The sequence below is a fragment of the Bufo bufo genome, chromosome 2 (genome assembly GCF_905171765.1).
Source record: "Bufo bufo chromosome 2, aBufBuf1.1, whole genome shotgun sequence".
Taxonomy (NCBI): domain Eukaryota; kingdom Metazoa; phylum Chordata; class Amphibia; order Anura; family Bufonidae; genus Bufo; species Bufo bufo.
In genome coordinates, this window is record NC_053390.1 from 200548397 (window position 1) to 200620485 (window position 72089).

The 72089-nt window shown below is 44.1% G+C and overlaps 1 protein-coding gene across 2 annotated transcripts; it reads right to left on the reverse strand.

The window, feature by feature from the left end:
- Positions 1-22752: 22752 nt before the first annotated feature.
- Positions 22753-37824, reverse strand: LOC120988519 (phosphatidylethanolamine-binding protein 1-like). Of its 2 annotated transcripts, none has more exons than XM_040416026.1 (4): positions 37710-37824; positions 34845-34954; positions 30726-30826; positions 22753-23141 (listed from the first exon to the last, which is right to left on the reverse strand). In XM_040416026.1, the coding sequence occupies exons 1-4, from the start codon at positions 37755-37757 to the stop codon at positions 22927-22929; spliced, it is 474 nt and encodes a 157-aa protein (XP_040271960.1). In that variant the 5' UTR covers positions 37758-37824; the 3' UTR covers positions 22753-22926. The 2 variants fall into 2 exon arrangements, with proteins under 2 accessions (XP_040271960.1, XP_040271959.1); XM_040416025.1 differs by having other exon boundaries at positions 37623-37824.
- Positions 37825-72089: the final 34265 nt, after the last annotated feature.

A 72089-nucleotide genomic window follows, 5' to 3' on the forward strand; every position in this document is an offset into this window, starting at 1 on the left:
GGGGTGTATTTGTCCTGTAACTGGGGCTACTATGTCAGCCCCAGTTACAGGAGAAATCAACAGCGAAAAAAAGAAAAAGTGAAGTAAATGTCCCCCAGAGGTCTTGTATGACCTTATGGGGGACGAAAAGTGTAAAAAAATAAAGGGTTGAAAAAATAAAATAAAAAAAAGTTTCACATGTAAAAAAAAAAAAAGTCCCCAAGTAAGGAATAAAAAAATAAATTTTAAAAATAAAATGGACATATTTGGTATTGCCGCGTCCGTAAAAACCAACTCTATAAAAATATCACATGACCTAACCCCTCGGGTGAACACCGTAAAAAAAAAAAATGTCAAAACAAGCAATTTTTGTCACCTTACATCACAAAAGGTGCAACACCAAGTGATCAAAAACGCGTATGTCCCACAAAATGGTACCAATAAAACCGTCACCTCATCCCGCAAAAAATGAGCCCCTCTTAAAAAATAAAAACACTATAGCTCTCAGAACATGGACACATTAAAACATAATTTTTTTTGTTTCAAAAATGCTATTATTGTGTAAAACGTTAATAAATGAGAAAAAGTATACATATTAGGTATCGCCACCTCCGTAACAATCTGCTTTATAAAAATGTCACTTGACTGAACCCCTCAGGTGAACGCTGTAAAAATTAATAAATAGAAACTGTGCTAAAACAACCAATTTTTTTGGTCACCTTGCCCCATAAAGTGTTATAATGAATGATCAAAAAATCATATGTACCCAAAAATAGTACTAATAAAACTGGCACCTTATCCCCTAGTTTCCAAAATGGGGTCTCTTCTTGGGAGTTTCTACTGTAAGGGTGCATCAGGGGGCTTCAAATGGGACATGGCATCTAAAAACTATGTGGAGTTCCTTTGCTTCTGCGCCCTGCCGTGTACCCATACAGCAGTTTATGACCACATGTGGGGTGTTTCTGGAAACCGCAGAATCTGGGTAATAAATATTGAGTTTTGTTTGGCTGTTAACCATCGATGTGTTAAAGAAAAAATTGGATTAAAATGGAAAATCTGCCAAAAAAGTGAAATTTTAAAATTTGATCTCCATTTTCCTTTAATTCTTGTGGAACGCCTAAAGGGTTAACAAAGTTTGTAAAATCGGTTTTGAATACCTTGACGGGTGTAGTTTCTACAATGGGGTCATTTATGGGGGTATCCACTATGTAGGCCCCACAAAGTGACTTCAGACCTGAACTGGTCCTTTAAAAAGTGGGTTTTGGCAATTTTCTTAAAAATTTGAATAATTGCTTCCAAACTTCTAAGCCTTCTAACAGCCTAAAAAAATAAAATGACATTTCCAAAATGATGCCAACATACAGTAGACATATGGGGAATGTTAAGTAATAAATATTTTATGAGGTATCACTTTCTGTTTTAAAAGCAGAGAAATTGAAATTTGGAAAATTGTGAATTTTTCAAATTTTTGGGTAAATTTGGGATTTTTTCATAAAGGTGAAATATTTTGACTCAAATTTATGACTATCATGAAGTACAATGTGTCACGAGAAAACAATCTCTGAATGACTTGGATAAATAAAGGCGTTCCAAAGTTATTACCACATAAAGTGAGATGTCAGATTTGCAAAATTAGGCCTGGTCAGGAAGGGGGCAAATGGCCCAGATGGGAAGTGGTTAACCCAATTTTAGTAGTTTCTGCAATCTCCTTAGATGTTTTCTCTGCTTGATGCATGCCAATGATTTGACCCTTCTCAAACAGACTAACATTTTTTCCACGACCACGAGATGTGTCTTTCGACATGATTGTTTAAGAAATGAGAAGCAACTTATTGCACCAGTTGGGGTTAAATAACTTGTTGCCAGCTGAAAGATAATCGCCCACGCAGTAATTATCCAATAGGAGGCTCATAACTATTTGCTTAGCTAAATCCAGGTGGCTACTTTTTTTTTGGGACAGGCAGTGTAGCTCAACTCTTATCAAACTGATAAAACACTTATCTAAGCCTTATTCTTAACTGTCAGGAGTTCAGAGATAAGGTCAGATGACAGCTCAAAGTAAAAGCGGCCCGAAGGTGTTCATAGCCTTTAAAAAAGGCCTATATTAAATTTTCCAACTGGGGAAAAAAAAAAAACGCTGTAAAATAATGGTAAAAAGAAAAAACTTGTGTAAAGCCTGAAGGGTTGTATATTTTAATTTAAAGAAAGAAAGAAAATATTTATCTCTGATCCCCTGTCGCTCCCATTCCAAGGTTGCTTAGTCGCCACTGTTCTCTACTTCCTGTTGCTTGTGATGGTGTCTAGACACCGGGAAATGTGACTGCTGCAGCCAATCACTGGATGGAGGATAGGGCATCATTTCAATGTGAACGATGGGAGAAACAGCGAGTATGCAGGTTTTGATTTATTTTCACCTTGCTGGAAGCTTTTCTGGGAGTTTGATACTGATGACCTATCCTCAGGATAGGCCATCAAAATAATTCTCATCAGCTCTGTGAACTCCAGCAGTCTGTTTCAGGGAAGAAACTGTTGGGGGATGGGGGGGGGGGCATTGAGGAGCTCTGTATACAGGAGCAGCCTTACTATAGTGCTGGTGGGTGGGGCTTGAGCCCATAAAGCTCTGATTGACTGGTAGCATGTCACAGTAAGTAGCTAGCTAGTAGAAAACAAAAAGCAGTACTGGCAGGATCACAGTGTGAAAACAGCATAGAGGAAGTGTACAGTGTTTTCCTTACTGAGCAGGAAGAGCTGGAGCGCTGCCCTATGTAGTGTCTGCTCCTATATTGTAAAGTACAGTATAGCTGTGAGTAGCAACAGGCATGTAGATGTAAGAAGAACTGCAGGACTGGGTTGGGAGCCCTAATTTTCCTACTAAATCATTTAGTAGGCTCCGGCCTCAAAGCAACCACTTCCCCTGCCGTCTTGAGAGGTATGCCACTGGCAAGATACAACTGTGTACCGCCGGATCCACAATCACAATAATGGGATCCGGCCACTTTCCAGCTTAACGGACATGCACACACGAAAAGCACACAGTCATTTCCATTTTTTTGGCGGCCCCATTAAAGTGAACGGTTCCACATATGAAAAAAATAATATGGAATGGACACAGAAAATTTTTAAAAGTTTGTGTGCATGAGCCCTAAGAGTAGTTTTCATTTTACTGATTCTCATGCACCACGTGAGAAATAATTGCAAACAAACAAAAAGTGATCAGCTCACCAGTTAAAGGATAACTGTCACACTTGGACCCTAATTTCAATTCTCAGATATGTAGTTACTAATAACATGATATTCCAGAATCAGTTACTATTAGGGCTCATTCAGACGGCCGTATGCTGTCCGCAAAAATACTGAATGCTATCCGTTTTTTTGCGGATCCGCAAAAAAAATGAAACATGTCCTATACTTGTCCGTGAAAATCAGGACATGGCCCCATTGAAGTCTATGGGTCCGCAAAAATACTGAATGCTATCCGTTTTTTTGCAGATCCGTTTTTTTGCGGATCCGCAAAAAAACGGATAGCATTCAGTATTTTTGCGGACAGCATACGGCCGTCTGAATGAGCCCTTAGACTGACTTACCCCATATTTAATAAGTTTCAGCCCTTAGCAACCAGTCTGCATAAAACTGCAATTTCACTATTCAGTTAAGATGGCCGCCACTGCCCTCACCCTGAGGCTAATCCCGCCTGCCCTCACTAGCCAGTAACAATAGCCCCCCAAAAGTGTCAGTAACCAGAGCCCTCCCCCTAAAGGGTTAATCTCCTGCAGCACAAAGGGGTCCTCTTACCACATGTTGCTTTCATTTATACACTGAGCAGATGGCAGATCTCCCTTCCCTGGTCTGCACTGCTTCAACTCTACTTCTCCAGCTCTGCTGAGTGAGGGAGCGTCTGCCAAGCGCAGGGACAGGGAGAAGTGCACACAGCCCAGGCACTGTTATCAGCTGCTGGGGAGGACCTGGCTTTAATCATTTACTTACAGTCCCTGGCTGTCAGTAATCTGACCTTGCACGCAGCTTCCTCCGTCCTTCAGACCATGCCTAGCAACCTAATTTTAAGTACAGGGAACAAAAATTTGGAATTAAGGGGTAATTGAATAGACAGTGAAAAGTTGAAATAGGGCCACCAAGGAGATATTAATCACCACAATCCAATACTCCAAAAAATAAAAAATACGACAGTTATACTTTAAAGAGGACCTTTCACCAGAATAAAGTATCTAAACTGACTATACAGACGTGTAGAGCGGCGCCCAGGGATCCCCCTGCACTGACTGTTATCTCCGGGCACCGCTCCGTTCTCCGGTTATAGCCTCCGGTATGTTCATAGTTAGGCTCCACCCAGGGGAACCTGCCGCGGTCTCCTTCTCCTATGCTGTAGCGCTGGCCAATCGCAGCGCTCAGCTCATAGCCTGGCTATGAGCTGAGCGCTGCGATTGGCCAGCGCTACAGCATAGGAGAAGACGACGCCGGCAGGATCAAGTGGGTGGAGCCTAACTACTTACATACCGGAGGCTATACCGGGCGAACGGAGCGGCGCCCGGGGATAACAGTAAGTGCAGGGGGATCCCTGGGCGCCGCTCTACACCTCTGTATAGTTAGTTTAGAGCAGGGATGGCCAACCTGAGGCTCTCCAGATGTTGCAAAACTACAACTCCCAGTATTCCCAGACCGCCCACAGCTATCAGCCTACAGCAGGGCATGATGGGAATTGTAGTTTTACAACAGCTGGAGAGCCACAGGTTGGCCAGCCCTGGTTTAGAGGCTTTCCTCTGGTGAAAGGTCCTCTTTAAGTGCAAACTGAAAAATAAACTGTGATGTGAACCCGGCCTTATATTTGTCAGAGCTCCTTTAAAAAATCTAATCTAATTAGTATGCTATGGGCAACTAAGCCAGTTTTCTCTTGCACCCGTTTTTATAAATGTCCTTCACTGCCTAGACCTCCATCAGATTTATCACGGGGCTACGGGTCACGCAGTTTAATCTGTATGCACACCACAATGGAACAGTCCGTTGCAGGTGCACAGAAAATGTATGGAGCAGGTTCAGGTGCCGAGCCCGCTCCCATACATTGCAGGGTACACAGGGTGACCACTACCTGCAGCACCAGAGAACAGAGATAACTTGAAGGGTACGGCCACACGGTCAGCTTTCTTGATGCAGTTTTGGAAGCCAAAATCAGGAGTGGAACATAAAAGGAGGGACAGTATAAAGAACAGATACAACTTGACTGTTTTTTTTCCCAAAACTGGATAAGGCTACTTTCACATCTGCGGTTTTGTATTACGGTTTTGAGATCCAGCAGAGGATCTGTGAAGAGCACAGGGCGCCAGTGGCGAATTTGCCAGGTTCACACTGAGCACATGTGACAGACGTGACAGAGTCTGGAGACGCCGCGGAGAAAGTTCTGCTGCCTGCAACATCCACCAGCATGACCGGTTTGGCATTGGGTCAGTAATGGTGTGGGGTGGCATTTCTTTGGAGGGCCGCACAGCCCTCCATGTGCTCGCCAGAGGTAGCCTGACTGCCATTAGGTACCGAGATGAGATCCTCAGACCCCTTGTGAGACCATATGTTGGTGCGGTTGGCCCTGGGTTCCTCCTAATGCAAGGCAATGCTAGACCTCACGTGGCTGGAGTGTGTCAGCAGTTCCTGGAAGACGAAGGCATTGATGCTATGGACTGGCCCGCCCGTTCCCCAGACCTGAATCCAATTGAGCACATCTGGGACATCACGTCTCGCTCTATCCACCAACGTCACGTTGCACCACAGACTGTCCAGGAGTTGGCAGATGCTTTAGTCCAGGTCTGGGAGGAGATCCCTCAGGAGACCGTCCGCCACCTCATCAGGAGCATGCACAGGCGTTGTAGGGAGGTCATACAGGCACGTGGAGGCCACACACACTACTGAGCCTCATTTTCACTTGTTTTAAGGACATTATATCAAAGTTGGATCAGCCTGTAGTGTGTTTTTCCACTTTAATTTTGAAGGTAACTCCAAATCCAGACCTCCATGGGTTAAAAAATTTGATTTCCATTTCTTTTTTTTGTGTGATTTTGTTGTCAGCACATTCAACTATGTAAAGAACAAAGTATTTCAGAAGAATATTTAATTAATTCAGATCTAGGATGTGTTATTTTTGTGTTCCCATTTTTTTAAGCAGTGTATATACAGGGAACACAAAAATAACACATCCTAGATCTGAATTAATTAAATATTCTTCTGAAATACTTTGTTCTTTACATAGTTGAATGTGCTGACAACAAAATCACACAAAAATAAAAAAAATGGAAATCAAATTTTTTTTAACCCATGGAGGGCTGGATTTGGAGTCACACTCAAAATTAAAGTGGAAAAACACACTACAGGCTGATCCAACTTTGATATAATGTCCTTAAAACAAGTGAAAATGAGGCTCAGTAGTGTGTGTGGCCTCCACGTGTCTGTATGACCTCCCTACAACGCCTGTGCATGCTCCTGATGAGGTGGCGGACGGTCTCCTGAGGGATCTCCTCCCAGACCTGGACTAAAGCATCTGCCAACTCCTGGACAGTCTGTGGTGCAACGTGACGTTGGTGGATAGAGCGAGGCGTGATGTCCCAGATGTGCTCAATTGGATTCAGGTCTGGGGAACGGGCGGGCCAGTCCATAGCATCAATGCCTTCGTCTTGCAGGAACTGCTGACACACTCCAGTCACATAAGGTCTAACATTGTCTTGCATTAGGAGGAACCCAGGGCCAACCGCACCAGCATATGGTCTCACATGGGGTCTGAGGATCTCATCTCGGTACCTAATGGCAGTCAGGCTACCTCTGGCGAGCACATGGAGGGCTGTGCGGCCCTCCAAAGAAATGCCACCCCACACCATTACTGACCCAATGCCAAACCGGTCATGCTGGAGGATGTTGCAGGCAGCAGAACGTTCTCCACGGCGTCTCCAGACTCAGCACATGTGACAGATGTGACACAGTGTTAACCTGCTTTCATCTGTGAAGAGCACAGGGCGCCAGTGGCGAATTTGCCAATCTTGGTGTTCTCTGGCAAATGCCAAACGTCCTGCACGGTGTTGGGCTGTAAGCACAACCCCCACCTGTGGACGTCGGGCCCTCATATCACCCTCATGGAGTCTGTTTCTGACCGTTTGAGCAGACACATGCACATTTGTGGCCTGCTGGAGGTCATTTTGCAGGGCTCTGGCAGTGCTCCTCCTGTTCCTCCTTGCACAAAGGCGGAGGTAGCGGTCCTGCTGCTGGGTTGTTTCCCTCCTACGGCCTCCTCCACGTCTCCTGATGTACTGGCCTGTCTCCTGGTAGCGCCTCCATGCTCTGGACACTACGCTGACAGAAACAGCAAACCTTCTTGCCACAGCTCGCATTGATGTGCCATCCTGGATAAGCTGCACTACCTGAGCCACTTGTGTGGGTTGTAGACTCTGTCTCATGCTACCACTAGAGTGAAAGCACCACCAGCATTCAAAAGTGACCAAAACATCAGCCAGGAAGCATAGGAACTGAGAAGTGGCCTGTGGTCACCACCTGCAGAACCACTCCTTTATTGGGGGTGTCTTGCTAATTGCCTATAATTTCCACCTGTTGTCTTTCCCATTTGCACAACAGCATGTGAAATTGATTGTCACTCAGTGTTGCTTCCTAAGTGGACAGTTTGATTTCACAGAAGTGTGATTGACTTGGAGTTACATTGTGTTGTTTAAGTGTTCCCTTTATTTTTTTGAGCAGTGTATATTTAGTATTGTGACACAATCATTACAACAAAAATTGGAGAACTTTAAAGTGGATAGTTACTTACTCCTAAAAATCAATACATTGTGGAGCTACTTTTTGCTGCAATTACAGGCCATTCAAAGACACTTCCACATAAACCACTCCACTGTAGCTTTAGCAGTATGTTTAGGGTCATTGTCCTGCTGACAGGTGAACCTCTGTCCCAGTCTCAAATATCTGGCAGACTGAGGCAGGGGTTTCTTCAGGAATTGGTCTGTATTTACTGCCATCCAACTTTCCTTCAATCTTGACCAGTCTTCCAGTCCCTGATGAAAAGCATTCCCACAGCTTGAGGCTCCCACCACCATACTTCACTGCAGGAATAGCGTTCTTGGGGTGATGGAAAGTGTTGGCTTTGATCCACACATAGGGGCAATATATCAACTTTGTACCTAAAAAAAAATTATATTATGATTACATTCTACTCATTATGGGCTGGAAATAATTTTTTCAGGTTGGTCTTAGTTTTCAGTCATTTTCTTGGAACAGCTGTCAGCTTCTGTGTATTTTCAGAGTAGCAGGCTTTCTGTACACACAGAGTCCCATCAGACAGAAGCTGTACAGGTGAAACTCTAAAAATTAGAATATCGTGCAAAAGTTCATTTATTTCAGTAATGCAACTTAAAAGGTGAAAACTAACATATGAGATATATCTCGCTTTGCATGTAACGAGTCTATTTCAAGCCTTCATTTGTTATAATTTTGGCTGATTATGGCTTACATCTTATGAAACCCCAAATTCACAATCTCAGACAATTAGATTGCATGAAATCAATAAAAAAAAAGGATGTTAATTAGAAAAATGCAGGACCTCTGAAAAATATAATCATGCATATGTACTTGGTTTGGGCCCCTTTTGCATCAATTACTGCCTTAAAGGGCTTCTGTCACCCCCTAATTTTCAGTTTTTGACTTATTATATTTGTTAGCAGATTCCATATATGCCCCTCTTACCTCGGCCTGTGCAGTAATTACAGTAAAAAACGTACTTTTATTATATGTAAATTTCTTCACTACCAGCAAGTTGGGCGGACTTGCTGGTAGCCGCCGCATCCTCTGTTTGAAAAAAACGCTCCCTCCTCCACTTGATTGACAGGGCCAGCGAGCACTCTTCTCCTCTCGCTGGCCCTGCCTGCAGCCTCAAATCCCGCGCTTGCGCCGTACCGGTAGTCATTTGGCGCAGGCGCTCTGAGAGAAGGACGGCCGCTCCTTCCTCAGTGCGCCGATGACGTCAGCCCTACACCCGGAAGAGAGGTCTCTTCTGGGTGTAGGGCTGACGTCATCGGCGCAGGCGCACTGAGGAAAGAGCGGCCGTCCTCTCAGAGCACCTGCGCCGAATGACGACCGGTACGGCGCAGGCGCGGGATTTGAGGTTGCAGGCAGGGTCAGCGAGAGGAGAAGAGCGCTCGCTGGCCCTGTCAATCAAGTGGAGGAGGGAGCGTTTTTTTCAAACAGAGGATGCGGCGGCTACCAGCAAGTCCGCCCAACTTGCTGGTAGTGAAGAAATTTACATATAATAAAAGTACGTTTTTTACTGTAATTACTGCACAGCCCGAGGTAAGAGGGGCAAATATGGAATCTGCCTACATTAACAAATATAATAAGTCAAAAACTGAAAATTGGGGGGTGACAGAAGCCCTCTAATGAGGCGTGGCATGGATGCTATCAGCCTATGGCACTGCTGAGGTGTTATGGAAGACCAGGATGCTTCAATAGCAGCCTTCAGCTCTTCTGCATTGTTTAGTCTCATGTCTCTCATCTCTCTTGGCAATGCCCCATAGATTCTCTACGGGGTTCAGGTCAGGTGAGTTTGCTGGCTAATCAAGCACAGTAATCTCATGGTCATTGAACCAGGTTTTGGTACTTTTGGCAGTGTGGGCAGGTGCCAAGTCCTGCTGGAAAATGAAGTCACCGTCTCCATAAAGCATGTGTGCAGAAGGAAGCATGAAGTGCTCCAAAGTCTCCTGGTAGACGGCTGCGTTGACTCTGGACTTAATGAAGCACAGTGGACCAACACCAGCAGATGACATGGCTCCCCAAATCAACACAGATTGTGGAAACTTCACACTGGACTTTAAGCATACCAGAAGGATTTTGGCTTACTCAAGTTCATTTTTGCTAAATATAGTCTTGCTTTTTTATGTCTGTGTCAGCAGTGGGGTCCTCCTGGGTCTCCTGCCATAGCATTACATTTAAATGTTGACGGATTGTTCGCGCTGACACTGATGCTCCCTGAGCCTGCAGGACAGCTTGAATATCTTTGGAACTTGATAGGGGCTGCTTATCCACCATCCGGACTATCCTGCATTTTTTCTCTTCCATCCACGCCCAGGGAGATCAGCTACAGTGCCATGGGTTGCAAACTTCTTGATAATTTGTGCACTGTGGACAAAGGCTAATCTAGATCTCTGGAGATGGACTTTGTTGATATTTTTCCAAAATGTTGGTTCTCAAGTCTTCAGACAGTTCTCTTCTCCTCTTTTGGTGCCCATGCTTAGTGTGGCACACAGACACACAATGCAAAGCCTAGGGATCGACCGATTATCGGTTTTACCGATATTATCGGCCAATATTCAGGATTTTTGACAGTTATACCGATAACGTATTGGGAACACAGAACGCGCTGCTCTCTGTGTTCCCTCAGCAGCACAGGGGAGAAGGAAGCAGTGTCTCCCTCCCCCTGTGATGCTGCTGCCGCCAATTAGAGGAGAGAGGACAAAAGAAGGGGAGGGGCTGTGGCCACCGCTCCACCAATGAAGATAAGTCTCTCATTAATTCATATACAGGAGGCGGGAGCTGGCCGCAGAATCACATAGCCGGCTCCCGATCTCTATGAGCGGTAGCTGCGATCTGCAATAGTTAACCCCTTTGGTGCCGCGGATCGCAGCTACCGCTCATAGAGGTCGGGAGCCGGCTATGCGATTCTGCAGCCAGCTCCAGCCTCCTGTATAAGAATTAATGAGCGATTTCTCTTCATTGGTGGCGCAGTGCGCCCCCCAGTATTAATCATTGGTGGCAGTGGCCACAGGATCCCCTCCCCCCTGCTCCTCCGATCGGAGCCCCAGCAGTGTAATCCTGGGGCTCCGATCGGTTACCATGGCAGCCAGGACGCTATTGAAGCCCTAGCTGCCATGTTCAGCTCCATGCTGCTGTGTGCACAAAGCAGAGCAGCAGGGACAGTGTGAGCTCCTATTCACCCTGATAGAGATCTGTCAGGGTGAATAGGACAAGGGTTCTAGTCCCTAAGGGGGCTAAAAGTTAGTAAAAAAAAAAAACACAAAAATATTAAGTATAAATGAAAAAGAAAGATTTACCAAAAAAATAAAAAATACACGTTAAGGGTCCATTCACACGTCCGTTGTTTCTTTCCTGATTTGTTCCGTTTTTTGCGGACCAGTTCTGTACCTATTCATTTTCAATGAGTGCTGAAAAAAAAAATCTGACATTGAGCTGTCCGATTTTTTTCAGGACCCATTGAAAATGAATGGGTACAGAACTGGTCCAGATCTGTTCCGCAAAAAACGGAACAGATCAGGAAAGAAACAACGGACGTGTGAATGGACCTTAACAATAAACATTAAATTTTCAGCAGATTTGTGTAGGATTTTTTATTTATTTTTAAAAAAAATGAAAAATCCCAGAATATCTGTATAAATTATCGGCCATCAGCCTGAAAGTTCACAAATTATCAGTATCGGCCCTAAAAAATCAATATCGGTCGATCCCTAGCAAAGACTAAGTGAACTTCTCTCCTTTTTATCTGCTTTCTTGTGTGATTTGTATATTACCCACAGCTGTTACTTGCCCCAGGTGAGTTTAAATGTTTAATGCTTGAAACAATCTTATTTATCCACAATTTTGAAAGGGTGCCAATAATTTTGTCCAGCCCATTTTTGGAGTTTGGTGTGACATTATGTCCAATTTACTTTTTATCCCTCCTTTTTAGGTTTTGTTCCAATACACACAAAAGGAATACACATGTGTATAGCAAAACATCTGTTACTGCAATATTTTTCTGTGAAAAATACTTCATTTTCTTGAAAAATTTCAGGGGTGCCAACATTTACGGCAATGGCTGTACATGAGCCATCAATTCTGTGTACAGAAAGCCTGCACTCTGCAAATACACAGAAGCTGACAACTGTATTGGTAAAATGACTGAAAATTCTTAATAAAGACCAAGTCAAAAGATTACTTTCTTCCCAAAATGAATAGAATGCAATAGTAATAAAAAAAAATTCCCCCAAAAGGTGTCCATAACCTTTAAAGGGAACCTGTCACCAGGGTTTGTGCATAGAGCTGGGGACATGGGCTGCTAGATGGCCACTAGCACATCTGCAATACCCAGTCCCCATAGCTCTCTGTGCTTTTATTGTGTTAAAAAAACATTTGCATATGGATCAAAACGTTTTTTTTAACACAATAAAATCACAGAGAGCTATGGGACTGGGTATTGCGGATGTGCTAGCGGCCCATGTCCCCAGCTCTATGCACAAAATCCTGGTGACAGGTTCCCTTTAAATGCAACTCCTACTTTACACACTGTATATATAAATTTTTATTTATTTATTTTTATCATTAATTGATCATTCAGACCCCTAATTAGAACAATACAAAAAGCATGTACAGTATGGGGTGAAATGCATACTGTCATGTCCATGAGGGTACTTCCAGTGTTCTCATGGACTACTAACGGTTTTTAACACTGGGAGAAGCAGTTCAGGGAGTATTGTTCACAAGGAAACCATACAATGGCCTAAACCATCTAAATACACTGGAAAAGCTTCGACCATCATACAGTATGTTTGCAACACTGCCACCAGATTTATATTTTAACCACTTACCATCTGGGCCATTTTCCCCCTTCCTGACCAGGCCTAATTTTGCAAAACTGACATATCTCACTTTATGTGGTAATAACTTTGGAACGCCTTTACTTATCCAAGTCATTCAGAGACTGTTTTCTCGTGACACATTGTACTTCATGATAGTCATAAATTTGTGTCAATATATTTCATCTTTATTTATGAAAAAATCCCAAATTTACCAAAAATTATGAAACATTCACAATTTTCAAAATTTCTATTTCTCTACTTTTAAAACAGAAAGTGATACCTCATAAAATATTTATTACTTAACATTCCCCATATGTCTACTGTATGTTGGCATCATTTTGGAAATGTCATTTTATTTTTTTAGGACGTTAGAAGGCTTAGAAATTTAGAAGCAATTCTTCAAATTTTTTAGAAAATTGCCAAAACCCACTTTTTAAAGGACCAGTTCAGGTCTGAAGTCACATTGTGGGGCCTACATAGTGGATACCCCCCATAAATGACCCCATTGTAGAAACTACACCCCTCAAGTTACTTAAAACCGATTTTACAAACTTTGTTAACCCTTTAGGCGTTCCACAAAAGTTAAAGGAAAATGAAGATCAAATTTTTAAATTTCACTTTTTTGGCAGATTTTCCATTTTAATCCAATTTTTTCTTTAACACATCGATGGTTAACAGCCAAACAAAACTCAATATTTATTACCCAGATTCTGCGGTTTACAGAAACACCCCACATGTGGTAATAAACTGCTGTATGGGCACACGGCAGGGCGCAGAAGAAAAGGAACTCCACATGGTTTTTAGATGCCATATCCCATTTGAAGCCCCCCTGATGCACCCTTACAGTAGAAACTCCCAAGAAGTGATCCCATTTTGGAAACTAGGGGATAAGGTGCCAGTTTTATTGGTACTATTTTTGGGCACATATAATGAATGATCAAAAAAATCATAACACTTTGTGCTAAAACAACCAATTTTTTGGTCACCTTGCCCCATAGTTTTTATTTATTTATTTTTACAGCGTTCACCTGAGGGGTTCAGTCAAGTGACATTTTTATAGAGCAGATTGTTACGGACGTGGCGATACCTAATATGTATACTTTTTTTTTATTTATTTCACTTTAACACAATAGAATTTTTGAAACCAAAAAAATGATGTTTTAGTGTCTCCATGTTCTAAGAGCTATAGGTTTTTTTTTGAGAGAGAGAGATTTTCTTATGTAGGGGCTCATTTTTTTTGCAGGATGAGGTGACATTTTATTGGTACCATTTTGTGGGACATACGCCTTTTTGATCACTTGGTGTTGCACTTTTTGTGATGTAAGGTGACAAAAATGGCTTTTTTTATGGTGTTTATTGGACTGGGTCGATTTAGGTGATATATTTAACACAATTTTTTTATTTTTTATTTTACACTTTTCGTCCCCCATAAGGTAATACAAGACCTCTGGGGAACATTTACTTCACTGTTGATTTCTCCTGTAACTGGGGCTGACATAGTAGCCCCAGTTACAGGAGAAATGCACCCCCCAGAGAGGCTGTACAGCCTCAGTGCAGGGCTGATCGAGGTCTGTGAAAGACCTCACACAGCTCCTGCACTCTCTGGTCGGCAACCCGATCAGCAGCTGCACGATTAGCGTGCAGCTGCAGTTTCTGAACGGACGTTCTGGAACGTCCATTCAGAAATAGAGAACCACCTCCCGGACGTTTATAGTCTATGGGCGGACGGGAGGTGGTTAAGCAGGCGACAAGAATGGTAGCAAATCTTTCCTTTACATAATATGTACAATACAATATACATGAACCTATATACTAGCTCACTATAACCATATACCTAATATATTGTGTAGGATCCAGCGCTTGTAAGCCAGCTTTGACTCATTGGGACATAAATTGCAAAAGATCTGTGGTATCTGGTACGAAGACAGAAGCAGCAAGTCCTTGTGAAGTTACGCCTCCATGGATCAGACTTGTTTTATCAACATCATCCCAAATTGGATTAAGCTCTGGAGAATATATGTTGAGTCCTAGGTTGGAGCCATTTATTCTTTTTTAAATCAAATAGTTTTTATTGAACCAATAAATACAGGATATTACAAAAACAATAACATTGTCTTTTCTTTCTTTATCCACCTTGTAGAATCGGTGTACAGCAGTATCCGGTGAAATACCAACACACATTTATATCATGTATCTGTACATAGCGTGTACACATATAGAAACAAATATTGAGACAAAGAATTGTAATGTCCTAACAATCTCAGATCCCCCCCCCCCACCCTTCCCTACCACCTCCCCACCCTGTTAACTAGTCATGAACCTTACCGAGCCTATATAACCACGTGAGTATGAGATAGCCAATCACTCCACAGTTTTTCAAACTTCTGAGGACACCCTCTCTTCACATACACCCCTTTTTCCAATATCAGCATGTCATGCACCTTCCGCTCAAACTCTCCCAGTGTAGGCGGACTTCCCTGGATCCACCTCATAGCCACCAGCTTCCTGGCCACATACATCAACCTCGCCACTGCGACCTTAACCGATTCAGTCCCTTCAATATCAGACACATACCCCAATACACACACCTTGGGATCATTTTGAATTTTCAACATCATTTTACTATCATATTCCTTACTTCTTCCCAATAATTACCAATTACTGGACAAGACCACAGCATATGTAACAAATCCGCACCATCTTCCATACACTTTGGACACTTGTCATCAATTCTTACTCCAACCTTTTTTAGGAACACCGGTGTTTTGTATACTCTACGTATGATAAATAGTTGGGACAGTTTGCCCTGTTCACTCAAGGACACCTTGGGGACTCCTTCCAGTATATCATCCCACTTATCCTTAGATATATCCCCCAAGTCAGCCTCCCATTTCTTCATTCTTGAGAGCGGAAACCCCTCTAAAAATTTATCAAGTAGAAGAGCGTACACCTGTGATATCAGCCCTCTTCCCCCCCATCCCCCTCCCTGTCGGGAGAACAAGTTTATGAACCACCTCCATTTGGGCTATCACACATCCTTTCCGCAACGTGACCTCAAGGGCATGCCTCACTTGAAGATATTTATAGAACCATCCCCTAGGGATATTAAATTCCTGCTGCAGGTTCTGAAATGACATACATATCTTGCCCTCAATTAATTGGCCAATTCTGATCACTCCATGAGTTTCCCAATTCCGAAGTCCTGACATGGCAAAAAATTCAGGCAATAGGTGATTATTTCTAATAGGGGAAAGCTCACTGATTCCACCTACACCTCTCAGTTGCTTCACCCTTGCCCAAACTTTTTTCATAAGTTCAATAAGAGGGAGTTTTCCCCTCCCAGCATGCATACCTGACCCTTCCAGAATACCCATGAGGTCACAACTGCCCAACCAATGCTGCAATATCTGCCCTGTCATATCCGGCACTTGGAAGCTAATCCATCCCTTGAAATGCTGACATTGGGAAGCCAAAAAGTAAATCCATGCATTAGGAACAGCCAGGCCACCTTCAGACTTAGGGTACTGCAAATGTCTCCAGTTTAATCCTAGCCTGACCATATTTCCAAATAAGATCCCTAAATATAGAATGAATTTTCTTAAATCTATCCAGGGGGATCCATACGGGAGCATTATTCAATACATAGAGCAACTGGGGCATCATAACCATTTTTAAAAGGTTCACTCTACCTACCAACGAAAGAAAGAGCATACACCATGACCTCGCCTTTAGCCTGAAAGTAGCCAGCAACGGAAACAGATTAAGGTCTTCAAATTCCGACAGTCTAGGTGTTATATACAGTCCCAAGTATTTAAATTTATCCACCCAAGGAACCAGACTATCTACTTGTCTGCCTGACAGGGCCTGCCCATCGACTGGCATCAAAGAGGATTTTTGCCAATTCATCTGAAGCCCAGAGAAGCCACCAAATCTGTCAATCAATGCCATGGCCGCATCCAGGGATGCACCAGTATCGCCCAAAAAAAGCAGAGTGTCATCAGCGTACATAGCCACTTTATTGTGCAGCCCACCGTATCTAAACCCCTCTATATTTGTTGATAAGCGGATATAAGCCGCAAGCGGCTCTATTGCAATAGCAAACAATAAGGGCGACAATGGGCATCCCTGTCTGGTGCCCCTGGCCAGGGCGAAACAGTCTGACAACCCTCCATTAGCTCTGATTCTCGCCTTGGGACTAGAGTACAGGACCTTTACCCACTGAATGAACCGTGCTCCAAAGCCCATGGTTCTCAAGACCCCCCACAAGTAGCTTCACTCCACACTATCAAACGCCTTGGCGGCGTCGAGAGCAAGCAAGGCCCTGTCTCCACAATTATCCGCCGGAATATTCAAACTAGCATATAGCCTACGGAGATTAATAGCCGTCGATTTTCCCAGGCATAAAACCCGTCTGGTCCGGGTGCACAATAGTCAGAATCACCTTGGACAGCCTGTTCGCCAACACCTTCGCCAGGAGCTTAACATCGGCCGTAAGAAGCGAAATTGGTCTGTAGGAATCCGGTATTTTAGGATCCTTCCCAGGTTTAGGTATAACCACAATTATAGCTTCCTGCATCGAATGTGGTAGCGAACCTGCCTCCAATGAGTGCTCAAGCACCTTAAGTAATTCAGGAAGTAATATCCCCTGCAGCTTTTTATATACCTCTACTGGGAGGCCATCAGCTCCAGGCGCCTTACCATTTGCCATATCCCCAAGCGCAGCTTCCAGTTCCTCAAGTGAAATCGCCTCCTCCAGCCTTTCTCTATCCTCCTCTGACAGCACCGTTAACTGTGCCTCCACTAGGAAATCATTCAGAGCCTCCTCAGAACTAGAGCCGGTGGAAGCATATAGAGATACGTAAAAACTTTTTAGAATATCTAATATTCCTTTTGTGTCCTGACTACTGTTCCCCATGTCATCTCTCAGTTCCTGAATACAAGAGGAGCCTCTCTGGGCCTGTGAAACCACCGACAACAGATGACCCACCTTCTCGCCCTCTTCAAAAGATCTCTGACGATAAAAACTTCTCTTTCTTTCTGCGGCCTGCACTAAATGACACCTCAGCTGCTCCTGAGCTACCGCCAGCGCCTCACTATTAATCAGGGTGGGGGATCTACCAAACTCTCTCTCAGCCTCAGCCACTAGGACATGCGCCTTAACATCCGCCTCCCTAGACCTAGATTTATGCTTGCTAATTTCTTTCATCAAGACTCCCCTCAGGAATACTTTCATGGCATCCCAGACACCCGGTATCGAAGCCGTCCCTGTATTGATAGCAAAGAATTTCTTAATCTCCAGAGAGATCCCAGATAGGTCACCCAACACGTTCAGCCAATATGAGTTACATTTCCACAGCCTAGGTCCCTGTCTGAGCACCCCCAGGCACAAGTCAATCTGCACCAGAGAATGGTCAGACAACGACCGAGGATGATAGACAACATCCCCAACCAGTGGCAGCATTATATCATTAACAAGAGCCAAATCAATACGCGATAGCGAATGATGCGTGGCTGATCTGCACGAGAATTCACGCTTATCAGGATTACGCAATCTCCATACATCATGTACACCTATTTCACCCATAATATTTCTGAGAGCCACACTCCCCGGTAAACCACCTGCTCCTTCCACCCGACATCTATCTAGGGAGTCATTCAGCGTGCAATTGAAGTCCCCAACCAGTAGCCACGGCAACCCAGGGAAGTCCGCCACAAAGTCCATAATCTCTCTTATCAATGGGGAAGCAAATGGTGGGGGCACGTACACAGACACCAGCACCACCTGTATTCCATCCACCTTACACACAACACACACATACCTACCGTCAGCGTCCACACATTCCTGCATATGTTCATACCTAATGCTACTATGCACAATCATGCTTAAACCTCTAGAGTGAGAGGAATGAGTTGAATGTAAAGCATGGGTCACCCAATTTTTACTCATCCAGTGTAAATTATCTCCAATCAGATGCGTTTCCTGAAGACAACATATAGCCGGCTGAAACCGCCCTAAGTATTGAAAAACACACTCTCTTTCGTGCATCTGCCATTCCTCTCACATTCCAGCTTAAAACTCTAATCACCTGCGACATGATAGAACTTCAGACCATACTTGAATCTCACGACCCACTCAGACTCCCTCTGCTCATAGTTCAAGACCATATCCCTTCCCCCCAACTTTCTACCTACCCTCCCACCCCCCTCCCATAATCAGATTGCTGTAACTGGGGATTACTATCCCTTTGGTATCAACCTCACACATTAAAACAGGGCAATCCGAGAGCACCTTGCCCCCCAACATATAATAATCATAACAGATTATAACACAATTCCTCAGGTAGAGAATCCTCCCCACATCTGAGAAAAACATTTTCCTCTCTCAGCCACCTACTCTCTCCACAGGATCTACCATGTGGTAGCATTACATAGTACACTTCTTAACTGGTGCAACATTTAAAGCAACCCTAGAGTGCAAATGCATATATAGAGTGAACATAAGAAACCATATCTTTGCCTCCTTCAAGTGTCCAGGGCCCCACTTCTCAATTGTCGCTCGTGGACGTCCAGCCACTGTGCAGCCTCCTCCGGATCTTCAAAAAATCTGGTGGATCCCAGTGCCACCACACGCAGTTTAGCAGGAAACAACATAGCATACTGGACTTGTAGACCTCTCAGCCTTTTCTTTATTTCCATAAATCTGCTTCTCCTCCGCTGCACCTCGTTGGAATAATCCGGGAATATGGACACTTTAACCCCATTCAGGACCATCTCCTCATTGTCCCTTGATTGCCGCAGGATAGTGTCCCGGTCCTTAAAATGCAGGATCTTCGCCAGTATAGGACGGGGAGGTCTGCCTGGCGGAAGCGGCCGCATGGGGACTCTGTGCGCCCGCTCCACCGCATACAGGGAAGATAGACCTTTCTCATGAAATAGCTGATGTAACCATTTTTCCACAAACTCTGTGGCATTATCCCCCTCCGTCTTTTCTGGCATTCCCACAATCCGCAGGTTATTCCTTCTGGACCTGTTCTCCAGATCATCTGTTTTGGCATATAGAGCAGCTATGTCCTTAGCAGTTTTTGCCGCCATTTGCAAAGGCTGAATATCATCCTCTATGGTGGACACCCTCTTCTCCAATTCAGAGGTGCGCTCAGAAATCTTGTGTAGGTCGTGCCTAATTATAGACACATCTGACCTCAGGCTGCCAACTTGCACTGTGAGCACCTTCAGGGTGCTGTTACAGCTGGCATGATATCTTTTAAAGTGGGTTCCTCATTGGCCACAGCTTTAGGGCCTACCGCGCTTTTAGCTGGACGTGCAGGGGTCAATGGCGGCCAATTCACCACATCCAGGGCCTCCCCATCAATGGATCCGTCCTCCTGTTCAGAGGAGGTATGTGCGTCTGTCTCACAAAGTTACCACCGCACCCTCCGGTCACTTCTCTCCCACCAGGTAAGATAAAATCAGCGATTCAGGGATAGCTACCACTCTAATAATCAGGATGCTGGCAGGAGCTATGAGCGGTGCGACTTACTCCATGCGCTCTTAGGCCACGCCCCCTGGAGCCATTTATTCTGATGGCTTTCATTCAAATACCTTGTTATTCTTCCATAGAATTTAGTGATACAAATTCAGGATTTTAAAAGGAGGAGATTTCTCAAGACATGCGCCTAACCAGAAATCTACGACCGCTCAGAGCTGCCAGAGATTTCTGGCTTCATTTGCACCAGAAAACGGACGTAGATTAAGATAAATTTGTCAGAGCCCCTTGCTACACTCCCTTCCCGGGACAATGGCAAGGGTAGCGTAAAACTGATAGACGCAACACATTTTCACAACACAAGTCACACCTGCAACTTTTTAATGCTACTTTTATGGTGCAAAGGAGACTAAATCTACCCCAAAGTTTTGCCAAAAATAAATAAATTATCATTCCCATCAGTAAGGCAGGAAAACAGCCCAAAATAAATATACTTCTACTACCTATAGTATTTTCAAGATCAAAATGAGGCTCTTACGATGAAAAAAAAAATATGGGCTGGAGAAGTAGAGTTGTTCAAGACATTTTATATGCGATAATGGTTGATGTTTTCTCATACAGCTATAACCTAATGCAGTTTTATAGAGACACTGGTGATTTAGTGTGAATTCACACATGGCAGATCTGTTGCAGACATTACTGCAAATGAAAATCCGCTCCATTCATCTGAATGTGGTAATTTCTAGAAGTCCAATTTAGATAAACTCTGCCATGTGTTATATACAGTACCCTTAAAAAAAATATATATATATAATAAAAATTCACTTTCAACGTAGTTTTTCATTCCTCAGGATAAGCAATCCAATTGAATGGGGCATCAGAGCCAATGTCTCCTTGCCTCACCATTTACTTTCATTGGCTACAGACCACTAGGCCTGAAGCCTATTAGAGGGTGGCGTGATGACATCATCAGAACTGCCTCAGCCAGGACGCAGGCCAGAAGAGGCCTGGTGTCCTATACCACATTGCGTACAGAGACATGGAGTTGAGTATTTGAGTTTAGTAACAGCCATCCATCATGGGTCCTAATGTCGTGTGTCATTTTGACAGGTAGAATGGTTATGTATGCTGCACTATTCTTTGTCAAATCTGAAGGAACTACTGACAGAGGCATGAAGACAGCCTCATTTTATTAATTGCGCTCTTTCTTTGGAGTACTCGGTTGTAACTCCTTGTCTCTAAGGGGAACATAGCATGAAAGGGTGAGAAACACAGCTGTAGAAGGTGCAAATGTTTTTTTATTTTTTATGTAACAACTCTCCATGTAACAAAGCCTATACAACTTAAAGGGTTTCTGTCACCCCACAAAACTCTTTTTTTTTTGGATAGTTATATTCCTCATAGCGCGATATAGGAGAATATAATAGTCTTACTTACTTTCATGCAGCCGATTCTTTAGAAAACTACGTTTTATAATATGTAAATCAGGGCTCTACCAGCAAGTAGGGCGTCTACTTGCTGGTAGCCGCAGCAGAAAACCGCCCCCTCGCCGTGTTGATTGACAGGGCCAGCCGTGATCTCCTCCTCCAGCCGGCCCTGTCAGTATTTCAAAAATCGCGCGCCTCTGGTCATTCGGCGCAGGCGCTCTGAGATGAGGAGGCTCGTCTCCTCAGCACTCCCTCAGTGCGCCTGCGCCGATGACATCACCGAAAGGAAGACGTCATCGGCGCAGGCGCACTGGTTTTCTGCTGCGGCTACCAGCAAGTAGACGCCCTACTTGCTGGTAGAGCCCTGATTTACATATTATAAAACTTCGTTTTCTAAAGAATCGGCCGCATGAAAGTAAGTAAGACTATTATATTCTCCTATATCGCGCTATAAGGAATATAACTATCCAAAAAAAAAAAAAGTTTTGTGGGGCGACAGAAACCCTTTAATACTCTGCATAGCCATTAGTCTTACAGGTCTATTCTATGGAAGGTTCATATTCCAATTTATCCTCACCTAGGAATTAGCCCCTCCCGACACAGGAAATTACAGGTCAGCCATTCACTAGCCGCAGCAATGACCCATCTTAGCCCGTGAATGGCTGAGCGGTCATTTTGTGTGTGGAGAAGTACTAGGAAGCATTATTTTACAAAATACAGAGATTTTTTGTTTGTTAATTGAATCCACCAAACCCTTTCAGTATACTGGCTTTCACAATCTGAAGAATTGGACAGTGGCTCTACTTGTACAATATGATCCCTTTCTTCACTTCACCCATCTAAGCGCAAGCAAGGGATGATCTAGAGCCATATTAACCCAAGTATTTAACTTTAAAATAACAGCCACAGAATTGAAGCTTATGCAGCAAATAAGACACAGTGAATTCATGAACCCATGTTCTACTTTAATTACATGCAAAATATACACGGGATAAATTATGCACTGAGACATATGCTGATCTATGGTGCAGAAATTAGGAAACAGAATATTGTATTTATTATTCTACTTTTAATACTGAGGGTTCTGATTTATGTGAAGGGTTCTTGAGTAGAGATGAGCGAATTTCCGCTTATGAAATTCGTTCACACTTCGTTGCCTTATGGATTCCGTTACCATGGACCATACCACAATTCTATAACAGAATGCCTTTAGAGGCATTCCGTTATTAATTTTGTCATAATAAGTCTATGGGCTGCAAAACGGATACGCCCCATTTCTGTTATGCAGGGGAGTTATGAAATTTGCTCATCTCTATTCTTGAGCAGCAGACAGGTTAAAAAAAACACACTACCCGCAAACCATCTAAAGTTAAGCACATTGATTTCTAGAGGGCAGTGAAGGGGCAAATTATACATTTTAGGATGCCAGCTGTTCATACAGCTTGGGGACATAATCATCCCACTCTGCCTGGAAGCAATTTCCTGCAACTGGACTTCCCAGGCCATATTTCTTGCGGAATGAAAGGACCTTGAACAACCCTCGATGATCTCCAGAGCGGTTTGTCAGAACCCGCTCATCACATTTCAGCTGTTCTTTCTGTTCATAGACCAAAAAGACGTAACGATGAAGACCTGGAAAACAACAGACCGAGACAACGTACATCACTTATACTATTGAAGTACTTGTTTTTTCTTGACGTTTAAGAAAACTACCTAAGTTCTTGATGGGGACAGTTTTCAGTTACCTTGGCAACCATTTTAATCATTAAACTCCTTATTTTAAATCTTCGGAGCAAATGATGGCCAGATTTTCTTTGTTATTTTTGAGTCTGGAGCCATGTGGCAAAGACACTGCTTTATAGGGAACCAGAAAGCTGGGGGCTGCATAATGTAGTGAGAGAGGTGGTCTTTCCGTTCACATAGCTGTATGAGGGCTTGTTTTTGCGGGACAAGTTGCACTTTCTAATGGCAGCAATTCCACCAGTTAACTATGCAGAAAAACTGACTTGTGCTCCAGATCACCAGGTCAGTACAATTACAGTGATACCACATACATACAGTTTTTCTTGCTTTTTAATACGGGGGAAAAAAAAAAAAAGTCGCCATAATCACCATATTCTGACCTCCATAACTGTTTTATAGTTATGTCTATGGAGATGTGCGAGGGCTCACTTTGGGAGGTCAAGTGAAGAAGAAACGGCTATTTTAAAAATAAATATTGGATTACACGTTCCAGTAATCCTTTTTCTTTGAGCCTATGACAGCACCCCTAGAGAACGTTTTGTGCGCGGTTCCTAAAATTATACAAAAGCTGCAGTCCGAGAATCAGGGAGTAGGTCCGTTCTCCCTATAATAATAGCACATAAAAATGGAGTTTGGGTCCGCGCTGAAGGTGCTTTAAGTAGAGGTCAGTTCACACACAATCCCTTTTTCAGAGGCCGTTTCCTCAGTCTCTGTCATCAGCCCCCTCGATCTCTTAACCAACCAGCAGCAGAAACAGTTGTTATCCCTTCAAATGGAAAAAAGCATAGTGCAGACCCACAAAATCTGTTCTTTTGACATCACACAAAGTAGTATTCCTGCCCGACACAGGTTTTGCTACCTGCTTCATCTGGGGCGTCACCGCATCAATTGCCGGAGCCACTGCAGCTCTAGAACAACTGCATAAAGCGGTTCAGATTTTCTCCTGCCTCTTAGAACACAAAACAAAACTGGAGGTAGAGGAGGAGGCAGTCTCTCCAGGGGTGCAGTCATAGGCAAAAAATAAATGTTGTATTTTTTATTTTATTTTTTACGTCTCCAAGTGGACCACAACATGCAGTCAGATTGCAATTTGTATAGGGTAATGGAATTGTCTTCATTATCCTATACAAAAATATAATATCAAGTGATTAAAAAGTCCAAAATGTACTCCAAAATGATACCAATGGAACAGTCAACACATCCTAAAAAAAAAAAAAAAAATTTACTCAACGGTGAGAGAGCGAGAAAGAAAAAATCCACCCACTTGCGGAACTCTTACGCACAGAAGATCAGAGGCAGAATTTAGTTGGAGAAGATACTGACGGTAAAAGGTATAGGGGAATAAGACCACGTGGCAACCCTACAGATTTGCTAAATAGAAGCATTAGCCCTTTCAGCCCAAGAGGTAGAGACAGTAAAATGTGCTCTCAGGAGAACTTCCAGAAAAGGTGTAAGCCAGAGAAATAACTGTCCTAATCCATCTGGCTAGTGAACTCTTTGAGGCCACCTTACCCTTATTATGCCAGAAAGAGAACAAAAAGCTCAGAGGACTTTCTTCAATCCTTGGTTACCCCTAGGTAACATATAAGGCATCTCCTGACATCCAGGAAGTGGAAAACTCTTTCCTTCTGATCCCTGGGCTTATCAAAAGTGCTTGAAAGGTAATCTAAGCTAAGAATATCCAGATGGAAGCATAGGGAACCCAAAGGCTAACAAAAGGTCTGAACTAAAAACAAAAGTCGGATCAATAAACATCCCAAAAACGTAGGGAATTTTAATACTAGACACTATACTTAAAACTAGGGAACGACCGATTATCGGTTTTACTGATATCGGCCGATATTCAGGATTTTGAAAGTTATCGGTATCTATTTTACTGATATATCCCGATAACTAATTGGGAACACGATCGCGCTGCCGTCAGCGCTCTCCGTGTTCCCTCAGCAGCACAGGGGAGAAGAAAGCAGTGTCTCCTTCCCCCTGTGCCACCGTTGCCACCAATGAGAGGAGGGAGGACAAGAGGAGGGGCGGGGCTGTGGCCACCAATGAAGATAACTCATTAATTCATATACAGGAGGCGGGAGCTGGCTACAGAATCACATAGCCGGCTCCAAACCTCTATGACAAGTAGCTGCGATCTGCGGTAGTTAACCCCTCAGGTGCCGCAACTGTGGGGTTAACTGCCACGGATCGCAGCTACTGCTCAGAGGTCGGTAGCCGGCTATGTGATCCTGTAGCCAGCTCCCCCGGCCTGCTGTATATGAATTAATGAGTGTTATCTTCATTGGTGGTGCAGTGCGCGTGCCCCCCCAAGCCCCCCAGTATTAATTATTGGTGGCAGTGGCCACAGGGTCCCCTCTCCCCTTCTCCTAAGTGGCAGTTCCGATCGGAGCCCCAGCAGTGTAAGCCTGGGGGTTTGAATGGTTACCATGGCAGCCAGGACGCTATTGAAGCCCTGGCTGCCATAGTTAGCTCCCTGCTGCTGTGTGCACAAAGCAGCAGGGAGAGTGTGAGGTCCTATTCATCCTAATAGAGATCTATCAGGGTGAATAGGACAAGGGTTCTAGTCCCTAAGGGGGCTAAAAGTTAATATAAAAAAAAAAAAAAAAAAAAAAAGATAAATAAATACAAATATTAAGTATAAATGAAAAAGAAAAATTTACAAAATATAAAACTACACGTTAATAAACATTCATTTTCAGCAGATGTGTAGGAATTTATTTTTTCTTCAAAAATGAAAATTCACAGAATATCAGTATAAATTATCGGCCTGAAAGTTCACAAATTATCGGTATCGGCTCTAAAATAATACAGTTGCTCCCTACTTAAAACCCAGAATAATCTTATAAAAGAAATCTCATATGGGTTTCTCATCAAGTGTTTATCAAAATAATCATGACAGATTTAACAAAATCATCTTAGAGAAGTACTTATCTTGACAAAGAATGATCAAAACTGAAGGATTGCTCAACACCGATTCCTTTGGTGCAGAATATGTTGCAAGACAGATGCTTTGATCCAAGATCTACTGGAGGCCCTTTGTTACATTACCAGAATTTCCTCACAATCTGGCATCTATGATGGAACTCTACCGTGGCATCCATCCCCTGGATTAGCTCACGGATCTGCCGCAAGAGGTCCAAAGAGCCCCCTGAACCCTTCAGACCCCCTAGGGTCCCCACCGCCATAACTACTCCACAGATAACCGCCGACCCTCCAGGGCCTCCCTGGGAAGTTCTAGATCGGCGGCAAATATTTGTATGGTTTTGCCGGTGCACCATCCATTCTGTATGCCATCCAGACTAAATGTTCCAGCCCATCTTCTTACTCCCAACCATGAGCCATACAGGGCTTTGTTGGTACGCCATATGTCCTGTAGACCATCAAAACAATATGGTCCAGCCCATATCCTCATTCCCAGCCAGGAGGCTTCTAGGGCTTTGCTGGTACACCATACATCCTGTAGGTCATCCAAGCAATATGGTCCAGCCCATCTTCTCACTCCCCTCCAAGAGCATTATAGGGCTTTGTGGAGTGCTATGTTTATTGTAGACCATTAAACTACAAATGGCCCCGATGAGCAGCCATGAGGCAGGCCCCGATGCGCAGCCATGAGGCAGGCCCCGATGCGCAGCCATGAGGCAGGCCCCGATGCGCAGCCATGAGGCAGGCCCCGATGCGCAGCCATGAGGCAGGCCCCGATGCGCAGCCATGAGGCAGGCCCCGATGCGCAGCCATGAGGCAGGCCCCGATGCGCAGCCATGAGGCAGGCCCCGATGCGCAGCCATGAGGCAGGCCCCGATGCGCAGCCATGAGGCAGGCCCCGATGCGCAGCCATGAGGCAGGCCCCGATGCGCAGCCATGAGGCAGGCCCCGATGCGCAGCCATGAGGCAGGCCCCGATGCGCAGCCATGAGGCAGGCCCCGATGCGCAGCCATGAGGCAGGCCCCGATGCGCAGCCATGAGGCAGCCCCCGATGCGCAGCCATGAGGCAGCCCCCGATGCGCAGCCATGAGGCAGCCCCCGATGCGCAGCCATGAGGCAGCCCCCGATGCGCAGGCAGCGAGGCAGGCCCCGATGCGCAGCCATGAGGCAGCGAGGCAGGCCCCGATGCGCAGCCATGAGGCAGCCAGGCAGGCCCCGATGCGCAGCCATGAGGCAGCCAGGCAGGCCCCGATGCGCAGCCATGAGGCAGCCAGGCAGGCCCCGATGCGCAGCCATGAGGCAGCCAGGCAGGCCCCGATGCGCAGCCATGAGGCAGCCAGGCAGGCCCCGATGCGCAGCCATGAGGCAGCCAGGCAGGCCCCGATGCGCAGCCATGAGGCAGCCAGGCAGGCCCCGATGCGCAGCCATGAGGCAGCCAGGCAGGCCCCGATGCGCAGCCATGAGGCAGCCAGGCAGGCCCCGATGCGCAGCCATGAGGCAGCCAGGCAGGCCCCGATGCGCAGCCATGAGGCAGCCAGGCAGGCCCCGATGCGCAGCCATGAGGCAGCCAGGCAGGCCCCGATGCGCAGCCATGAGGCAGCCAGGCAGGCCCCGATGCGCAGCCATGAGGCAGCCAGGCAGGCCCCGATGCGCAGCCATGAAGCAGCCAGGCAGGCCCCGATGCGCAGCCATGAGGCAGCCAGGCAGGCCCCGATGCGCAGCCATGAGGCAGCCAGGCAGGCCCCGATGCGCAGCCATGAGGCAGCCAGGCAGGTTCATACCAACCACATAACACAAATATTCACTGTATAACCTACGTTCAATCCATCATAAGGTGTTCCTTGTTTCACAGCCCTGGAGGCTGCATGCTCCAAGCTTCTCTGTCCAGAGGACAGGAAACCACACGTTGAAGACATGTTCTCTTCATGAATCCGGGTCACATGTGGTGGAACGCAACACCCCCTCCTGGGGCTGCTTCCCCTTCAAATCCGGAATCGCGTGACCTCACTCCCATGGAGGAGCACACGCACCTGCCGCAAGAGCCACGTGGAAGCCCCAGACAACCACCGGCTCCTAGGGTCCTGCCAGCCCATCCTCTGGGCAATAGACCCCAGCAGGTATGTTACCAACTAGCCCTCCAGAACATGTTTGGGACTTCCAGACTAGTGGTAGTGACCTGAAAAATAAACTGCACGTTTCCCACTCCAGAGACAGGAAACCACTGAGGTGGGAGAGAAGCTCCAGCTTTTTAGGGCTCATGCACACGACTGTATGCCCTCCGAGACATAAGGTCCGTGAGCAGGCCATATGTCCCAGAGCGGCATACATCGGACACACATGATAGGTTACTATGATGCTGTGCGCATCGGGCCACCCGCGGGGCTATTGTCCCACACACATATCATATGAGTCTGGGACAATGGTCCCGCAGGAGGCCTGATGCGTACCTATAGTAACCTATGATGCTGTGCGCTCCCGTGCGCACAATGTATGCCGCTTCGGGACATATGGCATACGGTCGTGTGCATGAGCCCTTGTTTCCTGTCCCTTGGAGCGGATCCCCTCTCTGTGGTGCTGTCGTCGGGGGAGGGAACGACGACTGCTTTTATTGTGTAAAAGTAGTAAAATAAATTATAATATTGGTATCTCTTTAACCATACTGACCAGCAGAATAGGGGTACTTTCACACTAGCGTTATTCTTTTCAGACATTGAGTTCCATCCTAGGGGCTCAATACTGGAAAATAACTGATCAGTTTTATCCTAATGCATTCTGAATGGCGAGCAATCCATTAAGGATGTCTTCAGTTCAGTCTTTTTTGCCTTTTCAGGATGGAGATAATACCGCAGCATGCCGTCCAAAATTCGGGAACACTTACATTTTTTCCCATTGAAATGCATTAATGCTGGATCTGGCCCCGAGTGTTCCGGCAAAACAGATCAGTTTTTGCGTTCTGCGCATGCTTAGACCGCCAAAAAATGAAAATAAATGCTGGATCCGTTTTTTTCAGATGACACCGGAGAGACTGATATGGCATTTTAATGCATTTTTCAGACTGATCAGGATCCTGATCCGTCTGACAAATGCCATCAGTTTGCATACGTTTTGACGGATCCGGCAGGCAGTTCTGGTGACGGAACTGCCTGCCGGAATCCTCTGCCGCAAGTGTGAAAGTACCCTAAAGATAACATTTTTCCTGCACGGTGTACACCCATTGTAGGAAATGCCTAGTATTATCAAGTCTGCTCGAAATGTGTGGCCATGTTAATCTGCTGGGAGCGGTAGTGTCTAGAGCTTTGAGGACATTCCCACACACCTGCCGTCTCCTGTCTCTTTCTGCTCACCTCTGCTTTGCCATAGACAGCAGCGGTGAGCAAGAAGAAAGAAGGGAGTCGGCACGTGCGCACCATCTCCTCGTACAGCTAATCGGTAGGGGTGCCGGGCATCGGAGAATAGGTCATCAATATAGGAGAGCCCGGAGAACACCTTTAAGCCCTGAAACAGGCATGGCTTAATGGGCAGTTTGCTATGGCAGAGGCATGGAGTCTTCACAAGGCCCCAGGCTGCCATAGGAACTGATCCGGCCCACCTATAGCTGCTCACCAAAGCCCAATTTTTGGATCATGATGGTTAGTGGTGCAGATTGTGGGATTTTTCAGTGCACCTGTACCAATTCTATAAATTAGCGCACACCCGCTAGATGGAACTGCTTCAATGGACTATCATCCACTATAACCAAATTACAATATGTCACATGCGTTTGTCTATCCCTCTCCTGTAACTCTAGCTCATCGGACACTCGGTATGGCTCTATATTTTACAGCAAACCATGTCTGTTGATGGAACGAGAAGGTCTGGCGCTTGACCATCACCACTTTCAATTTACTTTGAACCGTTGACCTCACAGTGCATGTTAACGTTTTAGTATTTTAAATTACTAACTGATGGTCACTAAGGACCTATTTACGTTTTTGGATCATGTACTGTTTATTAACTTAGGTTTAATATAATAAACAGTACATGATCCAAAAACGTGAATAGGTCCTTAGTGACCATCAGTTAGTAATGACCATCACCACAGCCCTGTGCGTATACAGTACATCGGTCCCCACTATCACAATTCTTTGTGGACTCGAAAACGGCATGTTGGATACACTAGCACATGACACCCTCCTCAAAGAGCACCATGACTGACAGGGAAGGAGAAGATGGGCTTCATTTATTTCTTACACTGCTGTGGTAAAATGAAAGCCGAGCTCCGATTGGTTGCTATTGTCAACAAAGGCGATTTCAATTTTAAGATGGTTTTGATGAATGAGGCCTGATAACCAAACAGGTCTGGTTTGTGTGACCCACCTGCCTCAAAGGAACAGTCCAGAACTGCATGACAATGGGATTGCCTTGGTCATACGCCGTCTCCTCAGGCTCTGCACTGGAAAGAATGCAATCTACATGTTTTGGCTGGAGTAGCGATTTATTATGCCTAGCTGGAAGAAATCTCCAAATTACCTACAGGACACCACCTCAGGGCAGTATGGTTACACTCACCAGTTCCTTTGGGTGGACCTGCACCAACGTAATCGGACAGGACACCACCACTGCTGATGTCATTTCCCTTCATATTTATAACAAGGAAGTGATGCCATTCCCTAAAACACAAGAAAATACAATCCATCACTTCATCTTCTCTTAGCATTTTGCAGTTACAGTAAGGCCCCGTTCAAAGCTGCTATGCATACGCTGAACGTACTGGGGGAGATCAGCCAATCAGATACCACCTTTCATTTATCAGAGCTCTTTTGGAAAATGAAAGGTGGAACCTGATTGGTTGATATGGGCAACTAAACCAGTTCTACTTTACACCAGTTGATAAATCTCCCCCATGTTACCCAGAGGGTCCCATGCACCCAGCACATACTAAAATACTGTCCACATAAAAATAAAAAGATGTTAGATGGGGGGGTTAGCAAAATGGATGAAAATTTTAAGAAGTCTCATCCAGATTTTGTTGCAAAAACGCTCCATGTAATTTGCTTTTTCCAAAAATATAGTTAGGTCAAGAACTTCTGCCACTTTAATAATTATATAGCTTACATTTAAAGTCTCCTATTATACATTTCTTTAAAGGGAACCTTTCCTCACTGAGGGCAGCATAAAGTAGTGTCAGACACTGTTTTCAGCAGTGTGTCACTCATGAGCTGGAAGTATGTACAGTGCTGCCTATAATTATTCATACCCCTGGCAAATTTTGACTTAGTTACTTTTATTCAACCAGCAAGTAATTTTTTGACGGGAAATGACATAGGTGTCTCCCAAAAGATAAGACGATGTACAAGAGGCATTATTGTGGAAAAAAAAAAACATTTCTCAGCTTTTATTTACATTTGAGCAAAAAATACAAGATGTTCCGCACTGTGGAAAATCTCAGAGGACGTGGTCGGAAGCCAAAAGGTGACACCTGTGCTGGCCAGGAGGCTAGTTAGAGAGGTGAAAAAGAATCCAAGGATCACCACCAAGGCCATCCTGGTGAATCTGTCTCAAGGCAGACAATCCAACGGACACTGCACAATGCAGAACAAGGAGGACGCCACTTCTCCAGATAAGGCACACAAAAGATCGCTTGGCCTTTGCAAAAGCTCATCTGGACAAAGAAGAAGACTTATGGTCTTGTGTGTTATGGTCAGATGAAACAAAAATTGAATTGTTTGGTCAAAATGATGTTTTCTTCATTTGGCGTAAAAAAAAAAGGAGAAGCCTTCAACCCAAAGAACACCATCCCAACTATCAAACATGGTGGTGGGAACCTAATGCTTTGTGGGTGTTTTTCAGCCAATGGACAAGGGAACCTAATCACAGTAAACAGCACCATGAAAAAAGAGCAATACATGAGGATTCTCAACGACAACATCAGGCAGTCTGCAGAGAAACTTGGCCTTGGGCACCAGTGGACATTTCAGCATGACAATGACCCAAAACACACAGCAAAAGTGGTGAAGAAATGGTTAGCAGACAACAACATTAACGTTTTGGAGTGGCCCAGCCAGAGTCCAGACTTGAATCTAATTGATAATCTGTGGAGGGAGCTAAAGATCAGGGTGATGGCAAGAAGACCCTCGAACCTGAAAGATTTGGAGCTCATTGCTAAAAATGAATGGGCAAAAATACCTGTGGAGACATGCAAAAAGCTGGTCTGCAATTATAGGAAGCGTTTGATTACTGTAATAGCCAATAAAGGCTTTTCTATTGATTATTGAGAAGGGTATGAATAATTTTGGACTGGACACTTTTTGCTCAAATGTAAATAAAAGACTAGAAATATTTTTTTCCACAATAATGCCTCTTGTACATCGTCTTATTATCTTTTGGGAGACACCTATGTCATTTCCCGTCAAAAAATTACTTGCTGGTTGAATAAAAGTAACTTTGTCAAAATTTGCCAGGGGTATGGATAATTCTGGGCAGCACTGTAGCTGCTGAGAATCGGCATCATAGTCATTGCAGCCCAGGCCTGCTAGTCACAGCTTCGCTATTCATGAGTTCCTGCTTTCCCTGCCCACCTGCTGATGACTGACACTCTTCTCCTTAGTTTTCTTCCTAGGAAAGAGCTGCCAACCATCAGCAGGTGGGCACGGAGAATCACCATGACCCTTCTCAGGCAATTTTGACTCTTTTCTAGGCCGGAGCTACAATAATTATGATGAAATAAGCGTTTGTCACTACTTTATGTTGCCTTTAGTAAGGTCAGCCTAAAGTTGATAGGTTCTTGTTAAAGGTTAGAAACCAGCGTGACCACTGTTCAGTACAAGTGAATGCATCGAGATAACATTGTTTACACGAGTCCTAGGGGTTCACAAGTCTCGGATTCAATCAGATGTGTATTTTACAAGAGGACCTGTGGCATCTAAGGCTTCTGTTGTGAATGTCATTCAATGTGGTTCTTCTGTGCAGAATTATAGCTCATGCTGTATATTCGACTGCACTGCATGTGGAAAGTAAGGGATCGGATGAAGCCTTGGGAACAGCATCTGCACTCATTAAATCCCAAATGGGTGCAGCTTAGACATGCTCTGGATTCACAATCCAGAACATCTTCCCTGCAATTTACTTCTAATCAGCTGCTCAGTAAGGTCGTTGGGACGGGGTTAGTGAAAGGTGCCATCTCAACTGTCTATCAGTTGTTAAATGGAGGTTGCTGAAAAAATCCCGCTTAAGGTAAAATTACAGTGGGAAAAAGATCTGGGCACTATAGAGGATACCCAATGGGAAGAGACACTAGCTATGACCCCAAACTTGTCCCTCAGCGAAGCAGCAAGATTGTCGCAGTTATTAATGATTCACAGGGTCTATAGGACCCCACTATTTCTATGTACGATTGGCTATAGGGAAGATTCCTCCTGTCTGAAGTGTCGGGAGGAAGGGGCTGATTTAATCCACGTTATGGAACTGCAGTGCCTTGAATAGATATTGGGGAGACATTATAGACCTACTCAATACAGTATTCGGTACAAACTTCTCTCCTAACCCCAAATTGTGCCTACTTGGCATTTTTGATTCTGATAATTTACAAACCCCTATTATTACTGGAATAGAATGTTATATCAGGCACGTAAAACACTGGCAGCAAAATGGATTCAGCAGCTTCCTCCTAGCATAACTGACTATTGCTAGGCTGAATGGTTTAATACAGTTGGAAAGGGGGATAGATCTTAAGCAAGATTGCATTTCGAAATTCGAGGCAATTTGGGGCTTGTGGATCGATAGATCTGGACTATGTAGTCCTTGGCTTGCTCTTACTAGAGGTGTGGGAAGTGTTATACAGTGAGTGCAGGGATATTCGTTTTGTGGGTGCCCTGGGAGGGGGGTGCAATTGATACCCCGGAAAAGCCTCAATGCCTCTTCTCTCGGTACTTAAACCATATATGATTGATTTGTACTAATGCCAATTTGCTATAATTGTCTACAAGATATACACTGTCTGCTAGTCCGTCTTGAGGTTGCATTTACTGACTGACTATCTCTATTCTTAATATACAGTGATGATTACCACTATGTTAACGTGTTTATATCTTGGAATTGACCGTTTACAATTTGCAAAATTGTCTATTTTTTTAAATCAATCAAAAAAATAAAAAATCATGAATGGGCGAACACATCCCAAAAGAATGCGCTAAATCTGAACCAAATAACAGAATTCTGTGCTCACACTCCAAATCTACACAGGGTGGACTTCTAATGGGGTTTCTTATACAGCAGCTTCTCTGGAGCAGTCACTGCAGTTTCACTGATGGCGCACTTACGTTTTTTTACAGTACCTTGCGGCGGCGCCGCCACCCCCCCCAGCGGATTTCACTGAGGAAACCATTTGTGCAACCAAACCAAACTGCAACTTCCACTGCAGAGATGGCCTAAAATCCACTGCGGACTGCATTGCAATGGGTAAGAGCAGAAGCAAATCTGGAGGAAATTTGTGCAGCAGAATAGATGTTGAGGATCTGAATGTCTGCATCTTGCCTTTGATCCAAGCAGATTGTATCCACAGTACAGTAGGAAAGAGGGGTTTATAGACTGTTCACATGCATTGTATGAAGTTGCAGACATGGTGTACAACGTGTGTAAATGGGGAATATACAGGGGTGACTATAATCCCTGTAATATTATGGCTCTAACCTGAATTTTGGAGTTTTCCGGCTTGGAGCGTCAGGGTCTGTAACTGCTAGAGTATACAGCTTATTACTATCCATTCCCTCCCATGAAATTGTGGTTGGACGGTTCTGGACCTATTTCACAAAATTAAAAAACAATACATTATTCATTTTAAACATAGTGAATAGACAGTGGAGATTTTACTTCTGCACACAGGTAAATGACAAAAGGTTAAAGGACCCCGAGACCTTGATACCGCGATGTTTTGACAATCAATGTCTGCGTTCTAGAGTTTCTCAACTCATCGGAATATAAAATCATGTTCAAATACAACACTACGCTCATAAAAATATAACAAATAATGGAAAACTGCTGTGTCGTTTCTTATAACCGCACCTTTCAATACCTCCTGAAAACAGCCCTTCAGTCAACATACCTGGCATTCTCCTTTCCTCCATTTCTGGTCTTCTGTCAGATTCTTTTCAGGATGGCCACCACCATCTCAGACGTCCCCATGCAGATTGCTATAGGATAGGCACCCTGCCACTCCATTCACTCATTGCTAGAAATAAAGCGCTATACTCAGACTTCTTCAGCAGCTCCAAAGGGCATGACTGGAGAGACATGGCACATGCGCACCATGACCGTCCACTCGCACAGGGACACTGGATTCTCGTTCTTGGGATTGGCGGGGGTTCCAACAGTGGGACGCCCACTAATGAGATACTTATCTACTTATTTTGTGGATATGCTGCAATTTGAGCCTAGCATATATAATGACGCTAATCTAAGTAAAGGAGGTTTGGCACATCTGGAAAAGTCTAAGGGTGCCTATACTTGCCACCCTTCCGATATTGAGGATAGGCCGTCAATATCAGACTGGTGGGCGTCTGTCACCCAACCAGCTGATTCAAGCAGCCACCTGCGTCAGAAACTATATAGTTGACAGAGCCAGAAGGACAAGGTTCCGTCCATTCTGTAACAGTCATGCCAGGGTACTGCTGCTCAGCTCCCATCTACTGCATAGTTTCATATTCAACTGCCCAAAACAACTGATCGGGGTGGGGTTGCTGGGTGTTAGACCCAAACCAATCTGATAGCGATGACATATCCTGAGGATATGTCATCAATATCTAAGTACTGGAAACCCCCTTTAATTTCATCTTTACTTCTAGGATGATTTGGTTAAAATGCTAAAACAAAAAGGCATGTATATAGGTCATGCTTAAAGTGAACATAGCTGAAAACGCATAAAACTCCTGATACTTCAACTGATACAGAACATGCGACACAATGTCTAGGAAGGTATTTATTTTCTGCCCTCAGCAGAGAAACATTGAGATGTTGTGATTTTTTTTTGTGTCATAGTTGTGATTTTTAAAATGTTTGGTGTATGGTGGTTTTGTCTTTTTTACCAAAATTCTTTTTTTGCGTAATACATTTCATTGTGCCTCATTTGAACTCACATCTTGTTCTTATGTTGGGAGAGCAGGAGAATTTAGAGCACCTTGCGTTGATTCTTTAAAATCTCATTATTTGGTGGCGCCCATACGGTTCCTTAATTTTATAACCAATGGCACCGGAGGAAATGTTGCTAACAAGACCTTATGCCAGTCATGAAGAGAAGAACTCCAGGGACAGTCCCAGTAATCCTGTGATTTCACTAAGACTACTTTCACACTAGCGTTTTGGCTTTCCGTTTCCGAGATCCGTTCAGGGCTCTCACAAGCGGTCCAAAACGGATCAGTTTTGCCCTAATGCATTCTGAATGGAAAATGATCCGCTCAGAATGCATCAGTTCAGTCTCTATTCCGCTCTGGAGGCGGACACCAAAACACTGTCCGCAGCATTTTGCTGTCCGCTTGACGAAACTGAGCCAAACGGATCCAGTGTAGGTCAATGGGGACGGATCTGTTTTCTCTGACACAATAGAAAACGGATCCGTCCCCCATTGACTTTCACTGGAGTTCATGACGGATCCATCTTGGCTATGTTAAAGATAATACAAACTGATCAGTTCATGACGGATGCAGATGGTTGTATTATTGTAACAGTTCCGTTTTTGCAGATCCATGACGGATGTGCCCAAAATCCGAGTGTAGTGGTCTTAAAGGGAACGTGTCATCAGAATTGTTTTTATGTCAAACATTTTATATATTTTTGTCACGCCAGTGGTCCGGGACCTTTTGATGTATGTAAAACGTCAGCTCCCTGCTGCAGTTCCACAGCAGGTCTGGGCAGCACAGCTGTCGTAAAGCAGGTTTAGCGCACATTAGATCAGGCTCTGTTCACATTAGTTTTGTTCGGCAGTTTAGCGTGGCAGGCTGCGCCATTGTATGAAACAGAAGTCTACTGAGGAAAGGGGTCACAATCTGTCATGGATGACGTAGACCTAGAAGTAGACGACGGGTGTGAACACAGCCTGATGAAAGTTTCTTGCCGTATGACTTTCTGGGGCTCATTCACACTTGTCTGCAGTCTGACCTTACATCTAATAATGTAGCGGTGTCTGCATGATAGATGGCGGTGAACACTAAAAAGTTCACCTGGTATCCTTCCCTAAACAGGTGGGGACAGGATGCACCCTACACAGGTCCACTGGTCTCGGAATCCTCTCTAGTGTTCTCCTTGGCCATTGCAGTACTGTGTACATGGGCATTACAGGACCTGCGGGCACACAAGAGCAATGCTACTATAAAGCGCACATAGATTTATCGTGCAGGCAGTAATGGCAGGCGTGAGCCGCACCCCCAGCAGCGTGCCCTCAGAGTGGCACTCATGCCAGGCCTACACAATCACTACCTGGGTAGGGGTCACCACTTGGCCCAGCTCCTCTATCGCCAAAGGACCGTAGCTCACACTGAGCGGGAGCGCGGGCTTTTCCTCTACCTCGTCCAGGGCCAGAGGCCCGCTCCACTGAGACAGGTCCACAGGCATCGTGCAAGTCTGCGCCACTGAACTCGTACAGACACTATGCTTCCGATAGCTCCGCCCCGACGCCTGCTCCAGCCAATAGGACAAGGGGCGGAGATTGGCGCTACGATCCTATTGGTGGGTGGGGATCACCCGTGTGGAAGGGCCAGTCAGCGCGCGGGCTGCATACAGGGAGTGGATGGGCACCGGCGGTGGACGCTGCAGAAGCCGCACCAGTGCTGGTACTGACACATGGGGCAGGCGTGTACAATGCACACAGAGGCGAGACAGCCGTGTGCGCTATTCTCAGCTGCATCATCCTCCCTCTCCTGCACCTAATTTCTGCATGGAGAAGTGGATCGGTTTTACCCAGGAGAGGCTGCATGATCCTGACATGTTCAGTAATCCCACATCCCCTGAGTCAGTGATACAAAAGGATGAAAATATTACTAAACGCAGAGCTGGTTGCGCCATAACGAGCCTCCAAAATGATCATGTCGCAGAGTAGATCATACGGTTTATGTCTGAAGTGCCTGCCCCCAACTCTTACTACTGCAACAAATATTTATGACTGTAAGGCCATGTTCACACGATGGATTCTCCATGCAGGATTGGAAGAGTTTTCTCCAGCAATATTTGCAGACATCCCAACCTGCAAAAACTCATTTCAGGGAGGTTTTCTTTTTTTTTTCTTTCACAAACTTTTTATTACATTTTCCAAACATATGCAGTATCTGCTCTATGGTGTGGAGGACTGGGCTCATTACCCTGCCCCAAATTATCATATTTATGTATATGATTAAAGGGATTCTGTCACCACCTATAAGCCCTGTGAGCTAAACATATGCTCATGTCCAGGTAGCATTCTGATTTCTAAGGTGGCCTTATAAAAGCTATTTGTGGCTTTATTCTGCGGAAAAACAGGTTTTACTAACCTGTCAATCATTGAATTAAGGTGCCCAAGCAGGGGAGGTCTGTGGATGCATGGTGCCCGGCCGCACGCATCGCCGTTTGTGCCCAGCGCCGCCTCTCCCTCCCTCCCCCTCCTCCCGCTTTGAGATCCCACGCGTGCGCACAGGCTCAGCCTGATGCGCCGTTGCGGACTGCTGGCATCGGCTTCTTCTTGCACAGTGCGCACGTGCCGAGAAGGGGACACTGCTACAGGTTGCCGGAAAGGTTTACTGCGAGTAAACTAGAGATGGGAAGTTCGGATCTTTCACATGAATCAGTTCATTGGAATCAGTTCATTCAAATGATCCGATTCATGAATTGAATCTTCGGTTCATTCGCTGAGCTGACAAGAAGCAAGTGAACCGAAGCTTAGGTTGCGCAATGCGCCTGCGCGGATGCTTCGATTCACTTGCTGTCTCGCTGAGTCGGCTCTTGGTCTGAGTCAGGAAGTTTATTCTTTAAAACCCTGTGTGTAATTATCTACCCCACTGTAGGAAAAAAACAAGCATCCAGGTCCGGGGGGGGGGGGGGGGGGGTGAATCCCACTGGGGTAAATAATATAATTAAAATGGAGGGTTAAATGTGTAAATGTATTAAAAAAAATCCATCTCTCTAAATAGTTCTATAGCTACTGAATGAGACAGAAGAAGGGATGCCTTTAACATATATATCTCCTTGAGAAGCCAATTTGACCCTAAAGGGTTAATTCAACCTGTAATCTAAACTCTGTCCTCTCTGTCCTGTCACTTCTCTTATCTCTCTGCTCTGCTATCAGTAAACCTTTCCAGGATATATTGTCTCACATGGGTGTCAGGGAGCCGCTATCTAATAGCGGGAGACTCCCTGAACGTCCGGGAGACTTGAGATCCCTGTATTTGAGTAGAATCCGCTCTCAATCTGCCTCCCATAGTTTTCAATTGGAAATCCATGCTGTAATTAATGCAGAGCATTTTTTTTCTGCACTTTAGGGAAAATTAGGGCTCTTTCACATGAGCGAGTTTTCCGTCCAGATACGATACATGTAGCGAAGGCCTCATTCACACAACCGTTGTTTGGGTCTGCATCAGATCCGTGTTTTTTGTGGCTTGTTTTAAAGTCAGTATAAAACTGAGTCTGCTTTTACAGCGCCTACCAGTAGCCATTTGGCTCCAGGAGAAGTATATAGTGGGCTCAGCATGCATGTTGGTACTTGCATCCCTGGATCCGATGAAAGCTGTCACGGCACCGGACGGGGTTAAAAGCAGAGCGTGCCTGGTGTGCATGCTGTACCTGCGCTCCCTGGACTTTGTGTGGCTATCATGGCCCATAACAGGTAGGTACTAGTGTTAGGGACCACTCATAGAGGCGACCTTGACTTGGTGAGTGGCTTATTACGCTTTGGCCAAAATGTACACCAATGCCTCATTCAACATCCAGCATGGAGGCAGGGCGGAGTGCTGGTTGCAGAGTGCTATTGCATTTGTGTTTTTGCATTTGGATGTGGACCCGTTCACTTCAATAGGACTGCAAAAGATGAACACTCCGTGTGCTGGCGGCATCCATTGCTCCGTTCCGTGGCCCTGAAAAAAAAAAAAAAAAATAGGACATTTCCTATTCTTGACTGTTTTGTGGACAAGAATAGGCATTTTTATTATAGGTGGCCCGTTCTGTTCCACAAATTGCGGGACACACATGGGCGGCATCCTTGTTTTGCGGATCCGTAATTTGCGGACAGCAAAACAGCGCGGTTGTGTGCATGTAGCCTAAGGCTACTTTCACATCTGCGTTTTAGTTTCAGGTTTTGAGATCCGGAAGATTCCGTTAGGATGCGTTTGTGTGAAATCGAAACGGAACAAACCAGATCTGAAAATCAATGGGTGGCGGATGCGGTTTTTTAGGTATCCCAAAAAAAGGATCCGGTTTGTTCTGTTTGCGGTTTTGTGTCCAGTTACAAAACGGAATGCTGACGGAACGGAAGACATCCTGAATGGATCTCTTTCCTTTCAGAACGCATGGGGGCAAAACTGAACTGTTTTGGCGCAGTTTTGAGATCCTCTGCCAGATCTCAAAACTGGAACGCCAAAACGCATATGTGAAAGTATTCATCCAATGGGTCTGTGTACACGTATCATCTTTGTATTCAGGACAAATTGCAGCATGTTCTATATTTCGCATTTTTCACGCATTCCTTGGCCCCATAGAAGTGAATGGGGCTTGAGTGAAAACGGACAGCATCCGGATGCAATGCGTTGGTAGGATATGTAGATTGTTATTTTTCAGTTTTTCTTCATACGCATGAAAAACATATCAAAACTGATTGCATTCGCACGGAAAAAAAACTGAAACACTGAATGCAATCGCTGACCAAACTGATTGAACTTGTGTGCAAAACCATCCGTCTTTACTGAACAGACCCTGACACAATCCGTATCGCTTGTGTGAAAGAGGCCTTATAATGGCATTTCTTGTGCCAGTCTTAACAAAAAGTGCGTTGGAGTGAAATGCACCTGATCTATGCACTAGAAACTCAGGAGTAAATGATAGTACATTCAGTGGGAACCCCGCTCCTTCTACTGAGCCCCACCCCTTTTATCAGCACTTTTAAAAAGATTTAGGCCTCAAGCACATGACCGTATGTATTTTGCGGTCTGCAAAAAACGGATCCGCAAAAAATATAGACTTCTGTGTGCATTCTGTATTTTACGGAACAGCTTGCCCCTAATAGAACAGTACTATCCTTGTCCGTAATGCGGACAATAATAGGACATGGTCTATTTTTTTGCGGAACGTAAATACGGACAAACGGAATGCACACGGAGTAACTTCCGTTTTTTTTGCGGAGCCATTGAAGTGAATGGTTCAACATACGGTCCGCAAAAAAACCTGAACGGACACGGAAACAAAATCTGTTTGTGTGCATAAGCCCTTATCGATACTTGTGTTTCCCACTCTGGTCTTGATATCCCTTGTGCCGCCGGAGGATGTGTGACGAGGCATGGGCTTCTTCATAAAGTAAAGTGTACCTAATCCTTTCCATATACCTTTTAAAAACGTTTTGTAAATGCCATAAAAAAAAAATTCGAATATATTTTATTTAATGTTTTCCTAGTGAAATAGGAACGTGCTTTAGAATCTGTACACCCCTATGGCACTGCTCCTGCCTGTACCAGCATCGGTCTTCTAAAGCCTGGCATAGATGGGCCATGTTAGGCTTTAGCAGAGCAGCACATGTCTCATGTGAGCTCCTGCTCTGTGCAGCTATTAGAGTGGAGCGAGCGCCGGGCAAGAGCTCGCATAACACATCGTTCCTCCCTGTGCCCGCTCTGCTAAAGCCTGACATGGCCCGTCTATGCCAGGCTTTAGAAGACCAGTGCCGGTACAGGCAAGAGAAGCAATGCTCTAGCCTGTACAACTCTCATTGTGGCCGCAGGAAAGTCCGTACTCCCATACACAGCTCTGTGTGGGAGCAGGGCCAAGACAACGGTGGGGCGAAGGTAGTTGCCCACCTAGGGCACTATCCACAAGAGCTGCGCTCTTTTATTTCATTAAAAAAAAATAGTTTCTGATTATAACAAGCGCTTCTATTGTGGATTCCAGTAATACTGAGCAATGCTTTAATGGGGATTGCCTTGTATAAATCTGTAAAAAAAAAAACTTGTGTGCCTCTGTATGAAGCTGGAGGCACATTATTATTAAAGGGTGGGGGGTGGGTAGTTGGGGTAAAATGTTATTATATTATTGATTGGTGTAATATGGATCTTCGGATTTTTTTGATTTTGTACATGTTCTTATATAATTGAAATAAAAAAGATTTAAACAAAAAAATATATATAGCATTCTTAATACAGAATGCTAAGTAAATTAGGGATGGAGGGGGTTAAAAAAAAATAATAATAATTAAACTCACCTCATCCACTTGTTCGCGCAGCGCGGCTCGTCTTCTTTCTTCTTCTTTGATGACCAGGGAGAAAAGGAACTTTGGTGACGTCACTGCGCTCATCACATGGTCCATCACCAAATGTCCTTTTCTCCCAGGTCCTCAAAGAAGAAAGAAGACAAGCCGCGCTGCGCGAACAAGTGGATGAGGTGAGTTTAATTAATACATTTTTTCTTTTAAGCCCTCCATCCCTAATTTACTTAGCATTCCTTATTAAGAATGGTATTATTTTCCCTTATAACAATATTAAAATCTACAGAATACCTAACCCAAACCCGAACTTCTGTGAAGAAGTCCGGGTTTGGGTCTGGGTACCACATTCAGTTTTTTCTCACGCGCGTGCAAAATGCATTGCACTCGCACGGAAAAAACAGAATAACGCAACGCACCCGCATACCACTCGCAGGCAAAATCGCACGATTTTTCCGCGATGCACCCGCATCCTATCCGTAGCAACTACTAAAAATAATACATGTTGACATAGATTTAGGAATCTGTAAGTGAGGGACAGGTAATATTTTCATGTAGCTGTACAGTGGGGCCCAAGAAGGAATTTACTGCTGGGCCCAAGGCACCCCAGTCTGACAGTGACAATATGGGGCATAGTTTTTATGAGGGCCTTATTGCAATTCTTTGTACTGTCATATGTATGACACCTAATGCAGTGATCAATAAAATGAAACCGATCGCACCTTAATTGTGCAAGACACCTCTGCTATTTATAATACTTTTGAACTATACAGCAGGGGTGCACAGCCCACGGGCTGCATGCGGCCCCCAGAGCCAAGGTTTGCGGCTCCCGTCCTCCTGGACAGAAACACAGATGATCGTGTGATCAGCTTTGTTTCTGCCATAAGCACCGCATGACAGAGTCTTACAGCTCCTGCTCCTGCACTGTAGCAGGAACAGGTCTGCTTCCGGGATTGGGGACAGAGGAGCGCAGAGCTGCAGGGTCAGGAGACCCTGCTCAGCCCCCACAGCAGTCTGAGTTCCCCTGTAACTGGGGCTCCTTTGGATGCCCCAGTTACAGTGGAAATAGTGCAAAAAAAATCTCCTATTGTCTCCCAAAGGTCTTTCAGTTTGTTTCATTTATGTGGAAAAAATAAGTTAAAAAACTATTTAAAAAAACATAATAAAACACAAATGAAAGGGAAAAAAATAATAAAATATGATGTGGCAAAAAAATTATAAAAAAGAAAAGAAAAAGAAAAAATTGTAAAATATAAGTGTTCACTGTCCCTCAACAATCATTTTATGACCTCTTGGGGGACATATTATGTGGCAAAAATATATTTAAAAAATAAGTAATAAACCAATTCTAAAAAAATTAATACAATAAAATATTAATAAAATAGAAAAGGAAAAAAATAAAAAGGGAAAAGTGGAAAATATTATTCAGGTCATTTACTGGGAACAAGTCTTCATAGGAACACTCATTCATGATAACTGGCTGGTAAATTCGTGCCGCACATCTCTCTGTGTAATCAGGGTGTCACGGACGTTCCCGCGACAGGTGGCAGGAGATCGGTGAGACTGGCAACACGTGGCTTGATCTGACATGTTTTCCGTTTGGATCAAATGACATCTGTGTTGTTTCTGGTGCTTGCCACACCTTCTTTCCTCACGTGTGGCTATTAGGGTCATTTAACCTTCCCTATTTATAGTTGCTTCTCCCACAATGCTGTGCAGTTTATAGCTTCTGTTTGGACCTTTGGATAGATTGTGGTTCGATCTCGGCTGAGTTCCTGGTGCTTCCATTGCTCCTTTGCAGTTAAGTCTTTCCTTTCCCTTTTGTATTTTGTTTGGGTTCTGTGTGTTGCATTTCCCTATTGTTTGTATTAGGCCTGTAGGCGACTCCTGTTCATCCTTCCTTTTGGAAGAACAGGTAGTCTTGTCCCTGCTATTAGTACCAGGGTCCTATAGGGCTAGATAGGACTCCAGGTATTCCTGCGTATGAACTCACCTAACTTTGGGGTCTGTTCATACTAGTAGTCAGTCTGGATTTTGGTTACGGTTTTCACTAGGAGGTGTTCATCTTCCTTCTCTAGTTCTCAGGCCTGATTCCCTGTTCCCCCTTTTCCTCCTATGCTCGGTGTGGTGTTTCCCTCCCACACGAAGCGTGACACAGGGATTTGCTACCGATAATCAATACAACTGAATGAAGCCTGAATGACTGTGATAGCGATCAGTCACTTTACATTGGCCTGTGTAATAGGCCGATGCAAATGGGCGTCGATCAACATATTTTTTTTATTTGCGGTCCCTTGAAATAGAGCGATGTGACAATGCGGCCCTCAGACCAAAAAAGGTTGTGCACCCCTGGTTTACAGCATTTGGACAAAACATGGTGCTAAGTTTAGAATGAAATATATCTACAGTAGATACATTTTTAGGTCATTGGTGTTTGGCATTCTTCTTGTTAACCCCTTCTGACACATGACGTACTATTACGTCATGGAAGCCACTGCATTCCCGCAATTTGACATAGTAGTACGTCATGCTGATCGGGCAGGCACCAGAGCGGTGGGCACCCGATCACTGCAGGGGCCCGGCAGTCCCTGGTAGGAACCTGTCACCTGGATTTTGGGTATAGAGCTGAGGACATGGGTTGCTAGATGGCCGCTAGCACATCCGCAATACCCAGTCCCCATAGCTCTGTGTGCTTTTATTGTGTCAAAAACCGATTTGATACATATGCAAATTAACCTGAGCTGAGTCAGAGCTTGAAAATATGACTCTTCTCTGGTCACACAAGTAATATATGACTCTCTTTTATGTTCATTTGCATAAAAGTCGGAAAGTACAAAAATGCATAATACTTATTGAATTCGTCTGCAAATGAAATTAAAAGTGTAATGTATATGTTTAGGGTAACACAATGAACACTTAGAGTAGCATAGTAGAGGTGACAGGTTCCCTTTAACATGCTTCACCTGTAAAATCCCATTAGGGGTCATTTATCAAGGGACTTGTGACTATTTTAGTCATAAAAAAAAGTCGCAAGTCCCTTTTTTGACCAGCCATGTGACAATATTTACTCTCATGGCCAGTTTTATGCCGTGCTTGACAGTTGGACAGGAGCGTGTCATGGCCGGCAAATTTAATAACATTTATGACTGGAAACAGGCATAAATGTTGGCGAAAAACTACTCCAGCCAGGCTACATGCACATGGTGTGGGTGCACATGGATTTTCGTGCTGAAAATCTGCAGTGTAATTCAGTACCAGTTAAGTAGATGAGATTTTCAAAATCTCATCTATACAGTGCGGAAATTTTCTGAGTGGAAATTGACCTACTGTACGGATTTTGAAACCTACAGTTTCTACAAAACGGACATATGGATGATCCATTTGATTTCCGCATCCAAATGTTGGTTCTGTAAGGAGATAGAACATGTTCTATACTTGGCCGCAAAATGCAGACCATGGACCTATTAAAGTCAATGGGTCCGCAAAAAATGCGGATGCAACCCGCAAAATACATACGGTTGTGTACATGAGTCCCATTCTGTGCTTCCTGATATTCTTTTGCTTGAATGTATGAGAGGGCTGAAGCACCTTTTGAGGCCCAGTGTGGTGATTTAAACCACCACTGGCAACTGTAGAGGCTTTGGGGTGAAAGAATAAATGGATCCCCCGAGAAACTACACCCTTCAAGGTATTTAGTGAGCACTTTCACTGCGCCGGTGCAAAGTGAATTTTTTTTTTTTCACAGATATGTCATTACTGTGAACAATATTTTGTGCCTATCGTGTTCCAGTGTGAAAAATTAGCCCCCTTATTATTATGCTGTGTTTTCTGGTTTTAGAAACACCCTACATGTGGCTGTAATCTTTTGCCTAAATGTGTTAGCGGGCTCAGGAGTAATGGAGCACCATGCGCTATTGAGGCTCGATGTGGTCATTTACGCATTTTGTTCTGACAGCTGCAGAGGCTCTGGAGTGAAGTAAATGGAACCCCTGAGAAGTGACACCATTTTGGAAGCTACACCCTTCAAAGTATTAAGGGGTGGAGTGAGCATTTTGATGCAACAGATATTTTGCCGAAATTAATGTGCAGTGGACCATGCAAAGTATTTTGCTCAGATGTGGGGTAGGTCATGTGATATTTTTATGGAATAGGTTAATGCGGACGCAGCAATACCAAATATGTCTTTTTTATTTTATTTTTAGTTTAATAAAAAAAAAATTTAAATGTTATTGTGTCGCTATTTTCTGAGAGCCATATGCCCCTTTGAGACAAGCAAGTTTTCAGCGCTTTACTGTTTTCCGCTTGGGTGCAATGCGTGACATGAACGCATAGCACCTGCACTGAATCCTGACCCATTCATTTCAATGGGTCTGTGCACATGAGCGTTTTTTTCACGCATCATTTCTGCATTGAGTGAGAATCGCAGCATGTTCTATATTCTGCATTTTCACGCAGCCCTGGTCCCATAAAAGTAACATAGAATGTGCCGGCAGATAAGAACCATTTGGCCCACCTAGTCTGCCCAATATACTGAATACTATGAATCAGGAGCGTACCTAGAGCATTTGGCACCCGGGGCGAACCCTTTGTTTGGCACCCCCCAACAAAGTTAAGAAAACATGCACAAACTTTTTTCAATGTTTTCAATAATATTTATAAATAAAAATAAAACCCCTTAATAAAATAAACCTCTGCACACCCCCTTAACGAAATAAACCCATTAACCCCCCTTAATAAAACCCATTAACCACCCCTTAATAGACCCCTTAACCCTTCCTTAATAAAATAAAAACCTGCACCCCCTTAAACCCCAGTATAATAAACATATAAACATTGGTGGTGCAGTGCGCCCCCCCCCAACACCCTAGTATAATAAACATTGGTGGCAGTGCGCCCCCCCTCCCTAGCATAATAAACATATAAACATTGGTGGTGCAGTGCGCCTTCCCCCCCCAACACCCCAGTATAATAAACATTGGTGGCACAGTGCGCCCCCCCCCCCCCCCCAACATAATAAACATTGGTGGGCAGTGCCAATGAGGGTTAAAAAAATAAATAAAAATTAACTCACCACCTCCAATTGATCGCGTAGCAGCCAGTCTCATGTACTTTCTTCAGGACCTGTGGTGATGTCACTGAGCTCATCACATGATACATCACATGATCCATCACCATGGTAATGGACCATGTGATAGAGGCTGGAGCTCAGTGACGTCACCACAGGTCCTGAAGAAATTACAAGGAGACCGGCAGCAGCTACGCGATCAATTGGAGGAGGTGAGTTAATTTTTTATTTTTTAACCCTCATTGGCACTGCCCACTGCCCACCAATGTTTATTATACTGGGGGGGGGGGGCCGCACTCAATGTTTATTATACTGGAGGAGGCCGCACTCAATGTTTATTATACTGGGGGGGGGCGCACTCAATGTTTATTATACTAGGGGGGGGGCCGCACTCAATGTTTATTATACTGGGGGGGCCGCACTCAATGTTTATTATACTGGGGGGGGGGCGCACTCAATGTTAATGAAGATAACTGACCTGTTAATACAAATGCAGGAGGCGGGTGCCGGAATCAAATAGCGGCACCCTACCTCTATGACAGGGAGCGGCATCTGAGGGGTTAACTGCCGCTGATGAGGCTGATCGCAGCTCCCTGTCATAGAGGTCGGGTGCCGGCTATTTGATTCCGGCACCCGCCTCCTGCATTTGTATTAACAGGTCAGTTATCTTCATTGGTGGCGCAGTGGCCACAGCCCCTCCCCCGGCCCTGTCCCTCTTCTTATTGGCCGCGGCGGCAGCAGCACAGGGGGAGGGAGAGACCATCTGGAGCCCTGCCCCTATCACAGCGCCACGCCTGGCCCACTCGCCACATTTTTTTTTTTTTATCCTCAGTCGCGGCTGGCACCCCCCTTGTGAGTGGCACCCGGGGCGGGCCGCCCCCCCCCCCGCCCCCCCCCCCCCGCCCCCCCCTTGGTACGCCACTGCTATGAATAGCCCCTGGCCCTATCTTATATGAAGGATGGCCTTATGCCTACCCCATGCATGCTTAAACTCCTTCACTGTATTTGCAGCTGCCACTTCTGCAGGAAGGCTATTCCATGCATCCACTACTCTCTCAGTAAAGTAATACGTCCTGATATTACTTTTAAACCTTTGCCCCTCTAATTTAAAACTATCTCCTCTTGTAGCAGTTTTTCTTCTTTTAAATATTCTCGGCTCTTTTACCTTGTTGATTCCTTTTATGTATTTAAAGGTTTCTATCATATCCCCTCTGTCTCGTCTTTCTTCCAAGCTATACATGTTAAGGTCCTTTAATCTTTCCTGGTAAGTTTTATCCTGCAATCCATGTACTAGTTTAGTAGCTCTTCTCTGAACTCTCTCCAAAGTATCGATATCCTTCTGGAGATATGGTCTCCAGTACTGAGCACAATACTCCAAATGAGGTCTCACTAGTGCTCTGTAGAGCGGCATGAGCACCTCCCTCTTTCTACTGGTAATGCCTCTCCCCATACACCCAAGCATTCTGCTAGCATTTCCTGCTGCTCTATGACATTGTCTGCCTACCTTTAAGTCTTCTGAAATAATGACCCCTAAATCCCTTTCCTCAGATACTGAGGTTAGGACTGTATCACTGATTTTATATTCTGCTCTTGGGTTTTTACGCCCCAGGTGCATTATTTTGCACTTATCAACATTACATTTTCGTTTCGCCAGATTTTTGACCATTCCTCTAGTTTTCCTAAATCCTTTTCCATTTGGGGTCCCCCTCCAGGAACATCAAACCTGTTACAACTCTTTGTGTCATCAGCAAAAAGACGCACCTTACCATCGAGGCCTTCTGCAATTACGCTGATAAAGATATTAAACAATATGGGTCCCAGAACAGATCCCTGAGGTACCCCACTGGTAACAAGACCATGGTCTGAATATACTCCATTGACTACAACCCTCTGTTGCCTGTCCCTCAGCCACTGCCTAATCCATTCACCAATATGGGAGTCCAAGTTTAAAGACTGCAATTTATTGATAAGCCTTCTATGTGGGACAGTATCAAAAGCCTTACTAAAGTCTAGATAAGTGATGTCTACTGCACCTCCTCCATCTATTATTTTAGCCACCCAATCAAAAAAATCTATGAGATTAGTTTGACATGATCTCCCTGAAGTAAACCCATTCTGTTTTTCATCTTGCAATCCATGGGATTTTAGATGTTCCACAATCCTCTCCTTAAGGCCTCATGCACACGACCATTGTGTGCATCCGCGTCCGTTCCGTAATTTTTCACAGTTTAGCGGAGGTCCCATTCATTTCTATGGAGCTGTGAAAAAAAACTGATAGTCCTCAGTTTTTTCTCTGCGTCCGTGATACGTGATTCCAGTCCGTCAAAAAAATATAACCTGTCCTATTCTTGTCAGTGAAAAAACGGAAGACGGACCCATTCAAGTCAATGGGTCCATCAAAAAAAAACTGATGCACAACTGGTATGTCATCCGTGTCCGCGTCCGTATTTTTTCTACACGACCTTGGTGCAATAAAATTACACTTTTCATTAACCTTCCTTTTTTCCCCCTGTCAGACAAAAAAAAAGGAAGACATAAGGAAACACAACTGAAGCAAAATCGGACACGGACCACTGAAGCGAAATCACTGACAGTGAAAAAACACTGTCGTGTGCATGATGCCTTAGGCCTCATGCACACGACCGTTGTGTGCATCCGCGGCCATTGTTCTGTTTGACGTGATTTTCTGCGGTCCCATTGACTTTCAATGGGTCCGTTGAAAACTCGGCTACTGCACCGTTTTGTCACCCGCGCCCGTGACCCGTGTTTCCTGCCGTGAAAAAAATATAACCTGTCCTATTCAAGTCAATGGGGCCGTGAAAAACGCGTTTGCACACCCGTTTGACAGCCGCGCCCGCGTCCGCGCCCGTTTTATTTCTTTCTTTTGCCATGTGCAATCTGTCTGGCCAAACTTGGGCCAATAAAATTTTAATAAAATATGTACAGGAAGTTTAAGGTCACAGGTTATGCTAATTTCTAGCCACTTATGCCTGGAAGCTTCTCTGTGTGGTGAGGCAGCCGTTACTGTTATTTTCCTGGCACCATGCCTCGCTGGAATGTGGAGAGGCTGATCACCCTGGTACAGGAGAGGCCAGTGATCTGGGATTCCCGATCAAATGATTACTCGGACCGGGTAAAAAAGGATGCTGCGTGGGAGCAAGTGGCCCGGAGCCTGCGCAAAAATGAATGGGCCAAAGCTGATAGCCGAGGCTGGGCCGATTTATGTAAGTGCTAGCAATGTAGTTGTGCTGTCCTTGCCCTCTGTGTGCCAAAAATATATTGTTTTAAACTCCCTGAGGTCACAATATTGTTTTTTGGGTGGTCCAGCTTCTTTTTGCATAAAGGCCTGTACTTGGTTTCCAAAAGTGACGTCTATTAAATAGCATACCACACCATTTTTATCTTAAAATGGCTGTCCCTCCCTTTGCAAAGTATACAGTACTCATGTATAATCACATGTCTGTGCCCTTTTTTTTGCCTGACACATGTGACCTTGTAATTGAGCATTTTCCAGTTGTCACCTTCACATATTGCTAATTATTTTTGTCCAAATGGCTTGCACGACTAGTCTCCTCCACCTTGTTCTTCTTCATTAGTATCCACACACCTGCTGCACTGTACCATGTGGTGTTTAATCTCTCCATTTTAGAGTTGTTTTTTTTTGCTTCGTCCTCTTTTTATTGCCATTTTTTTAAATGTAATTTTTAATTTTGATCAAAAATTTGGGACTCACAATTGTTTATTATGTCATTTTTTTACAGTAAACCAAACTAAAACCCGCTGGGCCAGTTGCCGGGACCAATTCCGGCGGGAGGTCTCAAATAAAGGACGGAGTGGGGAGGGGACCTCAAGGAAGCGGCCCTACATATACACTGCACAGTTGCAGTTTTTAAGACCTGTAATGGATATGAGGCCGTAAGTTTCATTTTTTGTTTATATGCATCACAAATTTTGCAAAGACTTGCGTTTAAATCTTGGTGAGCTAAAGTGTACACAAAAGTAATGGGTTGAGTTGAGTTGTAGTATGGAAGACATATACTTACAGTAGGCCTGCCATGTCATAACTGACTCCACCTAGCTCTTTTCAAATTGAAACACTAAGCATGCCAGAATAGCTGTAAGCTAACCAGTCCTGCTTGGAGTTGTAGTTGGGCATCAGATGGTGGGCAATAGTTTGTACATGCCTGGTGTTGGTTGTCTACATGAGTGTTTGCCAACTAGTGTGCCTCCAGCAGTTGCAAAACTACAACTCCTAGCATGCCCGCACAGCCAAAGGCTGTCGGGGCATGCTGGGAGTTGTAGTTTTGCAACAGCTGGAGCCACACTGGTTGGGAAACACTGAGTCTCTACATCATTTCTGTGGTGGAGTCCCACCAGGCTCCACCGCTGAAGAGCTGTCTGATGAGACGACACGTGCAGTGCGCAGACAGCGCCTACCCTCTCTGTTTTGTTCCTGATGAATCAATTCATTGACGGTCCTGGAACATAGATGTTTGCAATCTGAACAAGAATAGAGATGCGAGATGACACGTGTGCACTGCATGCATTATCTCTGCAGACAGATGTTCAGCGTGTTTGACGGCTGTTGGTCACACACCAATTTATGCTTTTGTACATATTTTCTTTTCTTTTTTTTAAATGTGCTCCAACCTCCCTTTTTTATGGGAGTTCGGAAAAGTGTGATTCATTTATGGTTTCATAGGGTGTCCAAATTTTTTTTATGTAATATACCTATTATCTACCTTTTGATAGCTTTGAAAAATGGTACCCATTAGGTATTGGCACTGTCATCTTTAATGGTTTAATGTAATAGCACCAACCACAACATGGATTCCTTACATTGCTCATATAAAATGACAATACCCTAATCATATGATAATGGGTTTTAAAGATGTTCCAACAACGCTTGCCCAGCCGCCTTAAAACTACTACTCTCACCATGCTCAAGTGTGGCCTAGTTCATTAGTTTTTTTTGCAGAAACTGAGGTGCTCCAAGGTTTTAACCTTACAACATGTATGTTTGGATGGTTGAAGCAGGCCACAGACTGTCGAGATGGCCTGAATATCCGCACTGGTTTTGTCCCTTGAATGATTGTTCCTCTACTGCCGCTGGACAGCTTCAAACGGCAAACAATGGTTTAACATGACATTAACATTAGCCCTTGACAAGACTTGTCCAATCGTTGCATTTTAAATGGAATTAATTTCGGAATTGCACTATTCACATAAAAGCTGTTGTTCATTGTGTTCACTCAAATATCTGATGTATGCTGCCACTCCGTATATATATTATAAACACACGGCTGGTTACACCTAATATAAATTATGTACTTTTGAAATGTGGAAATCAAATGATCTAATTTTTACTTTTGGTTCTTTCAAATACAGTACTGTGGACAGTCTGGATCCTTCAGAAGATTCGGACACAGCTGGGAGTGAAACCCCTGCAGGATTTTCCCCAGAAACCAGTCCAGCACCTACGCCGGCAGAGGACCTGGACGACTCAACACTGGCCCAGGCCCCCCTACCACTGGCCAGTCCATCCCGGAATACTCAGCCCCAGCCCAGACGTCGCCGCCAAGTCCCTCCCTCTACCTCTGGGCAAGAGAGTCGTGAGGTTATTGACGCACGCGTCATAGAATTTCTTGCCCAGAGGCGGAGTGATGGTGTGGAGGAGAAGATGCTAAGGGGACTTGGGCCCCTAATGAAGCAGGTAACTCCAAACGACCAACACGAGTGCCTGGCTTCATTAATCGTGGTCCTCAAAATGTTCACCATTGCAAATCATGGCGACATTCTGGATAAATTGAATAGGATGAGGAGGGAATTAGAGGATGCCGGCCAGCCCCCAACACCTGTACCCTTTCAATTTGCACCCCAACCCACCCAACCACCTTCTTTCCCCCCACACCACCAGTACGGCCTACCCCAGGGCCAAAGGCAAGGTGTGGCTCAGCCCCTTTACTCGGGCAGTTTGCCACCTGGACCACCACAGCAGGCCCATGGAAGGCCACGGTCCTCTTTTCCTGTGGGTTCCTTCACTCAGGACCTTCTGGATCTGTGATTTCTTGTTTTTCAAAATTGTTTTATGTTCTAAAATAGTTTTGGCCATAATTTTTTCAAACATTGCCTTACATTATCGAACGTTAAGGCCATTAGTTTTTATAAATGTGTTTTGGCCAAAAACTTGTTGTCTGTTTTTTTTTATTGCACAATCCACCAAACATTTTCCTTTAAAAAATGTAATGATTTAAAAAAAAACACGCACAGGAGCTCCCAAAACAACACTTTATTTGGATTTACAACAACTTTATTTAGGGCGACTTTGATGTTGAGGTATTAGAAAATTTTTCAGACAATATACTACACAAAAAATGATGTTTTAGTCAATTAACAATTAGACCAAAGCATCGTTTAGAAATAGTTATATGCAGAATTCAATATGAGATGTCCAAAAAATCTCAGCCCGCAAGCCCACGTCAAGGGTCCTCATTATCTTGCGAGTCCCTACACTCAACTATCACAATATTTATTAGTAATCTATCTAGCAAAAAAAAAAAACTAAAGAGCCCAGAAGAATTCAAATACTGCCACGAATAGCGTCCCTCTGCCATGGCACGGACCCCTCTGGGCTGAAAAAGTAGTCTGCATAGAGTTTCCGAACTGCAATGCCTGCAGTCCCAGGTCGTCTATGCAGGGTCCTTTCCAAACCCAAATCTGAAGACGTAGGAAGATCTTCCAGGTCAACAGAAGAGGAAGCCTCGTGAATCCTGGTGAAGTTGTGTAGAACAACACAAGCTTGAATCACCAGGGTAACATTCTCCGGATCCATCTGTATGGATGACAAAAACACCCTCCACTTGCTAGAGAGTATCCCGAAAGCGCACTCAACATACCGATGGGCACGAGTCAACCGGTAGTTGAATATACGCCTCCGGACATCCAAACCACGCTTTGGAAAGGGCCGCATAACATGTGGAGTCAATGCAAACCCTTCATCCGCCACGAAGACAAATGGAGCCGGCGGACCTGCATATCCGGGCAGTCTTCTGGACTCGGGCAGGGCAAGCAGGTTGGCACGAAGCCGCTCACCCATTCTAAAAGCATTAAAGATGCGAGCATCCGCAGTGCTTCCATAGGCCCCGATATCAACCATTATAAACCGGTAATGACTGTCAGCAACAGCCATCAGCACTACCGAAAAATATTGTTTATAATTGAAGTAACGGCTCCCTGAGTGAGGAGGCTTCTTCACACGGATGTGCTTGCCATCCATTGCCCCGATGCAGTTTGGAAACTGCGCTGAAATTTGGAAGCCCTCAGCGATCCGAACCCAATCGTCCGCCTTGGGCTGCGGCATCACCGTCTCTCGGAGTTGCTGCCAGATGACATGGCAAGTGTGGCGTACAATTCGCGAGATCGTCGAGGTTCCTAAAAGAAACTCAAAATGCAGTGATGCAAAAGAGTTCCCAGTGGCAAGGAATCTGTTGAGAAAACAAAAAAAAAAAAGGCAACAGTAAATGCAAGGGAACAACAGATTCATGATTCTAGTCTAATGTTGTATACACTACATGATTGTAAACACCCTATGTCTAGTGGAGCGGGAACCGATGGGACAGGTGCCAGAGGCCCTCTGTGTGGGCACCCACAACCATTGAAAAGTCTAGGGTTTTCAAATATACACCCTAGACTTTTCAAAGCATTCATCAGCACAGGGCACACTATGAAAACGACAGGCAGCACTGAATTTAAACAGGCATTTAGGGCACAATGCAAAAACGCTAAACTATATTGGACTACAGTATTCATGGAAATTGGACGTGTGGACATTTTGCATTAAACTGTACGGATCTGGATTGATCTTTCGCAACTCTGTCTGAAAACGGCTCGCCATCACTGCCCCTTGTCCATGGTTGCTTAAACTTCCTTTCCTATAAAAAAAGGAAAAGAGCAAAACAAAAACAGCTAATGGGGTGTGGCCAGTACTACCACAAGTAAGTTACAACAACTGTGTTTAGCCCCTTTGAAATGCAGATAGTCATGTGCAAGTACAAAAATATGAGAACATTAGGCATAAAGAGTACAATAGCAGAAAAACTCAGGTGTTGACAGCAGCACAATCCTACAAAATATGGAACAGACTGGTATATAGACTTCAAATAGGGTGGGGCACGCAGCTACAGATCCTGACAGAGGAACCCAATTCTTACAGACACTACAAAAATCAAAGGCACCCAACAGCATTTGACTAAAAATATTAAATTAGTCACTCAGGCAGGTTACAGCCTGCTGGAACATGGCTGACTGACTGACTAAAGCAACATTTTACAAAAACTACTGGCGAGTGCTGAGGATTCATGGAGTGTCTGGAGGCCGTTAGCTGAACACACGTTTAAAACTTGCACAAAAGAAAATAAAAACATCAATAATGGATTCTTATGTGGCAGGGATTAAAGGGGTAAAACAAAAAACTGCCAAAAAAACAAAAAAAAAGCCCAAAGAAACGTTAATAAAGCAAACAGTAGCACATGTTTCACAGCAGCTATTTTCAAGCACATGTTCCTCCTGACACAAGCACTGCACATTACTGGGGAAAGTTTAAATGTTCAATATTGCTTACCTCAACGTGACAATGAGCCTTTCCGCCGGAGAAATGCTGCGCCTCATATTGGTGTCCATGAAGGTAAGGACAGTACGTAGAGACGACAGCAAGCGATCAAATGTACCCACTGACATCCGACAGAAGGAATAGAACTTCTCAGGATGCAGCCGCAGATCATTGTAGAGGGTATGGAAGTGTCCTTTCCGGTAGCGTTGTGAAACAATCGGATGGACCCAAAATCGTCGCCTTCTACTCGGTTGCTCATTCAACAAAGGAGTGCGCGGCCCCCATCGCCGAGAAACAAGCCAATGCAGTAAGATCTCTTCCTCTGAATCCGGCATGGTGATACAGCAAAGAGAAGCAGCCAAAATAACCTCTGTACTCTGGAAAGACTACAGAAAATGGCCACAAAACCAAACTCAGGTGACCTTCATTTATACCAGTATCCTGGGTGGAGCTATTAAAATAACAATATTTGAACCATACCATGTTTTCTGACGGGCCGCACAAAAAGCGGGAACACGGACACACGGAAGCACAACGGAAGCAAAAATGGTCACGGATCACAGACCAACGGAACCCCGATTTGCGGACCGTGAAAAAATACTGTCGTGTGCATGAGGCCTTAGTATGGTTTCTATAATTTCCCCACTATTGATGTCAGGGTTACTGGGCTATAGTTGCCCGATTTCTCCCTACTACCTTTCTTGTGAATGGGCACAACATTTGCTAATTTCCAATCTTCTGGGACGACTCCTGTTGCCAGTGATTGGTTAAATAAATCTGTTAATGGTTTTGCTAGTTCACCGCTGAGCTCTTTTAATAGCTTTGGGTGTATCCCATCAGGCCCCTGTGACTTATTTGTATTGATTTTAGACAGCTGACTTAGAACCTCTTCCTCTGTAAATTACATGCATCAAAAGATTCATTAGTCTTCCTCCCTAACTGTAAATGGGGATTCAGTGAAAAACGCTTTGCATCTGGATGCAATACATTTTTCACTGATGGTTGCTAAGGCTAGGTCTATACGACGACATTTGTAGCGCGACATTTTGTCGCACCAATGTCGCGCGACAATTTTTATAATGATAGTCTCTGGTGTCGCACTGCAACATGCGACATGCTGCAACTGCCACGCGACAGTCGCAAAAAATCCATTCGAGATGGATTTTTCTGCGACTGTCGCGTCACATGTTGCAGTGCAACACCATAGACTACCAAGGCTACATGCACACGGCAGTGTTTTTTTGCGGCCTCCGTTCCGTTATTTTTTTGCGGATCGGATGGTTTCCCATTTATTTCTATGGATCCGTTAAAAATGCGGTGTTTCACGTCAGCAAAAAAAATATGGCATGTCCTATTCTTGTCCGCAAAAAAACGGTTTGCGGACCCATAGAAGTCAATGGGTCCGCAAAAAATGCGGATGACCAACGGAAGCCATCTGTATGTCATCCGCATCCGTTTTTTTTTTTTGAAGATGGTTGCTGGGAAACCTGTATATATTAAATTTCAAGAATTACAGCCTTCAGGGTTTTTTTGCGGACCGCAAAAAAAAACCTGAAGACACACGGAAACACACCCTACAAAACTTGCGGACAAACGGACCGGATGTGGATGTAAAAAAAAACAGAACACGAATCCGCTATTTGCGGACCGCAAAAAAAAACTGTTGTGTGCATGTAGCCTACAACTGATTGCACACAATCGCAGACAAAACTGACAACTTGCCTACGAAATGGTGTAAGTTTCACTGAATGCACCCTGAATGCATCTGGAGCCAATCAGTCACGCTCATGTGAAAGGGGCCATATTCTTTTTTTATGGTCTTGTATAGGTTCTCCTTTTTTTGCAGGATGAGGTGATGTTTTTATTGATACACTTATAGGTTACATACAACTTTTTGATCGCTCAATATTAAACTTTTTGGTTTTATTCACTTTATTTTTCAGCATTCACCTGACAGGATAGATCATGTGATATTTTTATAAAGCATGTATTTATGGATGCAGCAATACCTAGTATGTCTATTTTTATTTCAGTTTTCCACAATAAAAGCATTTTTAGAAGCCAATTATTTTTTCTTTTTTTTGTAATAGTCTGGTGTTGGGTCTTGTATTTTGCGGGTTGAGATGACGTTCTCATCAATACCACTTTAGGGTACATATGTCTTTTTATTCGCTTGATATTATTTTTGAGGCGAGGTGACCCAAAAAATGGCTGTTCATGCATCGTTTTTATTTACTTTTTTTACGGTGTTCAATGACAAGGTAGATCATGTGATATTTCTATAGAGCTGGTTGTTACGGACACATCGATACTTAATACCTAATATTTTTTTCCTACAGTAAGTGGCTTGATGAGTGGAAAAAGGCACATTTTTAATTGAAACTTTTATTTATTTTTTTAAACTTTTTTTACATTTTATTTTTGTCCACTAGGGGACTTCAACTTTAGAGAGTTTGGTCCCTTTTAAAATGCAATACAATGCATTCTATATTGTACTGTATTAACTGTCAGTTTTACACTGACAGCTCGTCAAGGAGACCCAGGCTGTAATGGCCTCGAGCCAGTGGCGTACCGCCCATAGAGGCAGACCACGCCATTGCTATGGGGCCCGCGGCACTGGGGGGCCCGGAGCGCAGAGAAGGCCCCGCCCACACTATTTGGCCCCGCCCACTCATTGCAGGCGCATATAGCGCTATGCGGCTGCTCTTATAAATATGAGCTAACTATTCTTGCGCAATCGCGCTGCCCCCCCCCCTCACCCCCCCTCCGAGGCGCCGAAGTTTGACCAGATCCTGACCGCCGGCTAACCTCCTCCTGCCTGCTGATCCTGTCTGCTGCGGAATCAGACTCAGACAGGATCAAACCAGCCTGGCCAATCAGCACAAGGCAATTCTGCTGAGGCAGCTGCTGATTGGCCAGTGGCAGTGTGCTCAAGGGAGGCGGGAGAATTGGTTCGCCGGCCCGTCAGCCGTCAACAGTGTGCCTGAGACCTGAGAGAAGACGAAGAAGGAAGCAGAAGCACCCGTCCCTTCCTGTCCCTGGCTGGCCTGAAGAACGGTTCATCCGTCCAGTCCTGACTCCTTCCTGAAGGCTGCCGTGTCACTGCCTGGCTCTGGCTGCCTGAGAGACGCTACAGAGAGAGAGAGAGCAGACTCAGCACTGCAGAGACTCTAGGTATGATCGAGTCGATGTGTCTATTGTCTTGATAATGTCAAAATCAGATTTGACCTGACAGCCTGACAGGCCACTGCCAGGCAGCAAGAGAGAGGAGGGGTGGGGGGGAGGTTCGGGAGGGGGACAGCCAGGACAGGGTGGTGGGACATGCTTCAATCCCACTCCAGTGAGTCCTGTTGTCCTCTATGAGCCCCAAAATGCCCATGGGGGAGAAGTAGGAAGAAAGCACACTGTGTCCTGAGATTTTTTGGGGGGCATTAGGGGTGTTGTGGGGGGGGGGGGCTCATAGAGGACAGTGTGCTTTCCTCCTCCAAGGAGTTAAAGGGGTTTGGAGTAAGGGCTCTTTCACACTTGCGTTGTCCGGATCCGGCGTGTACTCCATTTGCCGGAGGTGCCCGCCTTATCCGTAACACCGCAAGTGAACTGAAAGCATTTGAAGACGGATCCGTCTTCAAAATGCGTTCAGTGTTACTATGGCACCCAGGACGCTATTAAACTCCTGGCTGCCATAGTAGTAGCGGGGAGCAGGGGAGCGGTATACTTACAGTCCGTGCAGCTCCCGGGGCGCTCCAGAATGACGTCAGAGCGCCCCATGCGCATGGATGACGTGATCCATGCGACCTGACGTCATTCTGGAGCGCCCGGGGAGCCGCACGGACGGTAAGTATACTGCTCCCCCGCTCCCCACTACTACTAAAATACATGCACATTTTATACGTTACTGCAACAAAGTTGGTTAATAATAAAATAAAAATGTTTATCCCTAACAGTTTCTGTAGGTCATGTATAAATGTATTTAATGGGGGTGTGGCATGGGAGGAGCCAGGTCAGAGGGGCCATGGTGGGAGAGGGCGGGGGAAGTGGGAGGGGCCATGGTGGGTAGTGGGCGGGGTTAAGGGGCCCAATTCAGATTTTTGCTATGGGGCCCAGTGATTTCTATGTACGCCCCTGCCTCGAGCTATCACAGGCAGTGCAGCTGCTGAGTGGGGTCGGCTCTGAGCTGGGCACAGCGCCATCAAAGGTGGGCGATAGGAAAACCTTATATGATTGTCACATCAAAGAGCATACAGAGTAACCCCTGCACCATCCCATATAATACAGTATAATCCCTGCACCATGCTGTGTAATATACAGTAAAATTCCTATACCATGCTGTGTAATATACAGTATAATCCCTACACCATGCTGTACAGAATACATTATAATCCCTGCACCATGCTGTACAATATATAGTATAGTTCATACACCATGCTATACAATATACAGTATAACCCCTTCACCATGCTGTGTAATATACATTATAATCCGTACACCATGCTGTATAGTATACATTATAATCCCTGCACCATGCTATTCAATATATACATTATAATCCCTGCACCATGCTGTACAATATACATTATAATCCATATACCATACAGTAAAATATACAGTATAATCCATACACCATGCTGTACAATATACATTATAATTCCTGCACCATACCGTACAGTATACATTATAATCCATACACCATGCCGTACAATATACATAATAACCCCACAGTGTAGGTGTTATACTGTATATTGAACAGCATGGTGTATGGATTATAATGTATACTGTACAGCAAATGTATGGAGGTTACACCATGCTGGACAATATAACCCCTGTGGGATAGATAGTTAGATAGATAGACAGATATACAGTCAGGTCCATAAATATTGGGACATCGACACAATTCTAAGATTTTTGGCTCTATACACCACCACAATGGATTTGAAATGAAACGAACAAGATGTGCTTTAACTGCAGACTGTCAGCTTTAATTTGAGGGTATTTACATCCAAATCAGGTGAACGGTGTAGGAATTACAACAGTTTGCATATGTGCCTCCTACTTGTTAGGGGACCAAAAGTAATGGGACAATTGGCTTCTCAGCTGTTCCATGGCCAGATGCGTGTTATTTCCTCATTATCTCAATTACAATGAGCAGATAAAAGGTCCAGAGTTCATTTCAAGTGTGCTATTTGCATTTGGAATCTATTGCTGTCAACTCTCAAGATGAGATCCAAAGAGCTGTCACTATCAGTGAAGCAAGCCATCATTAGGCTAAAAAAACAAAACAAACCCATCAGAGATATATCAAAAACATTAGGCGTGGCCAAAACAACTGTTTGGAACATTCTTAAAAAGAAGTAACGAATCGGTGAGCTCAGCAACACCAAAAGACCCGGAAGACCATGGAAAACAACTGTGGTGGATGACAGAAGAATTCTTTCCCTGGTAAAGAACACACCGTTCACAACAGTTTGCCAGATCAAGAACACTCTCCAGGAGGTAGGTGTATGTGTGTCAAAGTCAACAATCAAGAGAAGACTTCACCAGAGTGAATACAGAGGGTTCACCACAAGATGTATACCATTGGTGAGCCTCAAAAACAGGAAGGCCAGATTAGAGTTTGCCAAACGACATCTAAAAAAGCCTTCACAGTTCTGGAACAACATCCTATGGACAGATGAGACCAAGATCAACTTGTACCAGAGTGATGGGAAGAGAAGAGTATGGAGAAGGAAAGGAACTGCTCATGATCCTAAGCATACCACCTCATCAGTGAAGCATGGTGGTGGTAGTGTCATGGCGTGGGCAAGTATGGCTGCCAATGGAACTGGTTCTCTTGTATTTATTGATGATGTGACTGCTGACAAAAGCAGCAGGATGAATTCTGAAGTGTTTCGGGCAATATTATCTGCTCATATTCAGCCAAAGGCTTCAGAACTTATTGGACGGCGCTTCACAGTGCAGATGGACAATAACCCAAAGCATACTGCAAAAGCAACCAAAGAGTTTTTTAAGGGAAAGAAGTGGAATGCTATGCAATGGCCAAGTCAATCCCCGGACCTGAATCCGATTGAGCATGCATTTCACTTGCTGAAGACAAAACTGAAGGGAAAATGCCCCAAGAACAAGCAGGAACTGAAGACAGTTGCAGTAGAGGCCTGGCAGAGCATCACCAGGGATGAAACCCGGCGTCTGGTGATGTCTATGCGTTCCAAACTTCAGGCTGTAAGTGACTGCAAAGGATTTGCAACCAAGTATGAAAGTTTGCAACCAAGTGAAAGTTTGATTTATGATTATTATTCTGTCCCATTACTTTTGGTCACTTAACAAGTGGGAGGCACATATGCAAACTGTTGTAATTCCTGCACCGTTCACCTGATTTGGATGTAAATACCCTCAAATTAAAGCTGACAGTCTGCAGTTAAAGCACATCTTGTTTGTTTCATTTCAAATCCATTGTGGTGGTGTATAGAGCCAAAAATGTTAGAATTGTGTCGATGTCCCAATATTTATGGACCTGACTGTACCTATATACAGTCTATATACTTATATACAGCCTATACCTATACACAGTCTATACTAATATATGGTCTGTACCTAGGTATAGACTGTATATAGGTATAGGCAGTATATATGTACAGCCTCCTTCTCATGTCCTAGCTGTTGTTCTTCCACCACCTTTTGTTGATGACATAATTGATGCCACTGTGGTCCCTACTCTGGTGGCTCTTTAAAAGGTCCTGAGTACACAACAGATGTCCCTGATGGGTTGAAACTGCTTGAGTTCAAAATAACAAATGCTGTGGTGGCCTGGTGCATGATGTTATCATCATCCATTCCCCACTGCTCTTACACATGGTCCAGTATATGCAAGGTAGGATTCCAGAGAGCAGCAATGTTGGAGACCAGGCAATGCAAAGGCTGACTGTTCTGTTGCTGCAAGTCCAGGAGGGCCTTCTTAGCCACATAAGAATGGCTGCAATACGTTCACACTCTCCTGGACATGTTCAGCACCTTCTGTAAGCCACAATATATTTAAAAAAAATGTTGCACCACCAACTTTATGACGTGTGACATGCAGGGAGCATGTGTTATATTCCCCTAATGCAGTGCAGCCACAATGTTTTGGTCACTGACTACATTGCCCAGTTGTAGCTGGGATATCCGGTGGGAAATTTGTGACTTGATACATAGTAGCAACTGATCCGTTGTGTGCCTGCTCTTGCCCAGGCTCATCAGTTGTAAAACAGCACGGCAGCACTTTAGCTTACTCAGCCCTGTTACCGTTCAGGACATGAAGATGCCCATTGTGGAAAAGGTGGATACACACCTGGTGTGGGAACCAAACCAGCACAACTGTGGAGGTGTCATTAGAACCTGGCTTTGTTGCAGTGATGCATCATCACCACTGCTGCCCAAATTTTGACCCAGTGTTCTGTGAAAGACATAGCAACAATTGCAAGGAGAGTTCTCCACCATATGAGAATACTATGCAGCTATGGCTTTTTTTTTTTTTTTTTAAATAATGGCAGCTAGGCATCTTCTTTTGAGGCTGAGTGCATGCCATCATGGTTACAGGTGCCACTACCAACACAGCTATACATTTTAGTCTTCAGTCCTATTCTCTCACCCAAACCTCCTTCTCATGGCTGTACAAACACTGAGTTTTCTCATACAACTCATCAACAGAAACACTATCTGGAATATCTTCCTTAGCACCCAGGGTGTTGTTGTCACGGTCTCTCCTGTGACAGGGGTCAGAAGATCTAAGAGACTGGCTGCACGTGATGTGATCTGACAGTCTCTCTGGTTTGACTTGCTTCTGTGTTGTTGCTGGGTATGACCACACCTCTGGTCTCAGGTGTAGCTTAAGTGGTAATTGCAACTTCTCTATTTAGTTTTGTCGGGGGGTAATAATTCAATGAAGAATTATTAATTATGGCCATAAAAATAATTAACCATAAAAATTAAAATTTATAAAATTTGTCATAAATTCTTAAAATCATGACCTAGTGAATTGTAGACAACCTAATTGATACAATTCACATCTGAGTCCGACTATTTCCTCAAATAAATAAGTTCTTTTTGACGTGAGATGACGTTAATGATAAAAATGTAGTTCTACATTATATAAGAATACACAGGTGTTATAAAAATATGCAGATTTATTGGTTACAAGATTATAAACATATATAAGTAAATAAACACAATGATACATGCAAATGAATATATATAGCGTTAATATAAAGCATTACAAGCTTAACAATACATGTGAGTGGAAATAACTTGTCACTTATAACCAAGCTATTATAAGGTTAGGATATCAAAATAGGAACATAAGTTATATACATTACTTCTGTTCAGAGAAAACCTCATGATATCAGGATGGGCATGTCTAATCCTAGACATCAATATAGAATGCTAAATACATTCTGCCCCCCTAACCAACTACACATCACATGACTTCAAGATGGGCAAATCCATCCAAGGATATAACTTAGAAGAGACAACTGTATCCTTCCGCCCCATCCTGGACTATTTTCACATATATAACTTTGGTAAGACTATTAAGACAAATAACAGGGATCTAGGATCTTAAATGGGAAGGACTTGACGTCTTTCCGGTGGGAATCCATCATTTAGCTTGGCGAAGAATGTTCTATCAATATATATATATATATAAGCAATTATTTAATGCTTTGCTAGATTATGAGTCTAGATTCTTCTGCAGGTAGAATGAAGCCTCACAATAGAAACATAGAAACATAGAATGTGTCGGCAGATAAGAACCATTTGGCCCATCTAGTCTGCCCAATATATCTGAATCCTATGAATAGTCCCTGGCCCTATCTTATATGAAGGATAGCCTTATGCCTATCCCATGCATGCTTAAACCCCTTCACTGTATTTGCAGCTACCACTTCTGCAGGAAGGCTATTCCATGCATCCACTACTCTCTCAGTAAAGTAATACTTCCTTATATTACTTTTAAACCTTTGCCCCTCTAATTTAAAACTGTGTCCTCTTGTGGTAGTTTTTCTTCTTTTAAATATGCTCTACTCCTTTACCGAGTTGATTCCCTTTATGTATTTAAAAGTTTCTATCATATCCCCTCTGTCTCTTCTTTCTTCCAAGCTATACATGTTAAGGTCCTTTAACCTTTCCTGGTAAGTTTTATCCTGCAATCCATGTACTAGTTTAGTAGCTCTTCTCTGAACTCTCTCTAGAGTATCTATATCCTTCTGGAGATATGGCCTCCAGTACTGCGCACAATACTCCAAGTGAGGTCTCACCAGTGTTCTGTACAGCGGCATAAGCACTTCACTCTTTCTACTGCTTATACCTCTCCCTATACATCCAAGCATTCTGCTGGCATTTCGTGCTGCTCTATTACATTGTCTTCCCACCTTTAAGTCTTCTGAAATAATTACTCCTAAATCCCTTTCCTCAGAAACTGAGGTCAGGACTGTGTCAAATATTCTATATTCTGCCCTTGGGTTTTTACGCCCCAGGTGCATTATCTTGCACTTATCCACATTAAATTTCAGTTGCCAGAGTTCTGACCATTCTTCTAGTTTTCCTAAATCCTTTTCCATTTGGCGTTTTCCTCCAGGAACATCAACCCTGTTACATATCTTTGTGTCATCAGCAAAAAGACAAACCTTACCATCGAGGCTTTTTGCAATATCACTTATGAAGATATTAAACAAAATTGGTCCCAGTACAGATCCCTGCGGAACCCCACTGGTAACATGACCTTGTTTTGAATGTTCTCCATTGACTACAACCCTCTGCTGTCTGTCACTCAGCCACTGCCTAATCCACTCAACAATATGGGAGTCCATGCTCAATGACTGCAGTTTATTGATAAGTCTTCTATGTGGGACAGTGTCAAAAGCCTTACTAAAATCTAGATATGCGATGTCTACTGCACCTCCACCGTCTATTATTTTAGTCACCCAGTCAAAAAAATCTATAAGATTTGCTTGACATGATCTCCCTGAAGTAAACCCATGTTGTTTTTCTTCTTGCAATCCATGGGATTTTAGATGTTCCACAATCCTATCCTTTAATAGGGTTTCCATTAATTTGCCTACTATTGATGTCAGACTCACTGGTCTATAGTTGCTCGATTCCTCCCTACTACCTTTCTTGTGAATGGGCACGACATTTGCCAATTTCCAATCTTCCGGGACGACTCCTGTTACTAATGATTGGTTAAATAAATCTGTTAGCGGTTTTGCCAGCTCACCACTAAGCTCTTTTAATAATTTTGGGTGTATCTCATCAGGCCCCTGTGACTTATTTGTCTTCACCTTAGACAGCAAACTTAGAACATCTTCCTCTGTAAAGATACATGCATCAAATGATTTATTAGTCATCCTTTCTAGTGGAGGTCCTTCTCCTTTTTCTTTTGTAAAAACTGAACAGAAGTATTCTTTAAGGCAGTCGGCTAGCCCTTTATTCTCTTCTACATACCTTCCGTCCTTTGTTTTTAATTTAGTTATTCCTTGTTTTAATTTCCTTTTTTCATTTATATATCTGAAGAATGTCTTATCCCCTTTTTTCATAGACTGAGCTAGTTTTTCTTCTGCCTGCGCTTTAGAAGTTCTTATAACTTGCTTGGCCTCTCTCTGCCTAATCTTGTAGATTTCCTTATCTTCATTGCTCTGTTTTTTTTTATAATTAAAAATATCCTAAGACTACATCTCAATATGGAGATGATCAATTTATTTAATCATTTATTTATTCGCCAATCTAGATGGTATAATTTCACCCACGCTATCAAATTAGTCTTAATAAAATGAAATATCATTTTCTGTGTCTCTTACCAAGTCCTAGCAGGAATCTCACTTCTGCTCCTAGGAAAGCTGGGTGGTCCATCATAGCGCATCTCATTATGGCTTCCATCTTGATAGACCTCAACTTCTCCTCTACTAGCTAGCTTTCTTTTCTCTTGATCCCTCTGCTACTCCGCACACGAGTAATTATTCCCCCCCTTATCTAAGAATCATCCCCTTTAGATTATGGATTCCCAATCAGGTAGGGTGGTTGTATTCGCATGCTAATAACATCATGACGTGATCTCAACTCCTAAAATGGTATAGAGCAAATAATAAAATAATATAATGTTGCCCATCTGACTCCAGATGGCACTGCGGTACTGTAGGTGAATATAACAACTTTTTAAGCATTAAAATTAAATATCTAATAATACGTTCTCAGGACCTCTTTGACCTTTCCATATAAATCACTGAGGAAGGTCTTTTCCTGACACTTTTAATTACCTATATCCTGGACTTGTTGGAGTTGACTGTCTTCTCCTATCTTTTTGAAATATAGGTTGAGCGGCTTTGATGCTTGGCATCGGAACTTGTACATTTCACTTATGTACTCCCATGAATAACTATTGTTTTGAAATCCAATTAACTTAAACTTACTTGTCTCTGTAGTTGTTTCTTCTAAATGGTAAATACATGGTATAACATATATATAAATCGATACATTGTTACACATAGATAACACATTATATGAATTATTGATTAACATATGTTGTAAACTAAATATACCATGCAAAGATATATATTATATAATTATGAATATATAAATTGAACCTCATACAGCAGGTGTGCTCCAAGGACATGAGTCCTTATCAAGTAACCATGTTCCTTCCAGACAGACATGTCTTAGGGAGTTGACTTACTCCTTACCAGATGGTCTCATATCTTTAGTAATAACTTTTAAATACAATGTCCATTTATGTTCCCAATTTTTTTATTTTTTTATATAGACTGAACTTGCCATGAACTCATCTTGGCCTCCTCAGCCACATAATATAATTTTGGTTCAGGCTGGTCTTATTCTTAAAGGCAATGAGATGAGCATTCATTTTGATTATAATGTCATTAGATAATATTGTATACGTATGAAAATGCCCAACAGTTTGGCCGCACCCATCATGCCATGCGGTTGATAGCTCCTTTTGGATGTTGGAAGTGCTGGTGTTGGTTCTCCTCTGAGTTCCTGCTCATCCACATACTTCGGTGTTAAGTGTCTTTCCTTTATTTCTTGTTTGTTGTTTTCCCCTACCTTTTGGCATTAGGCCTGAGGGAGTTTCCTGTTCCTTCAGCTGGGAAGGAATAGGTCATCTCCTGTCCTAACACTATTTCCAGGGCCCTTTAGGGTCAGATAGTGACCTAGGTTCCAGCGTATGAACATTCCTACCATCAAGGTCTGTTCATAGTTATAGTAGTCAGGGCTCGGTTTAGGGATTCACTAGGTGGTGACCTTTCCCCTTTCCTTAGTTTACAGGCCTAGTACCTTTTCCCTTCCCTCATGTGGTCAGTGTGAAGTTATCTACCCACACCGCACCGTGACCGTTGTCTCTTAGGTAAAAATATGTAAACCCACTAGGAGGAGTCAGTGAAGACAGAGATGATGCAAAATAATTGCTTCTATCAGGCCTCAGATTTACTGTTAGGCCTTTACTGTTTTCCGCTTGGGTGCAATGCGTGATGTGAAAGCATAGCACCCACACTGAATCCTGACCCATTCATTTCAATGGGTCTGTGTACATGAGAGTTTTTTTCATGCATCAGTTCTGCGTTGCGTGAAAAACGCAGCATGTTCTATATTCTGTGTTTTTCACGCAGCCCTGGCCCCATAGAAGTGAATGGGGCTTCAGTTTTTCACTGATGATTGCTAGGAGATGTTGTTAGTAAACCTTCAGTTTTTTTATCACGCGCATGAAAAACACATCAAAACGCATTGCACTCGCAACAAAATTGACTGAACTTGCTTTCAAAATGGTGCAAGTTTCACTGAACGCACCCTGAACGCATCCGGACCTAATCCGTCACGCTCGTGTGAAAGAGGCCTTCTTAACCCTTTGAGGACCATAAGATTACCGTCATCAATATAAAAATAATTATATATTTTTCCCTTTAAAAATGTATTCGAACAATAAATAAAGCTAGATCCATTTGTTGATAAGAACTAATATTTTAACTCAAACCAAAAAAGAAAAGTATTTTAAGTTCTTAATCAGATGATACAGGCTATTAAAAACATGGGACAAATACGTCCTTCATTTCAATACTTTTCTTATTGGTCAGTATTTAGGTGTGGGAGGAATTCACAGCCTTTGAGGTGTCATCAGGGACCTCCTCTCCTGTTTGGTCAGTGACATCAACAGACAAGGTACCATTCCAAAAAGTTCACAGTGCAGTTCTTCCCCAATAGCAACGTATTGACAGCAATGATGGGGGTTGTAGTACTCATGCTCTTTGTCTCTCTAGTCTCTCAGCAGAACCTTAGGCATTCAATTAGGTTCTTTGTAAATGTTTTTCTAATTCCCAGGCTGCGGGGTACAGATTTAAAATACGGCTGGCCAAACCATCTCAAAGTGTGAAAGGGCACGCTAGCAATGTTGCCTCTCACAGCAGCAAAGTCTCTATGCCATAAACGTACATAAAACCTTGCTGTCTGACTCCAGTGCACAGAATTGCAGATTCCGGACCTTCTAACTCCTTCTCTTTCTCTCAGTTTTCTTGGCTGTAGATTCACTGAAATTACAAATATAAACAGCGCTGAGCGCTACATAGAGTAGTACAGTATGACCCAAAAATAAATATGGGAATCACGGAGCTAAAGGTATTGCTCTCACCTTTTGTGATTGTGAACAGTCACAACCACTATGCTTGCATTTGAGGGTTACTTGGATGGCTGCCAGTGCGGTTTTTTATGTCCTGGATGACTTCCAGACATCAAACTTGTCAGGAGAATAGATGGAGTTAAATACATGGGAGCCAGATACCAAGGATCTTCGTAATCTTGATTCTTTATTCCAGACAAGAATTGGACGTGTAATGCCGATATGGTTAGAAGGTGACACATATTCCCCCAACAGGTGAAAGTGGAGTCAGCAACTATTAGACATTTATGGCACATACTTTTGATATACCATAAATGATGGTAATGCCCATTTAAAAGGGTTTTCTAGTTGTTAAAAGTTATGCACTATCCACAGGCAAGGGGATAGCTTTAGATCACTGGGACCTCTACTGATCATGACAATGGAGCACCTGAACTAAACTGAGCACCTCAAAATGAATGGAGCGGCAGGTTGGGCTTGCAAACTGCCGCTCCATTTATCTCTAAATGAGTCCTGAAAAATACCTTAGTGCAGCACTTTGAGGGGTATGGGGTCCCCATTCTTGTGATTTGTAGGGGCCACAGCGGTAGGACCTTTACTGATTTGATAGTCATCCCCCATTCTGTGGATAGAGGATAACATTTAAAAGGAATGCTCCTTTTTGTTAAGGAAGTGGTTCAATTTGATTGTAGCTAGCTGGGAAGGTGGCAGTTATGTTGGCAGCCCGTGTCCACCATTGCTTTGCTACTTCAGACGGGTAAGGAGTGCCGCTCCACTCACTCTGTGGTTGTTGCAGTTCCAGCGCTCTGTCAGTATGTACAGATGCTTGTGTCCTTTGTGTCTATTGGAGATTTTTTTTTTATTAAACCGAACCTCATTCTGCAGTTTTGCAAGGGTTAACGATCCTATGGGTGTAACTGCTTCAAATGTGTTAATCAGCTCTCCTATATATGCTGTGTGGTTAAACTCTTTCACTGCCTGAGCAATAGGTGTACTAGCTTGCTAGATCCTGCTAAGGTGCTATAATCTGCTTGTCTGCCTGAGTACTGACTTCTGCTTGATTACCAGATTCCGATCCCCTGCTGCCTGACCTAACCAGTGCCTGATCACCGTACTGACCCTGTGCTGCCTGTCCTGACCTTTGGCTTGTTTCTTAGATTCACACGAACTCTGCCTGTCCCGACCTCGACCTGTTACTGATACATTTTGCAGTTATCAGCCTGGTGGCTCCCCTGCATCAAAGTCCAGATACCTGTATAAGGGTTAAAGAGTGAATACCAGGTGACTGCCATGATCATGCTCTTAGGTTTAGCTAAAAGTCACACTAGTTGGTTGACATAGCGGTTTCACACCCACTGATCACTACAGTGGCCCTCATAGCAGATAAGGTTGTGCACCCTTGCTTTAAAGGATACATAGGCTTCTTTAGAGAAAATATATGCCAAAATTGCATACCGTTTATCCATTTGTGCTCCTGTCCATTTTTTTGTTAAAGCGAACCTGTCACCATGATTTTGCACATAGAGCTGGGGACATGGGCTGCTAGATGGCCACTAGCACATCTGCAGTACCCAGGTCCCACAGCTCTCTGCGCTTTTATTGTGTTAAAAAACCGTTTTGAGTGATATGCAAATTACGTGATATGAGTCCTGTAGCCGGAGATGAGTCAAGCGTCAAGGAGCCCAGCACCGCCCCGCGTCCTCCGAATCTCCTCCTTGCCGGCTGACGTCACAGAGCTGGAGCGCCGAAATCTCGCGATGCGCGAGCTAGCGCATGCGTAGTTCGTTCCCTGTGCTGATGCCAGCACAGGGAATGAACATGATGCCGACACTGCGCATGCGCTAGCTCGCGCATCGCGAGATTTCGGCGCTCCAGCTCTGTGACGTCAGCCGGCAAGGAGGAGATTCGGAGGACGCGGGGCGGTGCTGGGCTCCTTGACGCTTGACTCATCTCCGGCTACAGGACTCATATCAGCTAATTTGCATATCACTCAAAACGTTTTTTTTAACACAATAAAAGCGCAGAGAGCTATGGGACCTGGGTACTGCAGATGTGCTAGTGGCCATCTAGCAGCCCATGTCCCCAGCTCTGTGCGCAAAATCCTGGTGACAGGTTCGCTTTAGCACCCAAAAAGTCACAATCAGTGTAAATAGCTGGCCGCTTATAACTGTATTAGATTTGATTTTCTGGTGTATGGACAG

Excerpts from the sequence above, each read along its gene's own strand:
- LOC120988519 (XM_040416025.1), bottom strand. The coding sequence starts at position 37,757 with ATGCCTGTGGACCTGTCTCAGTGGAGCGGGCCTCTGGCCCTGGACGAG. Across the intron at positions 30,827-34,844 it reads CGGAAAACTCCAAAATTCAG|GGAATGGCATCACTTCCTTG; the intron begins GTTAGAGCCATA and ends CTTGTGTTTTAG. Across the intron at positions 23,142-30,725 it reads AGGTCCACCCAAAGGAACTG|GTCTTCATCGTTACGTCTTT; the intron begins GTGAGTGTAACC and ends GTTGTTTTCCAG.